Source organism: Dama dama, chromosome 14 (assembly GCF_033118175.1).
Source record: "Dama dama isolate Ldn47 chromosome 14, ASM3311817v1, whole genome shotgun sequence".
Classification (NCBI taxonomy): Eukaryota; Metazoa; Chordata; class Mammalia; order Artiodactyla; family Cervidae; genus Dama; species Dama dama.
The window spans coordinates 51,565,912-51,626,859 of NC_083694.1; the positions used below are offsets into that span (position 1 = coordinate 51,565,912).

Genomic DNA, 60,948 nt, shown 5'->3' on the forward strand with positions numbered 1-60,948 from the left:
CCACTGGGGTCTTGTCCTCTCTTTATGGTGATGTGTGACTATGAATTGAATGTTTATTCCCCATCTCCTACTCCTTCTCTCATACACCCTCCCTCACACCCCAAAAAGTCATACCTTGAAGCCTCAAACCCCAGAGTGATGGGAATTGGAGTTTCCTTAGGAGATAACTAGGTTTGGATGAGGTCATGGAGCTGGCAATCCTTGAGCCATTTAGTGCCCATAGAGCCAAATGAAGAGACTTGAGCTCCCCTCCCCACACCAAGTGAGGAAACTAGGAAGCTTGTTCCCTCCACAACCGAACCTCACTGCCTCTCTGATCTCAGTCTTTCAACCTCCAGAATTGGAAGATGTAGATTTTGTTTGTTTAAGCCCCTCAGTCCATAGTATTGTTATAATGGCCTGAACTAACTCAGACACACATGAAAGGGATAGAAAGAATGTACAGGAAGGTGGAAGGTATTTATGGGCTCATGATTTTTTTTTTTCTTGAAAAATCACACAGCACACAGTAAGAAGTCGGTGCTGTATATACTAGGTTAAAGTAAAATACAGGTGATATGACTGACTTTATAAAGTAATCCACTCTTAACATAAAATTCCCTATGACTATAACATTCATTCATTATTTCAGGTCATAGGTAATTTACATGAAAATATATATTGACCACAAGTCAAGTGTCATTTCTTCTATATCCTGTATTTTTATATTATTATCAGCTGATAATATAGTTTTGATTTCCCCACATTGACTTTATAATGAAAAATAATATTTGACTATAAACTAATGATAAATTTTTCCATGGACCATGCATTTATAATCACTTACTGCCTTGTCAGGATCTGTGGTCAGTTATGGGCCCACAGGGTGATAGAGACACTGTTCCTACCCTTTGTGGGACAATGTCTGCCTAACTGGGGAGATTGCTGAGAAAAAAATATTTTTAATACATACTGTTATCCTACAAGCCAGCAGTTTCACTCCTTGGTATCCTTCAAAGGACTTGAAACATTCTATTCACACAAACACATGCATGTTACCTGTAGCCCCCCAGGCTCCTCTGTCCATGGGATTCTCCAGGGAAGAATACTGCAGTGGGTTGCCATGCCCTCCTCCAGAGGATCTTCCTGACCGAGGGATCACACTTGTCTTAGGTCTCCTGCATTGGCAGGTAGGTTCTTTACCATTACTGCCACTGGGAAGCCCATGATTTATTCATGGCCTCATATAAATTCTAAGTCCTTTTTCTTTCCTTTCTGTTGAAGGAATAAAGGGTAATCTTGAAGAATGAAGAATCCTAGGGGTGTCTGCTATCACGGGAAAAGAAGGAAACAACTCATTCATTGAACCTCCTCCTCTATGCCAAACCTGGTGCAAAGGCCTCAGTGTGCATCATCTCATTGATCCTACAGGATCCCCGTATGCCTGTGTGCATCATTACCTCCATTTTATAGAAGCTGTACCTGTTGCTCCCTCTCCATCCCCAGACCAACAATACCAGCCCTTGAATCCTCAGCAAGGAGCCTTCATTTGGGTGCCCTTGTTTACAGACACTGTGCTAGTTAATTTTATGGGACATTGATTCTGGGCATTTCTGAGATGGTGATTCTGGGAAAGATTATCATTTGAATCCATCAACTGTGTGAAGGGATCTGCCCTCACCAATATGATGGGGCTTCATGCAATGCCTGGGGGTCTGAATGGTATCTTTAACAAGATACTATCTTTTGTCCCTCTTTCTTTTCTTCCACATGAACATAGCAGCTTCTGGCTCTTGAGACTTGAGACTCCGTGGCTTACATGAATGGTCCCCTGGTCCGCAAGAGTTTAGCCTCGCACTTGGAGTTATATCACCAGCTTCCCCCATTTTCAGCCCTGAGTACTGGTCTGAGTTATAAAACTGGATTTCCTGGTTCTCTCGCTTACAGAGAGCAGACCATGGGACTTCTCCATCTCTGTAGCCCCTTTGAACCCATTCCCACAATAATCCCTTCTAATACATATGTACATATACAGATCACTCTTGACCAACATGACATGGAACTGCTCAGATCCTCTTACTCGTGGACATTTTTTTATAGTAAATGTAGCACTACCCCATCTACAGGTGCTTAAATCTCAGGATGTGGAACCAAAGGTAGGGAGAGTTGACTATGAGTTATAAGGTGTAAATAGAGGGAGTTTTTTTTTATATGGGCTAATATGTGGATGAAAAAACAGTAGGTTTTATGTAGAGATAGTAGGTGTTATGGGAATAATGTACATCTCTCAATGACACAACCTAACATACAAAAGGATGCAATGTCTTAATGTGACTTAGAAATACTAAAACCAAGTGATGCATCTGTATGATTTCAGTATTAAGACAAAAGGAAATGGATGTCTTTACTGGTCACAACTGCACACTCATGACAGGCATGGGTTGTAAGGACAAGGGGTCCTGGCTCATCTGCATATAGATGATGCCTTCCAGAACTGAGAGTCTTGACTTGTGAAGTGAAGCCATGTCACAGTACAGAAGGAGAAACTGAGACCTATGTGGAATCACTGGGAGAACAATGAGAACTGCTCATGTCCAGGTTCACGGCCTGAATCAGCAGTGAGGACCCTGTCAAGAGTCTTCACGCCAATGGTTCATGGTGAATGAGTATGTTTTCCTTGTTGTGTGCAGTTAACCCACTAAGCCATCACAGAAGTAAGTAAGGAGGCAAAAGATGTCTCAGACAGAATAGAGAACTGGTGGGAATAGTGGGGTTTGAAGATCATAGACAATTCAGTGCACTTTCTTTCATCAGTTACTGAAGATTTCTGAGACGGAACAGAGAAAACAGGTCATATCAGGAAAGGCATCAGTCCATACACACCAAAGTTTTCTTTATTTCTGGCTATTTCTTTACAATCATCCACCCAGGGATGATGCCACATGTACATCCCAAGTTTACTCTAAAAAATTAGACTTATTTTTCTGATGCTGTAAATACATGCCCCAGAAAGTCCCATCACCTCCCCGAGTCTATATTTCTCTCTGCAATCCTGAATCTCCCATCACCTTTCCTTTTCTCATTACATTAAACTAATGTCTGAAGCCATAGGTGTGTTTTCAGGTTAAGAAATCCCCAAATCCTAGAAGCCAGTTTCCAAGTGCCCAGAGAAAGGTTTGGATAGAGGCAACCACCTAGGCAGGGTTAATAAAGCTGTATATAATGGGCGCCACATGATTGTATATGTCATCACTATGGTATGGACAGGGACTTAGGAAAATCCTGATGGTCTTGGGCTGGACTAAGTTCCTCATAATCTCCATCAGTGGAGCCCAAAGCTGGGCAAGTCTGCCTTCCAGAGAAACACCCTGAGGGCTGTAACTCTCCTGAAGGGCAGGGGAATATTCTTGCCTTAAACAGAGCAGCACAGGGGTATGTTGCAGCAGCTTCTCCATGACGGCCGTGGACAGGAGGTCCTACTTAGGTTGAAGGACTTGAGATGTGAGCAGGGCAGGCTCAGGGCAGGCAGGTTGGCCTCAAACTGAGAGTCCCTGTTCCCACATTCATCTAAGTACAGTTCCTGGAGGGTGACTGCAACTTTCTCCAACAGAACTTGGAGGAGCTCTGGATTAAAGTTGATCAGCCAGACACCACTGGGATCCAGGTCTTTTAGCTGAGAGATGTTCGGGCGCTGGGACACATGGGTCAAGTCTGATTCTGTTAGCTAGCAGTTAGTTATTGAGAGGTTTTTCCAAGGTCGTCTTAGGCACTTGGGGAGAAACCAAAGAATTAGTTCTTGGAAACTGGGTGCCAGCTGGCTACAGGTGATTAGACAAATGGTTTGTTCAGGACAAACGTTAAGTCTGACCAACTGATGAAGGTCAAAACAGATTACCCAGTCTCATTCTAGGCTCAGTCCTTGTCACCTTCACTATATAACTGAGTCAATTCACAGAACCTTGAAAGTTTTCTCCCTCATCTATCAAGCAGTGTACAACATGACTCCACTTCCTTAGGTGGATGAATGAATACAATGCAATGCACTAGAATGTGTTCAGAGGAGAGGGTGACACAGCCTCAATCAAGTGTGGACATCCCTAATTTTTACTGCTGTGTGATGGGAAGAAAAATCATTTTGGCTAAGGCTTCCTTCAGTCCACTGTTGGCTCTAGATGCCTACATCTCTGGACAGGTGAGGTTCTAGGGAGATGTGTATAAAGAAGCAACTTACACGATCCCACAACATCAAATGTGATGCCAGTCTCGAGGGGCTCACTTACATCCCTGCATCCTCTACAAATTTTCTATCACTTTCTATTACCCTTTCCTCTCAGCTCAATTAACATCATCTCCCGAATCATGGTTTTCCCTTATATTAATTACCTAGTCTATAGCACAAGTGAATCTTTTACAGAGAGATCAATTAAGACATCCTCACTGTGGTGACAAACCTCGTGATCACAGGGTTTTCCTCAGAAATGCTCTGATCTGATGTGTTTCCCACACGTAAAAGTCCTTGTATTTTCTATGTTTTAAGTCATTTGACATAGACACCTCTACTGAAGGAAAAAGTTATCAACCTTCTAGTGCCAAATCCAAACATTTCAGTCAAATAATCTATACCTCCCTAGCAGGGTGTCCCTTTCAAGAGCTATTATACCAAGATAGCCCTCAACCTTGATTTGTGTGGTCACGGGGCACCACACTTCAGGAGACAGGGCCTTTGATACTCTAAGGTTATGTTAGTGCTACCCAGCCAGTGGTCCACTCTCACCTGAGCAACTGGTCCAGGCAGCCTTCAAGGAAGGAGGGAGACTCCAGATGGAGATCCTGGAGGTGGCCCAGCCTCAGGAACTGAGAGGTAATTTGGACAAAGTGATACTGCTCCTGCTTCTCACAGACAGACATGTGGATGGGGAAGAGATGGAACCTCTGTAAATGACTCACCTGGCCCCGGAAAGGAGCAAACATGGCCAGGGTGAGCAGATGCCAGCTGCAATTCACAGTCACCTCCTGGATACAGTCCAGCTGCATCATATTCAGGACCTTAGTGATATTTTCCATGGCATTGCAAAGATCTTCAGCCTCTTACAGCACAGGTGTATGGAAGCTTTTCTCTGATCCACCCACCTGAGAAGGTAGGTGAGGAAGTTGTCCAGGGTCCTTTTTTACAGGGAAAGGTCTATGAAAATCCTCAGTGGAGCCACATGCTGCTTTGCCATCGACTTGGACTCAGCCACTGGTGCTCTTCCTGACTTGCGCACCTGGAAGTGCTGGCTCCAGACCACATGCTCCAGAAGTTAGGGCAATGTCCCACAAATCTAGCACCCGTAGTTTGTACCTCCTATTAGGGAAAAAGAAGATTGGTGGGGATGCATTAAAATCCACCCAGAAAGAAGCTACAGCATGGAATCTGGCTACACGCTGCCCTCCTCTGCTGTAACTTCAGATTCCTGGCTTCACGGGCTGCCTTGTCCTCTTCCCTCTCTGACTCCCTTTCCTCCATCTCCTTTTCCCCTCTTCTCCTTTCTGATTATCCACTTCTAGTAATTCTAAGCAGGACTGGGAAAAGGTAGGGAATGTTCTTTTGGCTTCCAGAAGATATTTCTCTTAGTGATCCAAGGCCTCTAGGCTTCTTCACTGCCATCCTCAGACCCCAGTGGTCCATTCTTTCCCAACCACATTCCCTCACCCCAGCTGTCTCCTCTAGGACACCCAGGATTCTACCAGGTTACTCACATAAGACTCATCTGGAGCAAACCTTCTGGGAAGACAGGCCTTCAAGTGCTTCCAGTACAGCCTGTAGAGACCCCACATGTGGCATGTCCATCAGGTTCCCCAGAGGCAGGTATACAAAGGGCCAGGCTTGCACCATGACTTTCAGGGTCTCAATGCATCTCCTATCGAAGGCTTTCCTAAAGACGGGTGAGAAGAGCTCTGTGAGTAGAAACTCCAAAGCAGAAATGGCTTAGGCCTCATCCCTCAGCAGGCTTCTTCCCACCAGGTCCAGGAGTCTGGATGGGCTCTGTGTGTTGCCAAAATTTTCACTCTCGTCTCATGTTCAAAGAATTTGTTAACATAATAAACCACTCATTATATACAAATAAATAATACAAATATTTATTAGAGAATTATCTAGCTTACTTTCAATATACTAACATTAAAAGAAAAGAGAAATAGAAACAGCAGAGCATACATTACCAAATTGGGTTTTGACCAACATCCAGACTTAATCAGCGCTGGGAAGTCCCCTGTCACAGCACATCTGGAGTCCCAAAAGGGAAAAGGTCACAGGCAGAGCATTAACTCCGTGGGTGAGACATCAAAATTGCAGTTCAAGATTCCTGCTTATAATCCCAGGACGGAATCATCATCAAACTGTAAGTCTGGTTTCCTGTTGATGCTGTTTGTTTTGTCTTGTAAAACTTGGAATGTTGTTAAGCCTGGGGCTTGGTTGGCCAGGCCCCCTCCAGTTCAGTTCAGTCGCTCAATCTGTCTGACTCTTTGTGACCGCATGGATTGCAGCATGCCTATCTCCTCTGTCCATCACCAACTCCCGAAGCTTGCTCAGACTCATGTCCATCAAGTCGGTGATGCCATCCAACCATCTCATTCTCTGTCATCGCCTTCTCTTCCTGCCTTCAATCTGGTTGAAACAGTGCCGTGATGAACATTGGGGTGCACGTGTCTCTTTCAGATCTGGTTTCCTCGGTGTGTATGCCCAGGAGTGGGATTGCAGGGTCATATGGCAGTTCTATTTCCAGTTTTTTAAAGAATCTCCAATAAGAGGAGACATCAGGTCTGCAAAGGATATTGGCTGAACCAACCTAACAGATGTTTTGCTGAGTGCAGCCCATCTGGACCAGATATTAATAGTGGGCAGTGAGGAATTCTGATCAGATTCCTGGAGTGATCAGATAACAAGAGTGGGATTTCTTGCTGAACTGACTTAGAATTCTTGTTCAAACTGATTTTTACAAGGAAGCTCTCAGATAATTCTAGGAGAAGGTCAATGAGCCTACAAAAATTTGGGTCAAACAAAGAATGTTTTCCCTGCTTCACTTCTGTAACCCAGTGAACAGGTTCATCAAGAGGGGACTCAATAGACATTCTCTCTCAGTTTCACTTGTGGTCTTCTCCTAAGCTTTTCCCTGGGGACAAATATTTCAGTTGCCACTTCAGTAAACAAAGGTTCTTGCAGCCAAAAGGCCATTATCCACTGCAGCCTCCCTCCCCCCAGACATTGTGCTCTGAGGGGAATTCAAGGAGGAGAAAAGTAGATGGTGTCCTGTGGAGGTTAAGATGCATATCATATGGATGACTTCAATAAGCCCAGACTCTTGCCTCTTTCCATACATAAAAAAGCATGAAAAGGAACTTCCCTGGTGGTCCAGTGGCTAAGAAACCACCTGCCAGTGCAAGGGACATAAGCTGGATCCTTGGTCTGGAAAGATCCCATATGCTGTGGAGGAACTAAACATACGTTCCACAACTACTAAGCACTCAGCTAGAGCCTGTGAGCCGTGACTACCGAAGCCCACACGTCCTGGAGCCCATGTTTTGCAATGATAGAAGCGATCAAAATAAGAAGCCAACACACTTCAACCAGAGAGAAGCACCTGCTTGCCAGACAAGAGAAAGGCTGTGCTCAGCAAGGAAGAATCAGTACAGACAAAATAAGTAAAAAAAAAAAAAAAAAGTAAAAAAATGAAAAAATAATTTTTAAATGTGTGAAAATCATTAATTTGAAATGTATCATTTTAATCATAGGCAGTAATCTTTTGATGTTTTCTGAATGTTTCTTCAGCAAATGACCTACTAGGTACTCTGGCTCCCCCTGAAACTTCTGAACAGTTCTAATCTTCTGTAAAGTAACCAAATAACACATGTTTCTCATGTCTGAGGTTATGCATTTTTTTGTCATATGACATGTTCTTCCAAGACCTTTTCCTAACCCACAGCATCCTGTCCCCACTCACGAGTTCCAGGAATTAGATGGAAACTGTCAACTAAAATATTAGTCACCACCTGAAAGTAGAGAATTATTTTATTTGGTGGGAATACTTATGACCCAACCCTGCACTTCCATGATGGCTCAGACAGTAAAGAATCCTCCTGCAATGCGGGAGAACTGGGTTTGATCCCTGGGTTAGGAAGATACCCCGGAGAAGGAAATGGCAACCCATCCAGTATCCTCGCCTAGAGAATTCAAAGGACAGAGGAGCCTGGCGGGCTACAGTCCATGAGTAAAATAAGAAGCCTGGGATACATAGTTTCAGTAGCTCTGAGAAACCTGTTGGAGGAGGGTGGGGCGTGGGCACCCGGAGGTTATATACAAGTTTGTAACAGAGAGAGCAGGCAGTCTGAACATCAAAGATTATTGTGAGGTTAAAAAAACAAAAATCAGGTATCAAGTCATTGCAGATGTCGGACCTTCCAGTACCCAAGCACCACACCCAGGAGAACTCAGGTTTATTACGCTGGAGGGCCCAGAGGAGTTAACACTTCCAGCTCTGAACCTTGAACAAAGGGGTTACAAAATTTTTACAGGCAGTGCATGACATCAGACTTTAGTGAGCAGTGCTGACTGTTAACAGGCTAAACAAATGGTTTCCTACAAGCGGGAACAGCCGTTAGGACACAGCGTGGGGAGCGGGGGTGGGTGGTGGGTGCCTGACCTCTACACAAACAAGGGTTAGGCAGGATTACAGGGGCTGGGTAATTGCAAAAGTAGGACAGGAGGCGGTGAGGTAAATTTCAGCTCCTAGCATTGTTGTAAATTTCTATTCCCCGCGGGGGGCGGGGTAGCGGGCGGGTGTCGGACCAGAAACTACGTAACTTAGTGACTTTGCAAGGAGCAAGCTGAGTTACAGAAGCAGAATAGGCATGAAGTTATTTCTAGCTGGATGTTAAGTTTTAAATTTTCCTCTTCAAAGTTAAGGAATTTAGCATTGTATGTACGGGAAATGGAAGCCTCTGGGCTCACCATAAGCACCTCAGCTCTCTGGGGTCAAATCCAGTTTCCTCCTTCACCTTAAGGGGTGGCAGATATGGCAGATGGCTACTTCTTGCATTCCTCCAGCTCCTTAGCAATCTCCCTGGGGAGTGGCGACATCTGCTGGATTGGAGGTTTGGGAGCCCTCATTCACATTTGGAGGCCAGAAATCATTGGTGGCTGCAACATTTCTTCTTTATTGAAATGGCAGATCTTTTCATTTCACAAAACTTTCTGTACATTCTATGAAATATTATTGTAAACCTAAAACTGCCCTAAAGTATAATGTCTACTTTCAAAAATATATTTGGAAGACTTCTGGCTCAAAATTTTATTGGCGTACATATTTTTTAAAGAAGCAAATCTTGTTCATTTATGGTTAAAATCAGTTTTAAAGTCTCATTTGTCTTTTTGTGGCTTCAAAGCAGTAAAAGGTTTTTAAATTACCCACATGCATTCTTAAAAATACTACCTTACCTCAAATAACCTTTAGAGAAATTGTGTATAGAAATCTCTATGCAAGTATTTATACACAAGTGGCATTTACAAGACAGTACATGTAAGAACGCTGCGACAAGACAAAGAGAGCGCCAGAGTATCAAAACGCTTTTATTGGGCAATCGCTCCCAGGCAGAGCTCTCAAGCGCGAGCAATGGAAAAGCGGGAGTCTGCAATCTGCGGGGAGCGGGGCGGGGCGACACCTATATACCCCGGCGGATACGGAAGTGGCGGGACCAGGGTGCTGATTGGACTTCTAGGTCCCGTGTCTGTTTTTTGATTGGCCGGAGTCTTGGCGCCTTCGCGTCCATCAGTCTGCCTGGCAACGGGCTGTTCATTGGTGGATGTCTGTCCCTGTCAGTCCGCCTGGCAACGGGCTGTTGATTGGTGGATGTCTGTCCCTGTCAGTCTGCCTAGCAACAGGCTGTTGGTTGGTGGATGTCTGTCCCTGGGACTTTTCGGTGGGGGCTTTTCTGTCAGTCCGGCTGGCGCTTTCCCGCCTGCGGTCAGCGTGACCTTTCAGTACAATTTTTTAAAGATTTATTTATTTGATTATTTGGCGGTGCCTGGTCTCAGTTGCCCTCTCGGGATCTTGTGACCATGTGTATGTGTGAGTGTGTGCTCAGTCACGTCCGACTCTGCACCCCAGGCTCCTCTGTCCATGGAATTTTCCAGGAAAGAATACTGGAATGGGTTGCCATTTTCTTCTCCAAGGGTTCTTACCAACCCAGGAATCAAACCCACATCTCCTGGGTCTCCTGCATTGGCAGGGGGATTCTTGGCCACTGCACCACCTGAGAAGTGTGAGGATCTTTTAATTGTGGCATACAAACACTTAGTTTCAGGACTTGGGATCTAGTTCCCTGACCAGAGATTGAACCTGGGCCCCCTGCTTTGGCAGCATGGAGTCATACCCCCTGGACCACAAGAAAAGTTATAGGATAGCAAGACTTATTGAAAGTTCTAAAGTATACTGTCCTGATTACAAAATTGATTTCTATCCTCTGGGTCTGAACTACCAGCAGGAGGCCTAGGAGACTTAAGGCTCAGAATGTCTATCACTGAAGATGAATCCAGTCTCTCCTATGCCCTCCCACCCCCAGCCCCCCTGCACTGGCTATTGGAACAGCTTGGGTGAATCCTGATTCACTGGTGATGGCATGAAATATGTGAGGCCAGTTTCAGTCCCTGGGGTTTGGTTTCCTCACTGTTGTCAGTAATAGAGGGTAAGTTCAAGGGATGAAGAATAATGCTGTTCACTATAGGGAAGAAGATTGTAAACAAAACAAAACAACATCTTATGAAGTTCTTACATAATAAGGGGCTGTTGCTCAACAACTTCAGGGTAAAGCCCTCAACAAGCAATATATCACTGCATCGTACTAAAAATCCCATAAACAATGTGTGCTTACTTATATTCATTGTAGGGGGAAATCAAAGCTCTGCCTAAGGCTATAATTCCAGCCCTATATCCCCTTCCTCCCCAGAATAAGCAATTGTAGCCTCTGAATCCCTAGCAGGGAAAGTTTATTTGGTTGCATTTTGTTTAAACACTCTGTGAGGATTAAATTTTTGTGTCAACTTCACTGTAAGATGAGATGCCCAGTTCTCAGGTTAATCATTCATTCTGGGAGAATCTGCAAGGGAATTCCTGGAGGAGATTAGCATTGGAATCAGTAGACTGAGTCAAGAGATCAGCCCTCACCAGTGTGGGAGGGCATCGTCTTATCCTGTGGGGGCCTGACGGAACAAGGGCTACTGCTCTCCCTCTCTCCTTGGCCATGAATACTGGAGTTTCTGGCTCCTAAACCTTGAAACTCTAGGACATACACAAGTGGTGCCTTTGTTCTCAGGCCTTTAGCCTTGACCATCACGTCCACTGCTTTTCAAACTTAAGATAAGGTCTGAATTAAACCACAGTTTTTTTCTAGTTCTCTAGGCAACAGACAGCAGAGAGTGGGACTGTTAAGCCTCTATAATCATATCAGCCTCTCTGCACCTGTCTATATAACAGGTGTATCTTGAAAAACATGTGGTTGAACTGCTCAGACTCACTTCAATGAGGATTTTTTTTTTAAGTGAGTGAATTTGGTCTACATCACATGTAGTTGGTCGAATCTGAGGATGATGAACTGAGGATAGGGAGAGCCGACTCTGAGTTACATGTAATATGTAACATATATTTGTTATACATTTGAACATTCTGATAACCAGAAAAGCTGTCCTTGACTTTTTCTGATAGGGAGGGACTGGAATTGTAATGGGAATTATCAGCCAACTCTGATGTGACCAACCACCCAAAATGATATAATTCTGGAATGCAGTATGGAAATAATAAATCCATGTTAAATGTTTTTGCTTTTCTAGCATTTTACTAAAAGAAATTTTGAAGTCTGCCCACCACTCGATTATATCTATAAGGAATACTATCCACCCATGGCAGGCATGAAATGGTAAAACCAGTTTCAACCTTTTTGACAGTGGGGAAAACATCTTGCAGAAATGAGGACCTTGCCTTTGAAGTGAGGCGCACACAAAGACAAGAAACTGTGACTTATGCTCTGACTGGTAGAAGCATAAAGGATACCCACACCCAAGGTCATGGCCTGTGTCAGCAGTGAGAGCCCTCCAAAAGCTTGTCACTCCAATAGTTCACTGGATACTGAGTTTGTTCCCCTTTGTGTGTATTGACCCCACTGAACAGTCACAGAAGTAATAAAGGAGGTAAGAGCTGCCCCGGAGGGGCTTACGTGGTGCTTCAGACAGTGAAGAATCAGCCTGCAATGCAGGAGACCAAGGTTCGATCCTCAGATCAGGAAGATCCCCTGGAGAAGGAAATGGCAACCCATTCCAGTGTTCTTGCCTGGAGAATTCCATGGACAGAGAAGTTTGGCTGTCTACAGTCCATGGGGTTGCATACAGTCAGACATGACTGACTGACTAAGCAAACACACACACACACACACACACACAAGCACACACACGCACACACACACAGAAGATGCCCCAGAAAGAATAAAGAAATTATAAGAATGGTAAGGTTTTGAATCATGGACAACACTGTGCCTTTTTTTTTAATCAGTAATTGGAGAAAGCTGAGGCAATAACTGAACACAGAATAATATATCATGGAGGATAGCAGTTGGTTTTCTATGAGTGTCTATTTATATCTTTTAATTAGTTTTTATTGGAGTAGATTTGCTTTATAATGTCCTATTGTTTTCTTGCTGTACAACAAAATAAATAAGTCATATCTATACACTTATCCATTCTCATTTTAGATTTCCTTCCTATTTATGTCAGCTGGAAGATCTCTTTATTCCTGATAATTTCTCATTTTTTTAATTTTTTTAATTTAATTTTTATTTTTTTAACACCAAAAACATTTTTATTGGAGTACAGCCAATTAACAGTGTTGTGATAGTTTAGGTGAACAGCGAAGGGACTCAGTCATACATATACATGTATCACTTCTCCCCTGGTAGCTCAGACAGTAAAGAGTCTGCCTGCCGTGTAGGAGACCCAGGTTTGATCCCTGGGTTGGAAAGATCCCCTGGAGAAGGAAATGGCAACCCACTCCAGTATTCTTGCCTGGAAAATCCCATTAATTGAGAAACTTGGGAGCTACAGTCCATGAGGTTTCAGAGTCGGACTTGACTGAGCAACTTTACTCACTCATTCTCCCCTAAATCCCCCTCCCATCCAGTCTGGCACATAACATTGAGCAGCGTTCCATGTGCTATACAATAGGTTCCCGTTGGTTATCCACTCTAAATATAGCTCTGTGTACATGACCTTCCTAGAGTCCCCAACCACCCTGTTCCCCCAGCAACCATGAGTTTGCTTTCTAAGTCTGTGAGTCTTTTTATGTTTTGCCAGTAAATTCATTTGTATCATATCTTTTTAGATTCCACATATAAGGGATGTCATATGATATTTCCTGACAATTTCTTCACAACTGTCTTCCCAAGGATAACTCTAACACGTGGGTCTCCAACGTGTATCCCCTCAGGTTCATATCAGATTCTAGAAGCACATGTCCATGAAAGTCCCATCCTCTCCCAGATTCTACAAATCCCTCTCCAATCCTGCACCACCCCCACTATCACCTTTCTTTTTCCCATTCGCATTGAGCAGATATCTGAACCCATAGATATGTATTCCCTTCATGATATCTCCAAGTTCTAGATTTCCGTTTCAAGGTGCTCAGCAGAAAGCTTCTGATGGAGGCAACCCCCTAGGCAGGGGCAGGACAGCTGTATATAATGGGCTCCACGTGATGGCATACAGCCTCACCACAGTGAGGACAGGGGCTGAGGCTAATCCAGATGATCCTGGGACGTCCCAAGTCTCTCAGAATCTCCAACAGCTGAGCCCAAAGCTGGGCAAGTCTCGCTTCCAGGAGAACACCCCGAGGTCTGTAAGTCTCCTGAGGGGCAGGATAACACTCTTGCCTTAAACAGGGCTCTCAGCAGCTTCTCCATGCCGGCCGTGGACAGGAGGTTCCCACACAGGCTGAAGGACCTGAGCCGGGAGCAGCGGCTCAGGGCAGGCAGGAAGGCCTCCAGCTGGGAGTCTGTGATCCCACACACGTCGAAGTCCAGTTCCTGCATGGTGGCTGCGACTTTCTCCAGCAGAACTTGGAGGAGCTCAGGCCGAAAGTCAGTCATGCTGACACCGCTCAGATCCAGGCTCTTTAGCTGACTGACGTCTGGGCTCTGGCACAGGTGGGTCAAGTCTGATTCTGTAAGCCAGCACTTGGTTCTTGACAGGCTGTCCAAGGGGGACTTCAGGCACATGGGGAGAAACCAAACAATTACTTCTTGGGAACCGGGTGCCAGGTTGTGTACAGGTGATAGACAAATGGTTTCTACAGGGCTAAGTTTCGTCTGACTGTCTATTGAGGGTCAATATGCTGATTTGCCCAGTCTCATTCTAGTCTGAGGGCTGTCAACCTCACTGAGGTACTGAGTCACTTCACAGTATCTGAAACACACTCTCCCCTCACCTATCAAGCAGAGTACAACATACTCCACTTCCTTCTGAGGATGAATGAAGATCATGGAATCACAAGAACATGCTATGAGGCGATCCAGAGAGAGTTTCCACCAAGTGTGGACATCACTGAATATTAGTGTTGGGAGACGAGATTTAAAAATTGTTTCAGGTACGGCTTCGTTAAGCCCAACGTTGAGCTACAGATCCTGTATCTCTGGCCAGGTGAGGCTCTAGGGAAGCATGCAGAAGGAACAATTTACACAAGATCCCACAACATGAAATGTGATGCCAGTCTAAAAGGACTCACATTTCTGCGTCGTCTGCGATCTTTCTATCACTTTTTATAATCCTTTTCTCTCAGTTTGATTAACATCTGCAGAACCATGCTTCTCCCATATATCAATTAACTTACCTAGAGCACAAAACACCCTTTTACAGACAGGGAATTTAGAACAGGTTCATTGTGGGCACCAATTTTGGGAGCACAGAGTTTCTCTTCAGGAATCCTCTGATCTGATCTGATGTAGTTTCCCCACTTCAATGTCCTTTTTACTTACCTATTTTTATCGTTTCAATATAGACACCTCCAAAGAAGGAGGAAATTACCAACTCGGGGGTGCAAACATCCCAGTCACTAATCTGTATCTTTCTAGCAGGGTGTCTCACAAGAGCCACCAGACCAGTGTAACCCCCTACCTTGGTTTCTGTGGTTGTGGAACACCACATTCTAGGAGAGAGCAACAAAGGAGACAATGCTTTTTACATTCTAATGCTCAATGTTACCCAGTCAAAGGTCCACACTCACCTGAGCATCTGGTCCAGGCAGCCTCCAAGGAAGAAGGGAGACTCTAGATGGAGATCCTGAAGGTGGCCCACCCTCAGGAACTGGGAGGTAATTTGCACTGGGAGGTAATCCTTTTCCTGCTTCTTAAAGGCAGACATATGGATGGGGAAAAACTGGATTCTCTGCAAATTACTCGTCTCACCCAGGAAAGGAGCAAACAAATGTGGCCAGGGTGGGCAGATTCCAGGTGCAATTCACTTGCACCTCCTGGATACAGTCCAGCTGCACCATGCTCAGGACCTTCATGATATTTTCCATTGGTGTCGAAACAATCATCAGTTTCTTAACAACACAGGTGGATGGAAGACTTTCTCTGCTCCACCCACCAAAGGAAGTAGGTGAGGAAGTTGTCCAGGGTCTTTTTCTTCAGGCACAGGTCCATAAAAATCTTCAGTGGAGCCAAGTGCTGCTTTGTCGTTGACCTGGGCTCAGTCACTGGTGCCATTCCTGAGCTTGAGCACCCATAACTGCTGGCTGCAGACCACATGCTCCCGAAGTTCTGGCCAGTATATTTCGTAAATCTAGCACCCGCAGTTTGCACCTCCTACCGAGGGGAGAAGCAGATCGATTAGGATGTATTAAAAGGTACACAGAGTAAAAAAAAAAAAAGCCTCATAATGCGACAACAGACTGCCCACCTGTGCTGTAACTTAACATTCCTGACGTCACCAGCTGCCTTACCTTCTTCCCTCTCTGCCTCCCTTCCTCTTTGCCCTCTTATCCTTTCTGATTCTCTACTTCTAATAACTCTAAGCATGACTGAGAGGGGTTGGGGAATAGTCTTTCAGGCTACCCTTCATTAAAGGCACTATTATGCTTCCAAAAGGTAGTTTCCACAGCAAGCCAAGGCTTCGTCATTGCCATCTTGGAACTCTCTGATCCATCCCTTTTCATCCACATTCCCTCAACCCAGCTGTCTTCCCTGGGACTCCCAGGAGTTTACCAGGTTACCCGAGTCAGACTCACCTGGATCAGACCTTCTGGGCAAGCAGGACATCGAGTGCTTTCAGCTTGTAGGGGCCCCACATGAGGCAGGTCAATCAGGGCCCCCACAGGCAGGCAGTCAAAGGGCCAGGTTTGCACCGTTGCTTTCAGGGTCTCAACACATCTTCCATGGAAGGCTTCCAGGAAAAGGGTAGGAAGAGCTCCATGGGCAGACTCTCCAGAGTAGAAAAGGCCAAGTCATCATCCCTCAGCAGGTGCATTCCCACCAGGTCAAGGAGTCTGGGTGGGGTCTGGATACTCATCCTGACTCTGCTCCAAAATAACTCCTGTTGAAACTGCCAGGGAACAAGGGGTCCATTTAAGGCAATTCAGGAGCATACCTTAGGCAGTCTCCCTACCTTTCCAAGGAATCCACTCAGGGCCAAGGTCACTGCTCTAGATGGGATGCAGGTGAGGCCCTTAGCCATATTACACTAGGCAGGGGTCAGAGGGGGACAAGGTGTTAACTCTTTCTTTATTCTGAATATGAACTAGCTAGTACTGAGGAGGGAAAAGGCAACCACTGGCCAGTTCAGGTCCATCTACTGCTTTGCTTAATTCCTGTCCCACCTAGAAATGCATACTGAAGTGCATGAAAGCTGCTGACTCCATCTTTATTTGGGGAAAATATTCCGACCATCACTTAGAGCTCTAACTCTATGGGAAGAGGAGAGTCATGTGGATTCACACAGCCTCCACTGTTAGTTATTCCTAAGATGAATGCCATTTGTGAACTAAATATGTGTCTTAAATTTCAAGAAATAAAATTCCAAACAGATGTGCTTCATTAAAAATATCTGCTTGGTAAAGACATTTAAAATGATACCAGTTAAGTCACAAATCAAAATGTTTGAGTTTCAGACAAAACTACACTGAAAGGAAAAATAAAAACCTGAAATGTGTTCTTGGGAGAGAACTGATTTTTTCTGAAAACTCTGCTTGCCATCCACAGATACACACTACACTTCAACATTAGCTAACCATAAGTAAGAAAAGGACATCCTTTCTGAGGGTGGTAACTTACTGTTCTACTATGACTGGCAGGGCGCTCAGACCTCAGACTCTGTAAAGAACCCAGATGGTTGGTGTTTGCAGAACCAAGAAACTCTGCACCTCTTCTCCAGTGCTTGAGGCTTTTATAGTCCTTTCTATTCCCATCATCCCTCTGTCCCACTACTAATCCAATCAAAAAGGGATACCTGATTAGATTATAGAGTGCCCATTGGATAAATCCTGATTGGATCTTCATTTTTCACTAGGTTAGTTCATTGAATCTTATATACATTCAGGAAGAAGAGAATGGTCTGGTAGCTGAGTAATCAAGGACCTATTCCCTGATTCACTCCCAAAACATTGACTGAATTCAACCGATATGGACAGTTATACTGTTGAGGGTCAGACAGGAAAGGATTATTGGTTCGTAACATTGAATTAAAAAAAAAAAAAGTTGAAACTATCATTATTGGGGGAATTTTGATAAAGTTAAAATTAGCAAAATGACCCTGAATTAAAATAGCTTCATGAAAGCAGCAATGTTGTTCCCAAAGAAAACAAAATACACTCATCCCTGTATCAGCTTGTCACCCAAGTGTTATGTAAGAAACACAGGAGGTTGTGAGCCTATTCAGGCAGCAAGGGAAGAGCTGTCCAAGATGTGGTCACGTCTTAAGCCACGTCTTCTCTGAAGGTGGACAGATCAGGACACTTCTCAGTGAGAAGTAAGAATGGGTCTGGACAGGTTGAAGCTGGGCATTCCTAAAGGGACAATGGGAATGATACCAACAATGTAAAATAAAGGTTTCTTTTCATTTTTATATTTTTGGAAACAGGGAAATTTAAAGACGTTATTCAAGGTGATATTGAGGTAGTAAAGAAGGCTTCCTTAGTGACTCAGAGGTAAAGAATCCCCCTGCAGATGCAGGAGACACCGGCTTGGTCTTTGATCCAGGAGGATGCCACATGCTCCAGGGCAACTAAGCCCAGGAGTCACAACTACCGAACCTGCACTCTACAACAAGAGAAGCCGCCATGAGAAGCCTGGGCACCACAAGCAAGAGTAGCTCCCTCTCACCACAACTAGAGAAAGGCCGGCACAGCAATGAAGAGCCAGGCAAACAAAAATCAGGAAAACAAAGTTTTATAAAAACACAGCAAAGGAAGAGTGGATCAGAGGAGTCACTCTCAACTTAGATGGCTTTTTTCCTTCAGAAAGTTGTGATCAAGATAACAAATGGCATGAAAAGACTAAATCTAAGAATGTGAGAAGAGGAGAGGTTTGACATTTCCTTGGATCTCGAGACTAAGAGGCAATGAGGGTGGGCACTGCAGGCTCCTTGGGACTTGGAGCCAGGGAAGAAAAAAACCTGGTTAAGTCCCAAATAACCCTGCCATCCAGAGGCAGTTGCTACCAGAAGAGGTTTCCTGTAAGTTTTGTTTTTCTTGTCTCACCGAGGACACTTTCCAGATGGCAAATTTCCCCAGTCATTTTTCAGGAGTCAAATCAGTGTGTGACTGCATGCTCAGCCATGTGCAGCTGTTTATGACCCCATGGACTGTAGTCCACCAGGATCCTCTGTCCATGGAATTTTCTAGGCAAGAATGCTGGAATGGGTGGTCATTTCCTTCTTCAGGGGATCATCCCCACCCAGTGGTCAAAACCAAGTCTCCTGTGTTTCTTATTTGGAGGTGGATTCCTTACTAGTGTGCCACCTGGGAAGCCCTCAGGCATCTTAGAAGCCAAATCAAAATTTCATTGAAATTCTAAGTGTATTTAGATCATTACTGTTTCCTCAAACTTAGCTTCCTTCAACAGATTCTGACCAAGGTGGTGCCATTAGGCACAGAAATAAAATTCTTTATTTCTCTTCATAAATACTGACAAGTTTCCTCCACTAAATACAGAAGTTCTTATTTGTGTTTAATGTTTCACTGTATTCAAGGATTACTCCCACACTGGGCTACATCACACAACAAATCATTTGAAGTTTAAGGTCACAAATAAAGGGAGAATCTTTCTCCACCTTCAAGATTTATCCATGCCGCTAAACAACAATAATAATATCCACTGAATCAGTGATGCTGCCTAACCATCACATCCTCTGCTATCACCTTCCCCTTTTCCCTTCAATCTTTACCAATGTCAGAGTCTTTTCCAATAAGTTGGCTCTTTGCATCAGGTGGCAATTCAGCTTCAGCAGCCATCCTTCCAGTTAATATTCAGAGTTGATTTCTTTTAGGATTGATGGTGTGACAATATACATCAGTAAATTTGGAAAACTCAGCAGTGCCAACAGGACTGGAAATGGTCAGTTTTCATTCCAATCCCAAAGAAGGGTAATGCCAAAGAATGTTCACTACTGCATAGTTCCACTCACTCATTTCACATGCTAGCAAAGTAATGCTCAAAATCCTTCAAGCTAGGTTTCAACAGTATGTGTACTAGAACTTCCAGATGTACAAGCTGGATTTTTAAAAGACAGAGGAAACAGAGATCAAATTGCCAACATCCATTGGATCATCAAAAAAGCAAGAGAATTCCAGAAATCATCTACTGCTGCATCATTGACAATGCTAAAGCCTTAGACTGTGTGGATCACAACAAACTGGGAAATTCTTAAAAAGATGGGATACCAGACCACCATACCTGCCTCCTGCAAAATCTGTATGTAGATCAAGAAGCAATAGTTAGAACCAAATGTGGAAAACAGACTGGTTCAAAACTGGGAAAGGAGTACATCAAGACTGTATATTGTCACCCTGCTTATATAACTTCTATGCAGAGTACCTCATGTAAAATACCAGGCTGGATGAAGCACAAGCCGGAATCAAGATTGCCAGGAGAAATATCAATAATCTCAGATATGCAAATGACACTAATGGCAGAAAGCAAAGAGGTACTAAAGGGCTTCTTGATGAAAGTGAAAGAGGAGAGTTTAAAAAGCTAGCTTAAAACTCAACATTCAAAAAACTAAAATCATGGCATCCGGTCCCATCACTTCATGGCAAATAGATGGGGAAACAATGGAAACAGTGGAAGACTTTATCTTCTTGGGCTCCAAAATCACTGTGGACAGTAACTTCAATTGTGAAATTAAAAGATGCTTGCTTCTTGAAAGAAAAGCAATGACAAACCTAGGCAGCTTATTAAAAAACAGAGACATTACTTTGCGGACAAAGGTCCATATAATCAAAGCTATGGTTTTTCCAGTAGTCATGTATGGATGTGAGAACTGGACAATAAAAAACACTGAGCACTGAAGAATTGATGCCTTCAAACTGCGTTGCTGGAGAAGACTCTTGAGAGTCCCTTGGACTGCAAGAAGATCAAACCAATCAATCCTAAAGGAAATCAACCCTGAATATTCATTGGAAGGACTGATGCTGAAGCTGAAGCTCCAGTACTTTGGCCACCTGAGGACTGGAAGAAAAGACCCTGATGCTGGGAAAGACTGAAGGCAGGAGAAGGGGAATAACAGAGGATGAGATGTTGGATGGCATCACCAAATCAATGGACATGAGTTTGAGCAAACTCCGGGAGATGGTGAAGGACAGGGAAGCCTGGCGTGCTGCAGTCCATGGACTCTCAAAGAGTGAGACATGACTTGAGGGACTCAACAACAGCTCTGCACAGAAGGTAAATAAGCAGGGTGAAAATATACAGTCTTGTTTTAATTCTTCCCCAATGAGGAACCAGTCGATTTTCCATTTCTGGTACTAACAGTGCTTCTTGACCCCTATACAGGTTTCTCAGCAGACAGATAAGGTGTCTGGTACTTCCATCCCTTTAAGATTTTTCCACAGTTTGTTGTGATCCACACAAAGGCTTTAGTGTAGTCAAAAAGCAGAAGTAGATGTTTTTCAGGAACTCCCTTGATTTCTCCATGATCCAAGGAATGCTGGCAATTTGATTTCTGGTTCCTCTGCCTCTTTGAAACGCAGTTTCTACATCTGGAAGTTCTCAGTTCATGTACTGCTAAAGGCTGGATTGAAAGGTTTTGAGAATAATGGTGTTAACCTGTGAAATGAGTGCAGTTGTGTGGTAGTTTGAACATTTTTTGGCTTTGCTCTTCTTTAGGATAGGAATGAAAACTGACCTTTTCTAGCCCTATGGTCACTGCTGAGTTTTTCAAATTTGCTGACATATGAGTGAAGCACTATAGCAGCATCATATCTTAGGACTCTAAATAGCTCAGTTGGAGCTATTTAAAATCTACTCACCACACCCCCACTAGCTTTTCCATACAAATGCTTTCTAAGGCCCACTTGACTTCATACTTCAGGATGTCTGACTCTAGGTGAGTCACATACCATTGTCATTATCCAGGTTATTAAGACCTTTTTTGTATACTTCTTCCATGTAGTCTCACCTTCTCTTTTTAATCTCTTCTGCTTCTGTTAAGTCCTTACCATTTCTGTTGTTTATTGTGACCATCTTTGAATGAAATGTTTTCTTTATATCTCCAATTTTCTTAAAAAGATATCTATTCTCCCCCATTCTATTGTTTTCCTCTATTTCTTTGCATTTCCCTTTAAGAAAGTCTTATCTCTCCTTGCTCTTCTCTGTAACTCTGCATTCAGCTGAGTGTATTTTTCTCTTTCCCCCTTGCGTTTCACTTCTTGTCTTTCCTCAGCTATTTGTAAAGCCTCCGCAGACAATCACTTTGCCTTGCATTTCTTTTTCTTGAGGATGGTTTTAGTCGCTGGCTCCTGTACAGTGTTATGAAACCATGTCCATAGTTCTTCAAGCACTCTGTCTATCAGATCTAATCCCTTGAATCTATTTGTCACCTTCACTGTGGTGACTTGATTTAGGTCATACCTGAATGGTCTAGTGGCTTTTCCTACTTTCTTCAATTTAAGCCTGAATTTTGCAATAGGGAGCTCATGATCTGAGCCACAGTCAGCTCCAGGTCTTGTTTTTACTGTCTGTGTAGAGTTATTCCATCTTTGACTGCAAATAACATAATCAATCTGGTTTTGGTATTGATCATCTGGTGATGTCCATGTGTGGAGTCCTCTCTTGGGATGCTGGAGAGGAATGTTTGCTGTGACCAGCTTTTTCTCTTAAGAAAGCTTTGTTAGCCTTTGTCTTGTTTCATTTTGTACTCCAAGGTCAAATTTGCCTATTGTTCCAGGTATCTCTTGACTTCCTACTTTTGCACTCCAATTCCCTATGATGAAAAGGACAATTTTCTTGGTGTTAGTACTAGAAGGTGTTGTATATCTTCATAGAACTGATCAACATCAGCTTCTTCAGCATCCATGGTTAGGGCACAGACTTGGATTACCATGTTACTGAATGGTTTGCTTTGGAATCAAACCAAAGATTATTCTGTTGTTTTTGAGATTATATCCAAGTACTGCATTTCAAACTTTTTTTATTGACTATGATGCATCACCAACTCAATGCACATGAGTTTGAGCAAGCTCCGGGAGTTGGTGATGGACAGGGAAGCCTGGCATGCTGCAGTCCATGGGGTAGCAAAGAGTTGGACACGACTGAGCAACTGAACTGGATGAAAGCTGCTCCATTTCTTTTAAACAGTTCTCGCCCACAGTAGTAGATACAATGCTCATCTGAATTAAATTCACCCATTCCCATCCATTTCAGTTCACTGATTCCTAAAATGTCTATGTTCATTCTTGCCATCTCCTGCTTGACCACACCCAATTTACCTTGATTCATGGACCTAACATTCAAGGATCCTATGCAATATTGGTTTTTTTTAACATCAGACTTTACTTTCACACCCAAACTTATCTACAGCTGAGCATCATTTCCACTTTGGCCCTGCCACTTCATTCTTTCTGGATATATAAGTAATGGTTGCCCATTCTTAACCAGCAGCATATTGGACACCTTCTGACCTGGGGAGGCTCATCTTACAGTGTCATATCTTTTTTCGTACTTGGCAACAATCCTGGAGTGGTTCACTATTTCCTTCTCCAGGGGACCATATTTTGTCAGAACTCTTCGTTATGACCCATCTGTCTTAGGTTGTCCTGCAGGGAATGGTTCCTATCTTCACTGAGTTACCCAAGCCCCTTTGCCATGACAGGGCTATGATCTATAAAGGATCAGGGAAGTAAGATCCCACAGACCCCGCAGCATGGCCAAAAAAAAAAAAAAGACTTTTATTATTTATAGCACAGTAAACAGAATGAATCTCATTTTAGCAATGATTCTCTCAAGGAAACTACAGAGACACCCCCCCACCCAGGTAATGGTGTGCTTGTGCCAGGTTTGTATCATAGTTTAGGAACCCCTGACCTTAGGCAACTCAAATCTTTTATAAGGAAGCACACTTGCCTGGCCTTTTCTCATTATTTTTTTATTAGTAAGCTTTATTTTCTAGACTTTAAAATGTTATCAACTAAGAAACAAATCAAAACGTTTCAGATTCAGGCAAAACTACAGTGAGAGGCAAAACCAAAACCTGAAATATATTCATTGGAAAGAAACAATCTTTTGAAAACCCTCCCTACCATCCAGAGATACATGACTCCCTTCAAGATTAACTAACCATAAGTAAGAAAAAGGGTGTCCTTATCTGAGGGTGGTCACTTACTGCTCTGATGTAGCTGGCAGGATACTCAGACCTCAGACTCTGTGGAGACTCCATCTGGTGTCTCCAGAGACTTGAGACTATTATAGGCTTTTCTATTCCCCTCATCAGAGAAGGCAATGGCACCCCACTCCAGTACTCTCGCCTGAAAAATCCCATGGATGGAGGAGCCTGGTAGGCTGCAGTCCATGGGGTCGCACAGAGTCAGACACGACTGAAACGACTTAGCATCAGCAGCAGCATTCCCCTCATCCCTCTGTCCTACTGCCAAGCCAATCAGAAACAGGCACCTGATTAGATTATAGAGCTCACACTGGATTGATTTTGATTGGACCTCCATTTTCTCTAGGTTAGTTGATTGGATCAGATATACATTCAGGCAGCAGAGAATGATGGGGTGGCCAGGTAATCAACGATCAATAGATCCACTTCACAAATACTGACTGAATTCTACCAATATAGACAGTTATTTTTTCTTTTAAGGCATTGAGTTGTCTATAATCCAAACCCTTACCATTCCCACCAGGTCTTTGTTCTCTCTGGAGCATCTCTGACCTCCTTGCTTACTTCTGGGGCTGTTCAGTGGGTTAATACACACAGAGAGGAACATACTTAGTGTGCATACTTAGGAACATACTTAGTCACCCGAGTGAAAAGCCTGTCAGGACTCTTACTGCTGAGTCAGGCCATGACCCTGGACATGAGCATTCCTTGTGGTTGTCCTGGTTCCTCCATAACTTGCAGTTCTTGACCTTTTTTTTGTGGGAGGAAAAGGTTTAACTTCAAAAGGCATGGCTCCCAATTCTAGAAGGGGTCATCCATGCTGCAGATAAACTGAACTTCTGGGCCTTACCAACTCATTACCCAGGTGGAGAATGGTCCTTCTTAATTAATCTACTGGGCTAGGGAAGTTATATAAATATCTTTTAGCAAAATACTGAAATCATAGAGGCATATAACATGATTTTAAATCATGTTACCTAATTAAAATTATATTCTATCAAGGGCTACATTATATTAATGAGAAATTGTCTTTATTTCCTTAAAATCTCCTGTCTCTCTCCATTACAGAAGGCTAAAATGGCATGTTTTGACATCAGATGTCAGGCTGTATAACCTGTAAAACACCTGTGGGTGTATGTGACCTCCTTGCCTGTGGTAAGATACTGCATTTGTCAGCGTTCTCCTGAGTAACCACTAGGATATGGCTGATTGTTGAACAATGTGTCAGTTAGGGGTGCTACCCTTTGTTCAGTTGAAAATCCCCATATCACTTATGGTCTACCCTCCTTTTCTCCTTTTCCACATCCTTGGATTCCACCAACTAGATCCTGGAGAGCTATGTTTGCTCTTGAAAATCATCTGTAAGTGAATCTTGGCATTTCAAACCAGTATTTTCCAGGGTCATCTAGAGGAGATTCACTATGGGAAAGGGCTTGCCTGCTCATAGAGGCTGAGAACCCGGTAAACTGACGGAGTTACTCTAAGTCTGGGGCCAACGACCTGAGAGCCAAGGGTCCACTGGTTTAAATTTCATAGTATGAAGGCTTGAGAGCCAGAAACTTTGATGTTCCTGGGTAAGAAGTTACCCAGTTCAGTTGATCAGTTGTGTCCAAATCTTTGCAACCCCATGGACTGCCGTATGCCAGGCTTCCCTGTCCCTCACCATATCCCGGTGCTTGCCTTAAAAGAAAAAACAAAAAAAATTAATGTCTGGAGATTCCCGTGGTGGTATGAACTGAAAAGTTAGGAAAAATACATCATGGACAGCAGCAGTATGTTTATGATGAGGGTCTCTATTTCTGACCATTTCTTTATAACCATCTACCCAGGGATAGAAAGCTGAGCCCTGAAGAATTGATGCTTTTGAACTGTGGTGTTGGAGAAGACTTGAGAGTCACTTGGACTGCAAGGAGACCCACCAGTCAATCCTAGAGGAAATCAATCCTGAATATTCATTGGAAGGACTGATGCTGAAGCTGAAACTCCATTACTTCGGCCACCTGATGTGAAGAACTGACTCATTGGAAAAGACCCTGATGCTGGGGAAGATTGAAGGCGGTAGGAGAAGGGGACAACAGAGGATTAGATGGTTGGATGGCATCACCGACTCAATGGACTTGAGTTTGAAGAAGCTCTAGGAGTTGGTGATGGACAGGGAAGCCTGGCGTGCTGCAGTTCATGGGGTCACAAAGAGTCAGACATGACTGAGCGACTGAACTGAACTGAAGCCTAGGATGACTCCAATCTGTGAGTCTCAAGCTCCAATCCACCTAGAGAAATTTAGGTTCCTAGTTCTGACTCAACAGGACACGTGTCCATAAGCACTCTATTACCATGGAGACTATATTTCCCCCTGCAGTCCTGGCTCCCCTGCAGGATCACCTCTCCTTTTCACATTCACATTGAGCAGATGTCCGAAACCATGGGTCTGTTTTCACTTCATGATGTATCTTGTCCTAGATTTCAGTTTCCAAGTGTTCAGAAGAAAGCTTTTCACTGATGCACCCAACTAGGCAGTGGTGTTACCACCATGTATGATGGGCTCAGGATGATAGAATGTGTTAGTCAGCTAAAGGCCCTGGATCTGAGTGAGGTCACCATGACCTACGCCAGTCCCAAGCTCCTCCCAGCTCTGCTGGAGAAAGTGCAGCCACCCTCCAGGGGTTGTACTTAGAGCAATGTGGAATCAGGGCCTCCCACCTCAAAGCCATTCTGCCTGCCCTGAGCCGCTGCTTCCAGTTCATGTCCTTCAGTCTGTGTGTGAACCGTCTCTCCACGGCCAGCATGGAGAAGCTGCTGAGACACACCTTCAGGTTGCCCAGTCTAAGTGAGAGTTTCAGCTCTCAGGGAATCCTCCACCTAGGGAGGCTTGCCCAGTGTCAGGCTGAACTACTTGAGATTCTGAAGGACTTGGGACATCCCAGGATCTTCTGGAATAGCTTCAACCCCTGTCCACACTGTGGAGATAATTAACCATGGGTAAGAAAATGGTGTCCTTACATGAGGGTGGTAACTTATGACTCTTATGTGTCTGGTGGGGTGCTCAGACCCCAGATGCTGTGGAGAACCCAACTGGTGTCTCCAGAGCAGGAAGATCCTGCATCTCTTCTCCGGTGCTCCAGACTGCTATAAGCCTTTCTATTCCCATTGCCCTTCTGTCCCACTACTAACCCAATCAGAAAGGGACACCTAAAAAAAAAAAAAAAGAAAAGAAAGGGACACCTGATTAAAGAGCCCATTGGATTGATCCTGACTGGATCTTCATTTTTCTCTAGATTAATTGTTTGAATCAGATATACATTCAGGAAGCAGAGAATGATGGGGTGGCTGGGTAATCAAGGATCCATTCACTGATTCACAAAGATGCTATTCTGAGTGATATTAAGGTAGTAAAAGAGGGCTTCCCTGTGGCTCAGTGGTACAGAATCTGCCTGTCAATGCAGGGACACGGGTTTGATCCCTGCTCAGCAAAGATGCCCTCTAGAGCCCATGCTCAACAGGCAAAGGCTCTGCAGTGAGAAGCCTGTGTACCGTCAGTAGAGAGGCGCCTCCCAGTGGCCTCAACTAGAGAAAAGCCTGCTCCACAGCAAAGACCCAGCTCAACCAAAAATAAAATAATTTCTTTAAAAAAAAAAAGTAAGAGAGAGTGGCTCAGAGGAGACAGTGTCACCTTAGTATTTTTCTCAGAAAGCTGGGACCAGCACAGCAAACTTCATGAAAAGATGGAAACTAAGATGTGAGAAGAGGAAAAACTGAATCCTGTGGTCAAGACTTTTTCCCCAAGACTGTGAGGCGCTGAAGGTGGGCACTGTGGGCTCTTCGGGAGCTTGGAGTCAGAGAAGAAATAAACCTGGGCCTTTCCCAAGTAACCCTGCCATCCAGACACAGCTGCTACCAAGAGAGGGTTTTTTCATTTATTTATGTATTATTCTCACTGAGGACATTTTCCAGATGGAAAATTTCCCCAGTCATTTTTTCAGGGGTCTTATAAGACAAACCATAGTTTTATTGTCCCCTTCCCAATTATAATCAACTCATTACTGTTTCCTCAGACTTATCTAAGTTCAACACAGATTCTGATCATGGTGAAGCCATTAGGTACAGAAATAAATAATATTCTGTTTTTATCTTCTTAAATAGCAACACCTTTTCTGCACTAAATACAGAAGCTTTTATTGGTGTTTAACATTCTACCACACTCAGGGATGGCTCTCACTTTGGGATGCATCACACAAAGATTCTTTTATGTATTGCCGTACATAAAGAGAGATCCGTCCTCCATCTTCAAGAACAGTCCATGCCTCTCTTCCATCCCATTTATTTGATGATTATACTATTCTTGTATACCTCTGGCCACCAAGATGAAGACCCTCTGAAGGGCGTTCCCTCTCTTTGTAACTTTGGGGAATATTCCTTTCACCATATTCTCCCATGGATATAAATAAGCTTTGCATGCATGCGTGCTCAGTCATGTCTGACTCTTTGCAACCCCATGTACTGCAGCCCACCAGGCTTTTCTATTCATGGGATTGGAATGGGTTGCCATTTTCTCTTCTCAGATTTTCTCAAGATCTGCAGGGGATCTTCCCAACCCAGGGACTGAACCCTTGTCGCTTGAGTCTCTGGCATTGGCAGGCGGATGCTTTACCACTGTGCCACCTGGAAGCAATGCTTTTGTGTAAAGAGGGTTAAACTGGATTCTACTCAAAAGACACTTTAAACTCCATATCATCAACCCTTTTATAATTACCTGTAGTATGTTCATACATTTGGAAACCTCAACAGTGGCCACTGGAAAATATCAGCTTTCATTCCAATCCCAAAGAAGGGCAATGCCAAAGAATGTTCAAACTACTATATAATTGTACTCATTTCACATGCTTTTGAACTGTGATGTTGGAGAAGACTCTTGAGAGTCCCTTGGACAGGAAGGAGATCCAACCAGTCAATCCTAAAGAAAATCAGACCTGAATATTCATTGGAGGGACTGATGCTGAAGCTGAAGCTTCAATACTTTGGCCCCCTGAAAGGAAGAACTGATTCACTGGAAAAGACCCTGATGCTGGGAAAGATTGAAGGTAGGAGGAGAAGGGGACAACAGAGGATGAGATGGTTGGATGGCATCACCAACTCAATGGACATGAGTTTGAACAAGCTCCAGGAGATGGTGAAGGACAGGGAAGCCTGGCGTGCTGCAGTCCTTGGGGTTGCAAAGAGTCTGACTTGACAGAGTGACTGAACAACAGCAATAATACATGCTAGTCCACAGAGGTGGACTGACACAGGAGGCACCACATTCTTAGCTATTTGCAAGAGGCTTGGGTGTGGGTGTGGAGGAAACAAAGAGGAGGGTGGCCATTAGAAAGTTGGTTGGTCCACGAGGGTCTTGTCTTCTCTTTATGGTGATGGATTGTTATGAACTGAATGCTTGTTCCTGATCCATTACTTCACCAGCCATACACACACCCCAACACACACCCCACAAATACATACATGGAAGCTTTAATCTGTAGTAGGATGAGATTTGGAGTTACCATAGGAGGTAACTAGATTTGGATGAGGTCATGGAAGTAGAGTCCCATTTTAGCTTTAGTGCCCTTAGAAGGGAATGAAGAGTCCTGCATTCCCCCACCCCCAAAATGTGAAGAAGGTAGGAAACTGTCTCCCTCCACAACCAGACCACAGTGCCTCCCTGATCTCGGGCTTCCAGCCTTCAGAATTGTAATATATAATCTTTTCTGTTTAAGTCATTCAGTCCTTGGTATTCTGTTATAATAGCCTGATTCGACTAAAACATGTGTGAATGGGATTGAAAGAACGTATGGGAAGATATAAGGTCTCTGTGGCCACATGATTTTCTCCTTTGGCCAAATCACCCAAAGCACAGTAAGTAGGTGGTGCTGTCCAGAGTAGGCTAAAGAAAAATTCAGTTCAAGTGATTGTCTTTATAATGTAATCTATTCTTATATAACATTCTCTGTGAATATAACAATCATTCATTCATTATTTTGGGTCATTTCTTACAAAGATTTATTATATTCCTGGGATTCCACTAGGCTTAAATGAGTTTTGGAAGTGAAAGTTACATGGATCCAATCTTTATTGAAATGAAACCCACCACATAGGTTTAACAGAAGATTATAAGTAACAGAAATTCTCAAGTTTGTGTTACAGAACAGCAGATAAAGGAACAACTTGTTTAAAACCATCCTCTTGTAAGCTGTCTTCACCTGTTCAGCTGGCTTTCACTGTTCTGAAAAATTGCATACCCTAAAAACCTCCCATAGCTTCAGTTCATTTCAGTTCCGTTGCTCATTTTGGACTTGTTGCAACCCCATGGACTGCAACATGCCAGGCTTCCCTGTCCATCACCATCTCCCAGAGCTTACTCATACTCATGTCCATTGAGTCGGTGATGCCATCCAACCATCTCATCCTCTGTCGTCCCCTGCTCTTCCCACCTTCAATCTTTCCCATCATCAGGGTCTTTCCCAGTGAGTCAGTTCTTCACATCAGGTGGCCAAAGTAATGGAGTTTTAGCTTCAGCATTAGTCCTTCCGATGAATATTCAGGACTGATTTCCTTCAGGATGGACTGGTTGGATCTCCTCACTGTCCAAGAAGACTCTTAAGAGTCTTCTCCAACACCACAGTTCAAAAGCATCAATTCTTCCGTGCTCAGCTTTCTTTATAGTCCAGCTCTCACATCCATACATGACTATTGGAAAAACCACAGCTTTGACTAGACGGACCTTTGTTGGCCAAGTAACGTCCCTACTTTTTAATATGCCGTCTAGGTTGGTCATAACTTTTCTTCCAAGAAGCAAGTGTCTTTTAATTTCATGGCTGCAAAAAAAAAAAATAATAATAATAATTTCATGGCTGCAATCACCATCTGCAGTGATTTTGGAGCCCCCCAAAATTAAGTCTCTTACTGTTTCCATTGTTTCCCCATCTTTTTGCCATGAAGTGATGGGACCTGATGCCATGATCTTAGTTTTCTGAATATTGAGTTTTAAGCCAGCTTTTTCACTTAAAAAAATCTTGCCTGCCAATACAGAAGACATAAGAAACAAGGGTTCGATTCCTGGGTCGGGAAGATCTCTTGGAGGAGGGCATGGCAACCTACTCCAGGATCCTTGACTGGAGAACCCCAAGGACAGAGGAGCCTGGTGGGCTACATCCGTAGGGTCGAAAAGAGTCAGACATGACTGAAGTGATTTAGCACAGCACAGAGAAGCCCTGACCCTGAAGCATGCTGCTGCTGCTGCTGCTAAGTCACTTCAGTCGTGTCCGACTCTGTGCGACCCCATAGACGGCAGCCCATCAGGTTCCCCCGTCCCTGAGATTCTCCAGGCAAGAACACTGGAGTGGGTTGCCATTGCCTTCTCCACTGCATGAAAGTGAAAGTGAAGTCGCTCAGTCGTGTCCGACTCTTAGCGACCCCATGGACTGCAACCTACCAGGCTGCTCCGCCCATGGGATTTTCCAGGCAAGAGTACTGGAGTGGGTTGCCATTGCCTTCTCCAGACCCTGAAGCCATAGCCAACTGTAAATAATTGTCAAATTCGCCACCAGAGGGCAGGCTTGTCCCAGCCAGTAGGCTGAACTCTAGAAAGTGGGTCGGGGGGTGCACCCAGGGTTTTCTTTCAAGATGTTGGCTTCCACAGTCAAAACATCACATCCTGGCAGAGGAGATGGCTAGCACGTGGGACTCTGCCTCAGATTCTGGTTGTCGCTGTGGCCTTGGTTGTTGCAAAGGCCTGTGGTCTTCCAATGTCAAATAATAACCCTGACATTTATGGAGGGTTTGTTCTGCACCAAGCGCTGGGCTCAGTGGTTTTATCTGAGTTAGAGATCATACGGTACCCATTCAGTACAGGAGAGATAGATGCAGAGAGGGGAAGTGACTTCCTCCAAGGCACACAGCCTGCAAATGGTGGAGACGGCAGTCCTGTTTGTCAGTGCTCTTGAATACTGCACTGTGCTGTCCCAGTGCCCAACGGTGTGGTGCCCACTTTGAGCTTTCTAATAAAATACTGGAGTCATAGGCTCCTGTCTTATAGGAGGAAGTATGAAAGAGCATGAGGTTCAGATGTTTTCCTTGTTGTTTTCTCTGAAGAGTCTGTTATTTCAGAAACTGCCCAGATTAAATAAAAATGGAGTAGTTCCACCTTCTGCAGTAGTTCCCAGTGTCTGGTCCCCCAACCAGCATCATCAGCATCACTTGAGAACTTGTTCTAAAAGTGATTTCTTTCCCCTCTGCAAACCTGTTGATCCAGAAACTGAGAGGGTGGGACCAATAATGGAATTTTAGGAAGTATCTCCTCCAGCCTCCACCACATCTGCCAGAGATGCTGAGGCTCCTTTTTTTGAGAGTCCAGGTAAAGCAAGGATGTAGGGAAAAGATCTTCTCTGGCTCAATTCCTCCCTTCTTTCCACTCTATCAGAGAAGATCAGAAAATCCTCTACCAAACAGACCACTGCTATAGGTGGGTGAGCCTAATTGTTAGTCTGATAGCACTGTTTTAGTCTGACTTCTGAATGCTCAGTAATCCAGCTCAAGTACTTCTGGTCACGGCAGTGTTAACAGCCATTTTTCAGAGTGTGCGTGCGTGTGGGTGTAAGGTCATGGAACACTGACCACATGTGGGCAGCCATAGACTCTGGAATCCACTCAGTTCCACCTCCATCCCCAACCATTGTCCCTCCACCTTCTCAAATGCCTGGAAAGGACTAGCTACATGAATTGAGGTCTAAGGGATGAAACATGTACTGAGCCCAGAGAACTCCTGCCTGGTGTCCAGGCTGCAGATGAAAAAATGCCCGCCCTTAGGATGACCACATCCTCATCCCTGGACTATGTGAATAAGATTTTTTTTTTAATAAGATTGTTTATATTCAAGAGGAACTTGGCAGCTATGATGAAGGATTTTGAGATGTAGGGATGACGCTGATTATCCAGTGGGCCTGATGTATTCACAGGGTCCTTAGTGAGGGAGACAGACAAGAATGAAGATGCTACGCTGCAGTCTGTGGATGTGGAGGAAGAGGCCAGGAGTCAAAGAATGCAGGTGCCCCCTGGAAGCTGGAAAAGGCAAGGAAATAACTCACCCCTAGAGCCCCCAAAGTCCCCTGTGGACTTTTCATTTTTAGACCTGTAGTTAAAGCTCTGTTTTTTTCCCAGTAGTCATGTATGGATGTGAGAGTTGGACCATAAAGAAAGCTGAGCAATGAAGAATGGATGCTTTTGAACTGTAGTGTTGGAGTGGACTCTTGAGAGTCCCTTGGATAGCAAGGAGATCAAACCAGTCCATCATAAAGGAAATCAGTCCTGATTATTCACTGGAAGGACTGATGCTGAAGCTGAAACTCCATTACTTTGGCCACCTGATGTGAAGAACTGACTCATTGGGAAAGACCCTGCTGCTGGGAAAGATTGAAGGCAGGAGAAGAAGGGGACGACAGAGGATGAGATGGTTGGATGGCCTCACCGACTCAATGGACATGAGTTTGAGTAAGCTCCGGGAGTTGGTGATGGACAGGGAAGCCTGGTGTGCTGCAGTCCATGGGGTCACAAAGAGTCGGACATGACTGAGTGCCTGAACTGAACTAAACTGGAGGGACTAAATCTGCGTTGCTTTAAGACACTGAGTTCATGGTATTTGTTTCAGCAGCAATCAGGACTTTATACACTATCTTTCTGGGCCTTTACCTAACCTGCGAGGCCCCTACCCAACTTGGAGCCTCACACAAGCCACCCTGCAGCCTGAGCCACCTGTCCATGCACCTGATTGGTCCCTCCCAGTATTGCAGTCTCAGCCTGTGTCTCCTCTGCAGGGAAGCCCTCCCTGACCAGGTCATGTCCTCATGGCCCCCAGGACTGCTGTCATGTACCCCTTTACTTCAGTACACCTCAGGGAGCTCCCTTAGGACCCCACTGGCCCCCTGATTCCCCACCTCTGTGAGCCTGCCCCCCTGACATCACCCTTTCACATCAGTATTTGTGTAAAATCTCTTTCCTGCTGGACTGAAGGCTCTGAAGCCAGAGGCTGGCTTGACCTCATGGGAGGTTTGTGGGATGAATGGAGGGTGGAGGAGGCATGAGGAGGCCACCCAGCTCCAGCTCAGCTGTCCCTTGTGTCTTCACCACAACCTTCCTCTATTCCCTATTCTCCCATCAGTCATTCAACAAACTTCACTCCTGGGGGGTAAGTAGCAAGTTGTGAGAATTTGGTATCATGTTACTTCTCTGGGCCTCAGTTTTCCCTTGTGTGAAATGAGGGAACTTCAGGGCCCTTCCATTTCTCCTGACATACAAGTGTCTCTTCTGCACACATGTCTTACCTTGTGTCAAAGGATTTATTTGTGGGATGAAAAAGAAAGGAACCTGTAGATTTGGAGGAAGGACAGGAACCATAAAACCCAGACCATGATTTCAATGGCACCTCAGCTGAGCCTGATTTAAAACTCTGGGTGTATCTGCGGCTGCCTGCTGTCTGGTAGGTGGTCTCCAGGTGGCCCCACCTGTGCTGTGATGGGGTGACAGATCTCAGAAGTGTGGGACAGGCTGCAGGCGTGGGGGAGGCACGGGAATCGCATGCTCCCTCCGGGACATGGCACCTGCTGGTGGCCTGGGGTAGGAGGAAGTGTAAATGCTCTCTCTGAGGGTGGCCTCTGGTGGTGGGAGCCATTTCTGCTTCAACTGTTCATAGAGTCCGTAGTTTGTAGGGGGACCTGAAAGACAAACCAGAATCCAGGTGAACAAGGCTTAAAGGAGGAGGCCAGCATCCTCGGGACAAGAGAACGAATGGTTGGCTCTGGAGGTTCCAGGCTGCTGGACCAGGCACTTGGATTGTCAGTGCACCTGAGGGGAGAGAGAGTACTAGTGTCTGTGTTCTCATTCGTGTCCAACTCTTTACAACCCATGGACTTTAGCCCACCAGGCTCCTCTGTTCATGGAAATTCCCAGGCAAGAATACTATAGGGGGATGCCATTCCTTCTCCCAGGGATCTTCCCAATTCAAGGATCGAATTCAGGTCAGAGGTTTGCAAGAAAGTGCTGGTCCTGCCAAGCCCTGAAGTTCTCAGTGTGTGGCTTGCCTCCTGTTATTCAGGAGGGACCAGACGTTGCCAGAGACCTTGGACAATTCAGCTCAATGACTTGATTGAGCATGACCCCATCAGCTCCTGGGTACTCACTGACCCGGCCCAGTTGTGAAGAGCATGCGCTTGGGAGAGTGATCTGCAGGAGAAACTCTTACAGAGAAATGCACTGTAACAAGCAGCTTGCCCTCTACCCTATATCCCTTCATATCGAAGGGTAGAACTGCAGAAAGATAAGAGCAAAGTGTGGTGGGAGCTTGCAATGGATGTCAGATCAAGTCACTCTCCCGGCAAATCTGAGCAAAGTCTTGTTTCTGCAGGGAGGACATAATCCATACTCTGGCGAGCCCCTACCTGGACCTCCTCTAGCCCTGATGTGAAGCTTTTTCTCTTGCTACGCCTTCCCTCCCCTGGAACACTCTTCCCCCCAGTTCCTGCATAGCTCCCTCCTTCTCAACTTAGATCTCCTCCACCAAGACTGTCCCCTGTCATCCCACCCAAATGAGACTCAACATACCCACCTCACTTTCTCCCCATTACCCGCTGGTTTTCTTTTCTATCCCAATCCAATATGATAGTGTTTACTAAATCTTAGGTTGTCTTATTCATTGATAATATCTTCTTTTTTTTGTAAATTAATTTATTTATTTTAATTGGAGGCTAATTACAATATTGTAGTGGTTTTTTGCCATACATTCACAAGAATCAGCCATGTGTACATGTTCCCCCTTCGATAAAATCTTCTATGTCTCTTCACTGGGGTATAAATTCTCTGGGGGCAGGAATTCCTCCCTATTTGTCACTGCTGTGTCCCCCAGTGCTTCAATAGGGCAGGCACCTGGGGAATACTCAGTCGGTGTTGATGAAGTAGATGATGGATCTGAGTGTGCAGCAATGCTGCTGTCTATCACCTGTGCTCCAGGTAAACATGCTGTTGCAGGTGAGGGCTTCATCACACAGCAACATCATCCAGCATCACAGGGAGAGGGTGGGCGACCCGGGGGGTAAATAGGACTCTTTCCTTCCCTTCTCATTCTAATGCTCTGCTGGAGTCAGGGTCACCTGCTTGGGTCTCCCCACTAAGGTGGGCACACCTCAGCCCTATGTGCTTATGAACCCCTTTAGAGCCCAGTAAAGGGGACGATCCCAAAAGAAAAAAATACCGAGTAGCGGGAAGTCGGCTTTCTCTGGGAGCCACAGCAGCTGATGTCTGTTCCATGTGCGGAGCTCTGGCAGGCCTGGGTGATAGTGGTGCCGGTTGTAATGGTCATCGTAGGTGCTGATCAGATAGCGCTGTGAGGGCTCCTGGTGGTGGGTGATCAGGTGTTTGTACGGGAGCCCCTGGAAGGACAGACACAGTGCACGTGTCACCAGTCGGAGCGAGGTATCCCTCTGGCTGTGGCTGGAGGCAGAAGCTGCCCGCTATGGAGTCTGTGGTGCTGATGGAGAGGGTCCCTGCTATGGAGATGTGTCTGCCTGAGCCCTGGGGAGCACCAGTGGGAGACACACTTGTCTGCCCCACCCCAACACAGCTCGTCTTCAAAGACACACCCCAGTTCGGCTGCAGTCAAGCCTCTGTATGAGGGGCCCCCAGCCAAGTCAACTCACCCTGAAAATGACTAAGGGGACACATTGAAATGAAAGTCAAGATACCCAGCTGAACAGGAAGAGCCTGTGCTATCTCATTTCATGCCCTCATGATCTGAAATTACCCCCTTTGATTTGTCTTGAGTCTCATCCCTCCAAATGTCTATTTCCAAGGCAAGTGAACGATGCTATATGGTGAGCCTGACATCCGTACTTTCTATTTCCATCAGTTACTATGGGAAGAGTCAGAGAATGCTCCATAAATTGCCTTCTCCTGCAAAGGATTTAAGTCTCCTTCAGCTGGAAACTCAGAGACTGATTTCTTCGGTGGGGAGAAATTACAGGGAGAAGAAAGCCGTGTTCTCCTGACACTGGGACGTTTGCCTGAATCACTCCTTTTCCTAAGAAAATCCTCTTGGCCCTAAAAGGGAATCCTAGGGGCCTGGTCTGATTTACAGGGGAGGATAACATGGATTTCCAGGCTCCTCCTCTTGTCTGGAGCAGATGGAGAGGTCCACGTCTGCTATGGCCTAAATACACTGGCTGCACCCAGTATTTCAAATGATGGCTCTATAAACCAGTCAGATCACAAGGCCAGAGGAAGTCAAGGGGGGTGTGCACAGACGTTAAGCCGGAGTTCCTAAGATCCACATCACCAGATCTGGATGTCTGGACTATATTTCCGAGGTCAGGGAAAGCAAGTTCCCATCAACCAAGGGTTCCCATCAACCAAGGGGAGTTCTGAAGAGGCAACACAGCGGGGGAAGAAGAGAAGCCAGGAGGGATTTTCTTACTGTTTCTCTTGGTTTGGGGCACAATCCTGCCTTCTTGATCATGTACACAAGATTTTTGTTTCAGTCAGAAAAAGTTGGCTTAAAAATCAGCATTCAGAAAATGAAGATTATGGCATCTGGTCCCATCACTTCAAGGCAAATAGATGAGAGAAAAGTGGAAGCAGTGACAGACTTTATTTTCTTGTGCTCCAAAATCACTGTGGATAATGACTGCAGCCATGAAATTTAAAGATACTTGCTCAATGAAAGGAAAACTATGACAAACCTAAATAGAGTATTAGAAAGCAGAGACATCACTTTGCTGACAAAGGTCCATATAGTCAAAGCTGTGGTTTTTCCAGTAGTCATGTATGGATGTGAAGGTTAGACCATAAAGAAGGCTGAGTTCTGAAGAATTGATGCTTTCGAATTGTGGTGCTGGAGAAGACTCTTGAGAGCAAGAATATCAAACCAGTCAATCCTAAAGGAAATCAACCCAAAATACACATTGGAAGGACTGATGCTGAAGCTGAAACTCCAATACTTTGGCCACCTGATGTGAAGAGCCCACTCATTGGAAGAGACCCTGATTCTGGGAAAGACTGAAAGCAAAAGGAGAAGAGGGTGGCAGAGGCTGAGATGGTTAGATAGCATCACTGACTCAATGGACGTGAATCTAAGCCAACTCCTGGAGACAGAGAAGGACAGGGAAGCCTGGTGTGCTGCAGTCTATGGGATCACAAAGAGTTGGACATATTTTAGCAACTGAGCAACAATAACTGTTAGCTGACAATAGAGAGGACTGCCTTTGTTTTTTGTTTGTTTGTTTCTTATTGCTCGAGGTCTTCATTGCTGTGCATAGGTTTTCTCTACCTGCAGCGAGAAAGGGCTACTCTTCGTTGCAGTGCGCAGGCTTCTCTTTGCAGTGGCTTCCCTTGTTGCAGAGCATGGGCTCTAGAGCATATGACTTCAATAGTGACAGCATGAGGGCTCAGGAGTTGTGACATACAGGCTTAAGAGCCCCATGGCACGTGGAACTTCCCGAATTCCAAGGATCTAATCTGTGTCCCCTGCACTGGCAAGCAGATTCTTATCCATTGTACCACCAGGGAAGTCTGAGACAACTGCCTTTGAAAGAAGAGATTATCACTTAAAATTCCTAAGAGAAGGGGTATGTCACATCTCACAGGGCCACATGGGAAGCACCAGGGTGAGTCAGGAGACAGAAGGAGTGAAGAGAGCATGGTCCAGAGTCTTCGTTCTGGTTTCTGTGAAATGAAAATATCTCCTGCCATATTAATTAACAGGAGATATCACAGCCATCAATGATTTCTGCCTTCCAAATGTAAATGAGGGCTCTCAAAAGGCTCTCAAAACTGTGATCCAGCAGATATTGCCACCACCACCACCTCCCCTCCTCCCCCCCTCCCAACGGTGATTCCTGAGGAGTTCAGGGGAATTCAAGAAACAAGGGAAACAAGAAAATAGGATTGGCCCCAGACAGCTGAGGTACATGTGAAAGCAATGGATTCAGTGAGCCAAGGGGCTTGCATCTTCCCATACATAGAATGCTAAATTCCTTAACTTGATACTTGATCTCTGCTGTTCAGACTGCCTGCTCCGTTTGTAGCAAATTTGAATATAGCCTTACTCGCCTCCTGTTTGCTTGGAGCAGTTTTCCCAGAGCTACTGAGATGCTGTATCCCGGGCTCAGAGTCCTAAACATTTAGGACTCTTTACTTTCAGGTTGTGACTATATTTTTTAGTCAACACTTCCAACAGAGTATGGGCAAGGCAGGGTGGGCAAATTTGAGAGGTGTAGGATTGCAAAGTTTCAATAATTCCAGGGTATCTCTGGTTGTCAGTGCCTGGCTCTGGAGTGGGGGATGGTAGCCTGGCATGTGAGTCTTAGATAAAAGAGGTGGTTGGAGGGATGGGCTGTGAATTGGTTAGTTAGAATCTGAAAGGCAGATGGCAGGCAAGTTGTGTATTATCCCTGGGAATTAGCCCTGGGAGGTAGAGCCTCGCCAGGATTAGCAAGGTGCCTAAAATATCAAAGTATCATAAAGTACAGAAAATTTTAAAACATGATTAATACATCTGCCAAGGGGAAAAAATAAGCAGGGTGACAATATACAGCCTTGGTGTACTCCTTTTCCTATTTGGAACCAGTCTGTAGTTTCATGCCCAGTTCTAACTGTTGCTTCCTGACCTGCATACAGATTTCTCAAGAGGCAGGTCAGGTGGTCCAGTATTCCTATCTCTTTCAGAATTTTCCACAGTTTGTGGTGATCCACACAGTCAAAGGCTTTGGCATAGTCAATAAAGCAGAAATAGATGTTCTTCTGGAACTCTCTTGCTTTTTTAATGATCCAGTGGATGTTGGCAATTTGATCTCTGGTTCCTCTGCCTTTTCTAAAACCAGTTTGAACATCTGGAAGTTCACAGTTCATGTACTGTTGAAGCCTGGCTTGGAGAATTTTCAGCATTACTTTACTGGCGTGTGAGATGAATGCAACTGTGTGGTAGTTTGAGCATTCTTTGGCATTACCTTTCTTTGGGATTGGAATGAAAACTGACCTTTTGCAGTCCTGTGGCCACCGCTGAGTTTTCCAAATTTGCTGACATATTGAGTGCAGCACTTTCACAGCATCCTCTTTTAGGATTTGAAACAGCTCAACTGGAATTCCATCACCTCTACTAGCTTTGTTTGTAGTGATGCTTCCTAAGGCCCACTTGACTTCCCATTCCAGGATGTCTGGCTCTAGGTGAGTGATCACACCATCATGATTATCTGGGTTGTGAAGATCTTTTTTGTACAGTTCTTCTGTGTATTCTTGCCACCTTTTCTTAATATCTTCTACTTCTGTTAAGTCCATACCGTTTCTGTCCTTTATTGAGCCCATCTTTGCATGAAATATTCCCTTGGTATCTCTAACTTTCTTGAAGAGATCTCTAGTCTTTCCCACTCTATTGTTTTCCTCTATTACTTTGCACTGATCCCTGAGGAAGGCTTTCTTATCTCTCCTGGCTATTCTTTGGAACTCTGCATTCTAATGGGTATATCTTTCCTTTTCTCTTTTGCTTTTCACTTCTCTTCTTTTCACAGGTATTTGTAAGGCCTCCTCAGACAGCCATTTTGCTTTTTTGCATTTCTTTTTCTCGGGGATGGTCTTGATCCCTGTCTCCTGTACAATGTCATGAACCTCCATCCATAGTTCATCAGGCACTCTGTCTATCAGATCTAATCCCTTGACTTTATTTTTCATTTCCTCTGTATAACTGTAAGGGATTTGATTTAGGTCATGCTTGAATAGTGGTTTTCCCTGCTTTCTTCAATTTAAGTCTGAATTTGGCAATAAGAAGTTCATGATCTGAGCCATAGTCAGCTCCCAGTCTTGTTTTTGCTGATTGTATAGAGCTTCTCCATCTTTGGCTGCAAAGAACTGGACATGGAACAACTGACTGGTTCCAAATAGCAAAAGGAGTACCTCAAAGCTATGTATTGTTACCCTGCTTATTTAACTTATATGCAGAGTACATCATGAGAAACACTGGGCTGGAAGAAGCACAAGCTGGAATCAAGATTGCCAGGAGAAATAACAATAACCTCAGATATGCATTGATGCCACCCTGATGGCAGAAAGCAATGAAGAACTAAAGAGCCTCTTGATGAAAGTGAAAGAGGAGAGTGAAAAAGTTGGCTTAAAACTCAACATTCAGAAAACTAAGATCATGGCATCTGGTCCCATGGCAAATAGATGGGGAAACAGTGACAGACTTTATTTTTTTAGGTTCCAGAATCACTGCGGATGGTGACTGCAGCCATGAAATTAAAAGATGCTTACTCCTTGGAAGAAAAGTTATGACCAACCTAGACAGCATATTAAAAAGCAGAGACATTACTTTACCAACCATGGTCCGTCTAGTCAAGGCTCTGGTTTTTCCAGTAGTCATGTATGGATATGAGAGTTGGACTCTAAAGAAAGCTGAGCGCTGAAGAATTGATGCTTTTGAACTGTGGTGTTAGAGAAGACTCTTGAGAGTCCCTTCAACTGCAAGGAGATCCAACCAGTCCATCCTAAAGGAAATCAGTTCTGAATATTCACTGGAAGGACTGATGCTGAAGCTGAAACTCCAATACTTTGGCTACCTGATGCAAAGAGTTGACTCACTGGGAAAAAAAACTCTGATGCTGGGAAAGATTGAAGGCAGGAGGAGAAGGGGATGACAGAGGATGAGATGGTTGGATGGCATCACTGACTCAATGGACATGAGTTTGAGTAAACTCCAGGAGGTGGTGATGGACAGGGAGGGCTGGTGTGCTGCAATTCATGGGGTCACAAAGAGTTGGATATGACTGAGCGACTGGACTGACTAACTGAAGGGGATAAAAATCCCATTGATTCATGGCCACTTTGAAGAGCTGAAGGGAGAAGAGTTAAGTGGGGTGGGAGATGGAAACGCAGGCCGTGGCAGTGGCGGAGCACAGGATGAAGGACCCAGAAGAGCTGAGAGAACTGAAGCAGCCATGTGAAAATGATGCTGTGTCCAGGCACACAAGCAGACTATTTGAACAGAGTCCCCAGGAATGAATGTCCCATTGTTTGGTTCTATTTTCTGTGTGTGTTGGAGGGGATATCTTAATTTTAACCAGATTATATATGTGTGATTGATTATCCCTTTCATCAGGGTTTGTGATGGGGAAGCAAAGGTCTTCAAAAAAGGGCACCCGATGTGTCTTGAGACCTAGGCCACATACCTCATGTACATTGATGATTAGGAGCAGGGAGCCTCAGACTGTGGGTTCTAATTTTGACTTCTTTGTATTAAAATGCAACTGGGGGATAAGGAAGCTGTGGTACATATACACCATGGAATATTACTCAGCCATTAAAAAGAATTCATTTGAACCAGTCCTAATGAGATGGATGAAGCTGGAGCCCCTTATACAGAGTGAAGTAAGCCAGAAAGATAAAGAACATTACAGCATACTGACACATGTATATGGAATTTAGAAAGGTGATAACGATAACCCTATATGCAGAACAGAAAAAGAGACACAGAAATACAGAACAGACTTTTGAACTTTGTGGGAGAATGTGAGGGTGGGATATTTCAAAAGAACAGCATGTATACTCTCTATGGTGGGGCGGATCGCCAGCCCAGGTGGGATGCACGAGACAGGTGCTCTGGCCTGGTGCACTGGGAAGACCCAGAGGAATCAGGTGGAGAGGGAGGTGGGAGGGGGGATCGGGATTGGGAATACATGTAAATCCATGGCTGATTCATGTCAATGTATGACAAAACCCACTGGAAAAAAAAATAAAAATAAAAAAACTGAATTAAAGTGACAATGGAAATCTTGAAAAAAAAAAAAAAATGCAACTGGGAATAAATCTACCATATGACCCAGCAATCCCACTACTGGGCATAAACCCTGAGAAAATCACAATTCTAAAAGACACATGTACTCCCAATGTTCATTGCAACACTATTTGCAATAGCCAAAACATGGAAGCAGCCTAGTTGTCCATCAACAGATGGATGGATAAAGAAGATGTGGTACATATACAATGGAATATTACACTGCCATAAAAAAGAATGAATTTGAGTCAGTTCCAGTGAGGTGGATAAAACTAGAGCCTGCTTTATGGAGTAAAGTCAGAAAAAGAAAAACAAATATAACATATTAAAATATATATACAGAATCTAGAATATATAACACACACACACACATATATAACACATATATAGCATATGGGAAGATATACAACACATGTATAGCATATTAACACATATTTATGGGAGGGAGGTTCCGGAGGGAAGGACATATGTATACCTATGGCTGATTCATGTTGAGGTTTGACAGAAAACAACAAAATTCTGCAAAGCAATTATCTTTCAATTAACAAATACATTTTAAAAAAATAAAGTGAAAAGTAAATATAACTTATTAACACATATATATGGAATCTAGAAAAATAGTATTAATAAGCCTATTTGCAGAGAAGGAATGGAGACACAAATATAGAGAATGGACTTGTGGACACAGTGGGGGAAGGAGAGGGTAGGACAAAAGAGAAAGCAGCATTGACATATATACACTATCATGTGTTTTAAAATAGACAGCTGGTGGGAAGTTGCTATGTAACACAGGGAGCCCAGTCTGGCACTCTATGATGACCTAAAGAGGTAGGATGAGGGGATGGGAGGGAGGCTCAAGAGGGAAGGGATATATGTATGATTATGGCTGATTCACGTTGATGTATGGCATAAACCAACACAACACTGTAAAAAATAAATAAATAAAAGAACTACAAAAACAAAATAAAATTGTATTTGTGTGTTCAGTGCACACTAATGCTTGTGGTTGGCAGCCCCATGCACCGGTATGGTCCAGGAATGCCAGTGGGCCAGGGATGCTAACACAGAACTGAAAATATCACACCATTTATCCTAACATGAGTTTCCAGATGCAGACGTTGTCATTGTTGTTGTTCAGTCACTAAGTTGTGTCCGACTCTTTGCTACCCCATGCACAGCACACCAGGACTTCCTGTCCTTCACTACCTCCTGGAGCTTGCTCAAACTCATGTCCATTGAGTCAGTGATTCCATCCAGCCATCTCATCCTCTGCCACTCTCTTCTCCTTTTTCCTTCAATCTTTCCCAGCCTCAGGGTCTTTTCCAGTGAGTCAGCTCTTCGCATCAGGTGGCCAAAGTATTGGAGATTCAGCATCAGTCCTTACTGTGAATAATCAGGGTGGATTTCCTTTAGAATTGCCTCATTTGATCTCCTTGCAGTCCAAGGTAGATGAACAGTCAGCTCTGGCAGATGATAAAACAAGATCTAAGGAGGCTCCTTGCTTGACTGTTTGATTTGCTGACCAGCCCCTGCTCAGTGCCTTACCAACAGGCTACAGATTTTAGATGAGACACTCACCACCCTTGGGCACATTTTATCTGAAAATCAGGGTGTTGAGCTGGACAATCCCTTGGGTCCCTTACAGTTCTAAAATGCTCCATCCTGGGAAATATCCATCCCTCACCCAGAATTTAAGCAGAGGTAGGGTTATGTGGGAGCCTGGCAGGCTACAGATCATGGGGTTGCATAAGAGTCAGACACGACTTAGTGACTGAACAACAGCAAGAGCGATAGGGTTATGTGGGGTAGAAGTGAGGGGACAGACATCACCTCTACAAGCAGCAGACTGACAGAAGAAGAACTTGGGGTAGCACCCAGACTGTAGTGAGAAAAGGGCATACTTGTGCACCCAGTGGGTGAACAATTACAGGCTTATTCTCTCCAGGCTGAGCCTAGTGGGTGGCACCCACAAGGGTTGATATAAGAGGTGGCTTTCTCTCCTGTTTCTGTAAGGGCCAGGATTTCTAAGCTTCCAACACTCTCTCACCTAATTTAATAAATGTCTCAAGTGTGTGATCTTGAGCCTGGGAGGCAGGTTCTGAGGCTGCAGTGCCCTGCTCCCTGCTCTGGAGGCCTGGAACCCAACCACACTCAAAAGTAGGTGCTCCACGAGTGAGAGCAAACTGAATGGCCCTTGACTTTTCATACGAAAGAACAGGATGCTTGGCCATCAGTGATATTATACAAACGCTGTCTATGCAAACATCATCACTACTCACTTTTGGAGTGCCTTGTGTGATTCCTGACTACACTCACCCTAACTCAACGTCTACCTTTGTTTGTTTCACACATCCTTTGCCTACCTCCTGTTGGAAGGGCGTGGAAGGATGGGGAAAGTGGCCCAGAAAAAGTGCTGGGATACCCAGCGAGGGAAACGCCACTCACTTGAGATCAGGTGGACGTCTGCCCACCCAGTGAATAAGGGTAAATGATATCAGCAGCCTCCCTGCAGGGCACTTGGCTGGGGAGGGTATTAATGAGACCACTCCTGTGTCCCCAAGAGAGAACTGAGCCTAGAAAGAGTCTGGTTGTTTAGTGTCCCCTGAGCACTGGGAAGGGGCCAGGCAGAGTGTGGGGCCCTGAGCCCTCTTACCTCAACTCTCCTCTTGCTGTACCACTTGGAGATCTGGTCAGGTGTGTGGCCTGGGAATGGGACGTACTCGTTTCTGTAAATGGTCTGGGGGGGTTTCTCAGTGGCTTTTGTGAACTGAAAAAAAAATGTTTTTTTTCAGGACAGTTTCTGTGATGCCCCTTCTCAAACTTCTGCTGCATCCCCTCAGTTCCCAACCATTGGAAGCTGGGCAGAGAAAGGGTAAATAGGCATCCTGCACAATGTGGGCTTGATTGTACCCCCTCCCTTTCAGTACTTGGAAAGGAGTACATTCAGGGACTTGGCACGCCAGTCCAAGACCACTTGGGAAAGCTGTTTGGTGTCACCTGGTCCCTCACGGTCTACACCTGTTCCCTTTCTCTCTTGTCACTCCCTGCCCCTCCTCCCTCCTGCTTGACTCTTCCCTTTTTTTTTTCTTCTTTGTTTCTCACTCTTCCCAACTCTACGCTTTCTTTCCCCTGAAAATGAGTGTTAGAAGCTCAGTTGTGTCCAACTCCTTGCAACCCCATGGACTGTAGCCCACCAGTCTCCTCTCTCCATGGAATTCTCTGGGCAAGAATACTGGAGTCGCCAGGGCCACCATGACTTCCATGGTGTCCAGGGCTTTACCCAACTCATCCTGGGATGGCATTGGCCCATCTCAGTAGAGTGAGAACAGCCTCTGCACTGGTTTTGTGTCTACAACAGACACTGGGCACCCTCAAGCTTCTCCTTGGGACTCACAGAAGAGGTGACCCAAGCCCTCTGGAGCCTCACCATCGCAATTGCAATAGAAGCCCAGAGAGAGAGTTTCTGTTGATGAGTGGGCTCGGAAGCTGACTGCTAGTAACACCAGAGAGGCATCCACAAGCCCTTTGAATTCCAACCACCAGTAGCACCCTGTGCAGGATGCCTCATCTAAACAACAAACAAAACAAAAACACAAACCCGACCATAAGCAGACAGGATTACCACCTCACTCAGCCTTGCCCATCAGAGGAAAAACAAACAAACAAACAAAAACTCAGCACAAATCTCACCTCATACGAAGTTTACACAGACCACTGAACCAATTTTAGGAGGGCAGACACCAAAAGAAAGATAGAATTCAACCTTGAAGCCGGGGAAAAGGAGAACTCAAACACAATAAGTTAAAAAACAAATAATGAAAATGCAGAGAAATACTACACAAATGAAGGAACAAATTAGAAACAAATAAGTCCAAATAAATGAAGAGGAAATAAGCAAATGATCTGAAAAAGAATTCAGAATAGTGATAGTAAAGATGGTCAAAAGCCTTGAAAACAAAATGGAGAAAATGCAAGAATCAATTAACAAATATCTAGAAGAATTAAAGAATAAACATACAGAGACAAACAACACAATTACTGAAATTAAGACTAATCTGGAAGGAATCAATAGCAGAATATCTGAAGCAGAAGAACGAATTGGTGAGCTGAAAGATAAAATGGTGGAAATAACGTCTGAAGAGCAGAATAAAGTAAAAAGAACGAAAAGAATTGAGAATAGTCTCAGTGACTTCAAACACACCAACATTCAAATTATAGGGGTCCCAGAAGAAGAAGAGAAAAGGTAAGGGTGTGAGAAAATTTTTGAAGAGATTATAGCTGAAAATTTCCCCAACATGGAAAAGGAAATAGTCAATCAAGTCCAAGAGGTTCAAGGAGTCCCATACAGGATAAACCCAAGGACAAACACACCAAAGCACATACTAATCAAACTAACAAGGACTAAACACAAAGAAAGAATATTAAAAGCAGCAAAGGAAAAACAACAAGTAACACACAAGGGAAACCCCATACATTCAACAGAAACTCTGCGGGCCAGAAGGGAAGAGCAGGATATATTTAAAGTACTGAAAGGGAAAAATCTACTGCCAAGATTACTGTACCCAGCAAGGGTCTTATTCAAAATTGATGGAGAAATAAAAAGCTTTTCAGACAAGCAAAAGTTAAGAGAATTCAGTACTACTAAGCCAGCTTTGCAACAAATGTTAAAGGGACTTATATAGTAAAGAAATACAAGAGAAGGAAAAAGACCTACAAAATCAACCCTGAAACAATTAAGAAAATGGCAATAGGAACATATATATCAATAATTACTTTAAATGTAAATGGATTAAATATTCCAACCAAAAGACACAGACTGGCTGAATGAATACAGAACAAGACCCATATTTATGCTGTCTACAAGAAACCCACTTCAGACCTAAAGACACATATAGACTGAAAGTGAGAGGATGGAAAAATATATTCCAAGCGAATGAGAAGCAAAAGAAAGCTGGAGTAGCATATCAGAAAAAATAGACCTTAAAATAAGGAAGAAAGTTTACAAGAGATAAGGAGGGACACTATATAATGATCAAGGGATCAATCCAAGAAGAAGACATAACAATTGTAAATATCTATGCACCCAACATAGGAGCACCTCAATACATAAGACAAACACTAACAGAAATAAAAGGAGAAATTGACAGTAACACATTAATAGTAGGAGACTTTAACATGCTACTTGCACCAATGGACAGATTGTCAAAACAGAAAATTAATAAGCAAACACAAGTCTTAAATGATATATTAGATGAGATGGATCTCATTGATATCTTCAGGAAATTCCATCCAAATGCAGAAGAATACACTTTCTTCTCAAGTGCATATGGAACATTCTCCAGGATAGACCACATCTCAGGTCACAAATCAAACCTCAGTAAATTTAAGAAAATTGAAATCGTATCAAGCATTTTCTCTGACTACAATGCTATGAGACAAGACATCAATTACAAGAAGAAAACTGTAAGAAACACAAACACATGGAGATTAAACAATATATTTCTAAATAACCAACAGGTTACTAAAGAAATCAAAAGGGAAATTAAAAATTTTCTAGAAACAAATGACAATGAAAATATGACAACTCAAAACCTATGGGGTGCAACAAAAGCAGTTCTAAGATGGAAGTTTATAGTGATACAATCCTACCTCAAGAAACAAGAAAAACATCAAATAGACAACCTAACTTTACACCTAAAACAACTGGAAAAAGAAGAACCAAAAAAACCCCAAAATTACTAGAAGAAAAGAAATCATAAAGATATGAGTAATAATACATGAAAAAAATGAAAGAAACAACAGTAAAGATTAAGAAAACTAAAAGCTGGTTCTTTGAGAAGATAAATAAAATTGACAAACTGTTAGCCAGACTCGTCAAGCAAAAAAGAGAGAAGAATCAAATCAATAAAATTAGAGATTAAAAAGGAGAAGTTACAACAGACAGTGCAGAAATACAAAGGATTATAAGAGACTGTTATGAACAACTATACAGCAATAAAATGGATAACCTGGAAGAAATGGACAGATTCTTAGAAAAATTCAATCTTGCAAGACTGAACCAGGAAGAAATAAAAATTAGGGACAACCCAATTACAAGTGCTGAAATTGAAACTGTGATCAAAAATCGCTCAAAAAACAAAAGCCCAGGACCAGATGGCTTCACAGGAGAATTCTATCAAGCATTTAGAGAAGAGCTAATGTCTATCCTTCTAAAACTCTTTCAAAAAATTGCAGAGGGAGGAACACTTCCAAACTCATTCTAGGAGGCCACCATCACCCTGATACCAAAATCAGACAAAGATAATACACAAAAAAGAAAACTACACCATCAATATCACTGATGAACATAGATTCAAAAATTCTCAACAGAATTTTAGCAATGAGAATTCAGCAACACATCAAAAAGCTCATACACCATGATCAAGTTGGGTTTATTCTAGGGATGCAAGGATTCCTCAACATACACAAATCAATCAATGTGATACACCATATTAACAAATTGAAAGATAAAAACCATATGATAATCTCAATAATGTGGAAAAAGGCTTTGACAAAATTCAGCTCCCATTTATGATGAGAACTCTTCAAAAAATGGGCATAGAAGGAAACTACCTCAACATAGTAAAAGGCATATATGATAAGCCTACAGCAAACATTATTCTCAATAGTGAAAAACTGAAAACATTCCCCCGAAGACCAAGGACAAGATGAATATATCCACTTCCACCACTATTATTCAACATAGTTCTGGAAGTCCTAGCTACAGCAATCAGAGAAAAAAAAGAAATAAAAGGAATCCAGATAGGAAAAGAAGTAAAGCTCTCACTGTTTGCAGGTGACATGATACTGTACACAGAAAACCTTAAAGATAGTATCAGAAAATTACTAGAATTAATCAGTGAATTTAGCAAACTTGCAGGATACAAAATCAATCACAGAAATCACTTGCATTTCTATATACTAACAATGAAACATCAGAAAGAGAAATTAAGGAATCAATTCCATTCACCATTGCAACAAAAAGAATTAAATATATAGGAATAAACTTACCTAAGGAGACCAAAGAACTGTACACAGAAAATTATGACACTAATGAAAGAAATCAAAGTCAACATAAATGGAGAGATAGTCTATGTTCCTGGATAGGAAGAATCAATATTGTGAAAACAACTACCAAACACAATCTACAGATTCAATGCAATCCCTAGCAAATTACCAATAACATTTTTCACAAAACTAGAACAAAAGATTTCACAATTCATATGGAAACACAAAAGACCCTGAATAACCAAAGCAATCTTGTGAAAGAAGAATGGAGCTGGAGGAACCAGCCTTCCTGACTTCAGATTATACTACCAAGATGCAGTCATGAAGACAGTATGGTACTGGCATAAAAACAGAAATATAGACCAATGGAACAAGATAGAAAGCCCATAAATAAACCCATGCACCTATGGATACCTTATTTTTTACAAAGAAGGCAAGAATATACAATGGGGCAAAGACAGCCTCTTCAATAAGTGTTGCTGGGAACACTGTACAGTGACATGTAAAAGAATGAAATTAGAACACTTCTTAACACCATACACAAAGATAAACTCAAAATGGATTAAAGACCTAAATGTAAGACCAGAAACTATAAAACTCTTAGAGGAAAACACAGGCAGAACACTGGGTGATATAAATCAAAGCAAGATCCTCTATGACCCACCTCCTAGAGTAATGGAAATAAAAACAAAAGTAAACAAGTGGGACCTGATTAAAGTTAAAAGCTTTTGCACAGCAAAGGAAACTATAAGCAAGGTGAAAAGACAACCCTCAGAATGGGAGAAAATAATAGCAAATGAAACAACTGACAAAGGATTAATTTCCAAAATACACAAGCAGCTCATACAACTCAATACCAGAAAAACAAACAACCCAATCAAAAAGTGGGGAAAAGACCTAAACAAACATTTATCTGTTTAGACATACAGATGGCTAACAAACACATGAAAAGATGCTCAACATCGCTCATTATTAGAGAAATGCAAATCAAAACTACAATGAGCTATCACCTCACACCAGTCAGAATGGTCCTCATCAAAAAGTCTAGAAAGAGTAAATGCTGGAAAGGATGTGGAGAAAAGGGAATGCTCTTGCACTTTGTCGGAATGCAAATTTATACAGCCACTATGGAAGATGGTATGAAAGTGAAGTGAATGTGAAGGTCACTCAGTTGTGTCTGACTCTTTGGGACCCCATGGACTATACAGTCCATGGACTTCTCCAAGCCAGAATACTGGAGTAGGTAGCCTTTCCCTTCTCCAGGGGATCTTCCCCACCTAGGGATCGAGCCCAGGTCCCCCACATTGCAGGCAGATTCTTTTCCAGCTGAGCCACAAAGGAAGACAGTATGGAGACTCCTTAAAAAACTAGGAATAAAACTACTATATGACCCAGCAATCTCACTCCTAGGCATATACCCTGAGGAAACCAAAATTTAAAAAGGTACATGTATCCCATTATTCACTGCAGCACTATTTACAATAGCTAGAACATGGAAGCAACCTAGGTGTCATTCGAGAGATGAATGGATAAAGAAGGTGTGGTATATATACACAATGCAATATTACTCAGCCATAAAAAGAAATGCCTTTGAGTCAGTTCTAATGAGGTGGATGAATCTAGAATCTATTATACACAGTGAAATAAGTCAGAAAGAGAAAGATAAATATCGTATTCTAACACACACATATATATACGGAATCTAGAAAAATGGGACTGAAAAATTTACTTACAGGGCAGCAGTGGAGAAACAGACATAGAGAATAGCATTGTGGATATGGGGAAAGGGGAGGAGAGGGTAAGACGTATGGAAACAGTAACATGGAAACTTACACTACCATATGTAAAATAGATAGCCAACAGGAATTTGCTGTATGTCTCAGGAAACTCAAATACGGGCTCTGTATCAACCTAGAGGGGTGGGATGGGGAGGGAGATGGGAGGGAAGTTCAAAAGGGAGGGGACATATGTATACCTATGACTGATTCATGTTGAGGTTTTACAGAAAACAACAAAATTCTGTAAAACAATTATCCTTCAATAAAAAAATTAATAAATTTTAAAAGAAAAGAATACTAGAGTGGGTAGCTATTCACTTACCCAGGGGATCTTCCCCATCCAGGGATTAAACCCAGGTCTCCTGCATTTTTTACCATTTAAGCCACCAGAAAAGCCCTATTATAGCACAATTTTTGGTTGTTGTTTTTTTTTGAAATTCATTGTAGCAAAAGATGAATAACAAAATTTATGATTTTGACTATTTTTATTTTTACTAGGCTGCAGTGCGTATCAGTTGCAACACAAAGGATCTTTAGTCTTGGCATGCAGAATCTTTTTAGTTGTAGCATGTGGAATCTAGTTCCTTGGGGGTGTGTGTGTGTGTGTGTGTGTGTGTGCGCGTGCACGCGCGTGTGCACTCAGTCGCTAAGTCATGTCCAACTCTTTTGTGACCCCATGGCCTGTAGGCTGCCAGGCTCCTCTGTCCGTGGAATTTCCCAGGAGAGAATACTGAAGCGGGTTGCCATTTCCTTCTTCAGGGGATCGTCCGGACCCAGGGATCAAACCCTCATCTTTTGATTCTCCTGCTTTGGCAAGTAGGCTCTTTACTACTGAGTCACTTAATTAGGTGAGTCCCTAATTAGGAATGAAAACCCAGGTCCCCTGGGAGCTTGCAGTCTTAGCCATTGGACCACCAGGGAAGTCCCATTTTTAACTACTTTTAAGTGTGCAGCTCAGTGGCATTAACTACATTCACACTGAAGAGCAACCACCACCTCCATCCACTTGCAGTACTTTTTCATCATCTCAAACTGAAACTGTCCCCTTTAAGCAACAGCTCTCCATTCTTCCCTTGCTCAGCCCCTGGCAACCACCATTCTACTTCCTGTTTTCATGAATTTGACTACACTGATGTACCTCAGATCTTCCCCGGTGGCCCTATTGGTAAAGAATCCGCCTGCCAGTGCAAGAGATATGAGACATTGATTCCATCCCTGGGTCAGGAAGAGCCCCTGGAGGAGGGTATGGCAACCCACTCCAGTATTCTTGCCTGGAGAATCCCATGGATAGAGGAGCCTGGGGGACTACAGTCCATGGGGTTGAAAAGAGTTGGACACAACTAAAGCAACTGAGCACGCACGCACGCACTGTATCTCAGATAAGTGGGAGTATGCAGTATTTGTCTTTTGGTGACTAACATTGCACTATGGATGGAGGTTCGTGACATTGTACAGAAGACAGGGATCAAGACCATCCCCAAGGAAAAAAAATGCAAAAAAGCAAAATGGTTGTCTGAGGAGGCCTTACAAATACCTGTGAAAAGAAGAGAAGTGAAAAGCAAAGGAGAAAAGGAAAGATATACCCATTTGAACGCAGAGTTCCAAAGAATAGCCAGGAGAGATAAGAAAGCCTTCCTCAGTGATCTATGCAAAGTAATAGAGGAAAACAATAGAATGGGAAAGACTAGAGCCCTCTTCAAGAAAATTAGAGATACCAGAGGAACATTTCATGCAAAGATGGGCTCAATAAAGGACAGAAACGGTATGGACTTATCAGAAGCATAATACATTAAGAGGAGGCGGCAAGAATACACAGAAGAATTGCACAAAAAAGATCTTCACAACACAGATAATCACGATGGTGTGATCACTCACCTAGAGCCAGACATCCTGGAATATGAAGCCAAGTGGGCCTTAGGAAGCATCACTATGAACAAGGCTGGTGGAGGTGATAGAATTCCAATTGAGCTATTTCACATCCTAAAAGATGATTCTGTGAAAGTGCTACACTCAATATGCCACCAAATTTGGAAAACTCAGCAGTGGCCACAGGACTGGAAAAGGTCAGTTTTCATTCCAATCCCTAAGAAAGGCAATGCCAAAGAATGTTCAAACTACCACACAATTGCACTCATCTCACATTCTAGTAAACTAATGCTCAAAATTCTCCAAGCTAGGCTTCATCAATACATGAACCATAAACTTCCAGATGTTCAAGCTGTATTTAGAAAAGGCTGAGGAACCAGAGATCAAGTTGCCAACATCTGCTGGATCATGAAAAAAGCAAGAGAATTCCAGAAAAACATCTATTTCTGTTTTATTAACCGTGCCAAAGCCTTTGACTGTGTGGATCACAACAAACTGTGGAAAATTCTTCAAGAGATGGGGATACCACACCACTGACCTGCCTCTTGAGAAATCTGTATGCAGGTTAAGAAGCAACAGTTAGAACTGGACATGGAACAACAGACTGGTTCTAAATAGCAAAAGGAGTATGTCAAGGCTGTATATTGTCACCCTGCTTATTTAACTTATATTCAGAGTACATCATGAGAAACGCTGGGCTGGAAGAAGCACAAGCTGGAATCAAGATTTCCGGAAGAAATATCAATAACCTCAGATGTGCAGACGACACCACCCTTATGGCAGAAAGTGAAGAAGAACTAAAGAGCCTTTTGATGAAGGTGAAAGAGGAGAGTGAAAAAGTTGGCATAAAGCTCAACATTCAGAAAACTAAAATCATGGCATCTGGTCCCATCACTTCATGGCAAATTGATGGGGAAACAGTCAAAACAATGACTGACTTTATTTTGGGGGGGGGCTCCAAAATCGCTGCAGATGGTGACTGCAGCCATGAAATTAAAAGACACTTGCTCCTTGGAAGAAAAGTTATGACCAACCTAGACAGCATATTAAGAAGCAGAGACATTACTTTGTCAACAAACATCCATCTCGTCAAGGCTCTGGTTTTTCCAGTAGTCATGTATGGATGTGAGAGTTGGACTATAAAGAAAGCTGAGCACCGAAGAATTAATGCTTTTGAACTGTGGTGTTGGAGAAGATTCTTGAGAGTCCCTTGGACTGCAAGGAGATCCAACCAGTCCATCCTAAGGGAAATCAATCCTGAATATTCACTGGAAGGACTGATGTTGAAGCTGAAACTCCAATACTTTGGCCACCTAATGTGAAGAACTGACTCATTTGAAAAGACCCTGATGCTGGGAAAGATTGAGGGCGGAAGGAGAAGGGGACAACAGAGGATGAGATTTTTGGATGTCATCACTGACTCAATGGACGTGAGTTGAGTAAACTCCAGGAATTGGTGATGGACAGGGAGGCCAGGCATGCTGCAATCCATGGGGTTGCAAAGAGTCAGACATGACTGAACTGAACTGAACTGAACATTGCACTTAGCTTAGTGTCTTCAAAGTTTATCTATGTGGTAGCATGTTTCATAATTTCCTAGTTTCATAATTTATCTTAAAGATTGAGAAATATTCCATGATATGTATATGCTCTATTTTGCTTATTCATTTCTCACTGAATTACTTCTACGTTCCAGTTCCTGTGAATAATGCTGTTAAGAATATAAATATGCAAATATCTCTCTGCAAGAGCCTGCTTCCACTCTTTTTAATAAGGTCTTTCATGCATAAAGTTTTTAATTTTGGTGAAGTCCAGTTTATCTATTTTTTTCTTTTGTTGCCTATGTTTAGAATGTCATATCCAAGAAATCAGTGCCAAATTTAATGTCATGTAGCTTTTCTCCTGTTTTCTTCTAAGAGTTTTATAATTTTAGGTCTTACATATAGACCTAAAGAACTTACATGTAGGTCTTTGATTTATTTTGAATTAATTTTTTAATATGGTGTGAGGTAGGTGTCCAACTTCATTCCTTTGCGTGGGTATGATTGTAGCTGGGCTTTTCATACATGGTCTTTATTATGTTAAGGTGAAGTGAAAGTCACTCAGTCGTGTCCAACACTTTGTGACTCCATGGACTATACAGTCCATGGAATTCTCCAGGCCAGAATACTGGAGTGGGTAGGTGCTTCCTTCTCCTGAGGATCTTCCCAACCCAGGGACCGAACCCAGGTCTCCCACACTGCAGATGGATTCTTTACCAGCTGAACCACCAGGGAAGTCCAAGAATACTGGAGTGGGTAGCCTATCCCTTCTCCAGCAGATCTTCCTGACCCAGAAATGGAACGGGGGTCTCCTACACTGCAGGCAGATCCTGGTAGCTGAGCTACCAGGGAAGGCCTATGTTAATGTAGTTAAAAGCTAAGTAGAATTCACCAGTGAAGCCACGTAGTCCTGGGCTTTTATTTTGGGGAGCTCTTTGATTACTGATTCAGTTTCCTTACTAGTTATATGTCTATTCATACTTTCTATTTCTTCATGATCCTTTCTTCAATATACCCTGCCCTTCTTTGGCTCTTGTAACATTTTTTTACTTAAACTTTATTTTCTATGAAATTAATATAGTGCCACCTCACTCTCTTTGAGTTGATATTTGCAGGGAGTATCTTTTTCTAGCCTTTTATTTTCAACTTTTGCATGTCCTTAGATCTAAAAACAGTCTGATAGATGGCGGATAAAAAAAAATCTTGTTTTTTCCCCATTCCACAAATCTCTTTTGATGAGCATTTAATCTATTTACATTTAAAGTAATTACTGAAAAAATAAAAAAAAAATAAAGTAATTACTGTTATTTACTTTTACCATTTTGTTATTTGTTTTCTTTTTTGTCTTATAAGGCTTTTTGCCCCTCATTTTCACCATTACTACTTTTCTTTGTGTTTATTTAATTTTTAGTAGTGACCTATTTTTCTTTCTCATTTCCTCTTGTGTATATTGTAGAGAGATTTTCTTTGTAGTTATCATGGGAATTATACATAACATCTTAAATTTATAGTGATCTATCTTATTTTTAATTAATTTTAGCTCTTTCTTTTATATTGGAGTATAGCTGATTAATAATGTGATAATTTCAGGTGGACAGCAAATGGACTCAACCATCCAAACACATGTATCCATTCTCCCCCAAACTCCCCTCCAATCCAGGCTGCCATATAACCTGGAGCAGAGTTCCCTGTGCTATATAGTAGGTCCTTGTTGGTTATTCATTTTAAATATAGCAGTGTGTACATGTTGTTTCCCACACTCCCTAATTATCCATTCCCCCCTCCCTTCCCCCACTGGGAACCATAAATTCATTCTCTAAGTCTGTGAGTCTGTTTCTGCTTTGTAAGTAAGTTCATTTGTATCATTTCTTTTTAGATTCTGTGTATAAGGGATGTCATATACTATTTCTCTATGTGACTTACTTCACTCAGTATGATAATCTCTATGTCCATCCAAATTGCCTAACAATCTATTTTAAATTCATACTATCTTACCTTAACTCATTAATAAAAACCCACTCTGATAAAGCTTTGTCTTCCCTCATTTTATGTTATTGATGTCACAAATTACATGTTGATATACTGCATACCCATTAACACGAATTTATAATATACAATACTTTTGTGTTTTTTAATTGTGTAGAAAATAATGGAATTACAAACCAAAATTACAATAATGATGGTGTCTATATTTGTACATTTATCTTTACCAGGGGTCTTCATATTTTCATATAACTTCAAGTTACTGTTTAGCATTTCTCCATAGCAACTTCGAGGACTCCCATTATCACTTCCTGTAGAGAAGATGTAGCAGTAATGAACTCCCTCAGCTTCTGTTTATCTGGGACTGTTTTTATTTCTCCACTTTTGAAGGAAAGTTTTGTTGGCTAAGCTATTCTCAGTCAATAGAGGGGTGGGGTTTTTGGAGGGTGAGGTTTGGTTTTGCTTAGGTTTTGGTTTGCGGGGACTGAGCCCTTTAAAGATATCACCTCACTGTTTTCTGATCTGCAAAGTTTCTGCTGAGAAATCTAATGATAAGCTTATTAGGGCTCCCTTGTATACGATGAGTCATTTTTCTCTAGCTGTTTTGAAGATTTTCTCTTTTTCTTTGACTTTCAACAGATTGATTATAATTGTCTCTGTGTAAGTATCTGGGGATTTAACTTATTTGGTCTCTACTGAGCTTCTGGGATTTGTAGATCCACATCTAGTCTGGGAGTTTTCAGTCATTATTTCTTCAAATTATCTCTCTGCCCCTTTCTATTTTAATTTATCCCATAGTCAGTATATTGGTCAGCTTGAGGGTGTCCCACAAGTCTTTGGTCTCTGCTCAATTTTCTTCATTCAATCCTCTTTTTGCTACCTAGGCTCAATAATTTCAAGTAATCTATCTTCAAGTTTTCTGATTCTTACTTCTGCCTGTTCAAACCCACTTTTGAATGTCTCTAGTGAATTTTTTTTCATAAACGTTACAGTATATTTCAATTCCATTATTTTCATTTGGGCTTCCCAGGTGGCTCAGGAATAAAGAATCTGCCTGCGAATGCAGGAGATGAGGCTTTGATCCCTGGGTCAGGAATATCCCCTGGAAGAGGAAATGGCAACCCACTCCAGTATTCTTGCCTGGAGAATTCCATGGACAGAGGAGCCTGACAGTCTATGGGGTCACAAAGAGTCAGACACGACTGAGTATACACACACACACACACATTTTTGTTTGGTTCCTTTTTAGAATTTCTATCTTTCATTAATATTCTCATTTTGTTTATACATTATTTTCCTGATTTCCTTCAATTCTTTGTCCACATTTCCTTTTAGCTCTTTAAGTATATTTAAGACAGGTTTTTTTTTGTTTGGTTGGTTGGTTTTGTTTTTTTTTTTTTTAGTTTTTCTCTGGTACTACTGCTGTCTGTATTTCTTCAGGGACTGTTTCTTCCATTTAATTTTTTTCCTTTGAATGGACCATCTTTTCTTGTTTCTTTTTATGTCTATGTTGTTGTTGTTGTTGTTGTTTAACATTGAGCACTTGAGAGAAAAACAGCCATCTCTCCTGGGCTTTGCAGACTGGCTCCACACAAGGAAAGATCTCTACTAAGTAGTGGGCATGTTCTGAGCCTTGGAGTCAGGTAAGAAGGTTTTAATTCTTCTTAGGACTTTTCTGAACATGAGCATGCATCCTGCCTATGACTCTGTGTCTGTGTGTCTGTGTGCTTTTTATTTCTCCTTGTATACATAGCTGCTTTAAAATTCCTTAATTTTTCCAAGAAGCCTCTCTCTGGTTTCTTTTCAAAGTCTTAGATGCTCTGTTGCATTCCTCTACCTATAATTTCTTACCCCCAGACCTTTGCTTTCACTAACTTTTGACCACTGCTGCTTTCCAAGCTCTTCCTAGCCTGAAATATGAACTACCTACTTTATCCTGTTTGACCCCTGAGTTAGCAAAACAGAGACCAATCCCTCCAGCAGCTTCCAGACAAGTTTCAGTGTTGCTCCACTCCCTCTGTGTTCCAGGGAGGGACCTGGGAACTGGGCCACTGCTTCTCCCACACTGCACCATGCTGCGCTGGGACAGGAATGGGGGAAGCGCAGGGAAAAACACCATGGAGTTTCCTACTATTTTGAATGTGGCTTTTTCTAAAATGGGCATTTGATTTTTTTGCTATAGACCTTTGTTTTCCAGAGCTCCCATATATTTGTTTCAATTAGGCTAATAGTTGCTTTTTAAGTGTTTCCATGGGAAAACAAGGGGCCTGGAACTTCTTAGTCTGCCATCTTTCTGAAATTGCTCCAACTCTGCTCTCTTTATGCAATCTCCTCTCAGTGTAGGATCAGCCCATAATATCCCCAGGTACTGCTTTGCCTACTGGAGCCCAATGGGAATGCTTAACCAGTCTTTCTTGCTCTTGGATTACACACACACCTACTCCACAAACAAAGATAAGTGCAGTCAGAGCTAAAAACGGCCAAAAGCCATGTCTGACCAGAAGGGTGATAAATGCTAAGGTTCCCGCATGAAAAGAGCCTCTTCTAGTTCTCAGAAGTCACTATTAACCTTCCCCACACTTACACCAAAGCTGCCAATCCTGTCCCACCTTCTTTTCATTGCCTATTTTCCAAGAAGATATGAAGATGTCTAGATATCTCTGCAGAAACTTATGTGGGTCAGTCTTGATTGCCACAAATGAAGATACTCCGTTTCATGCAGGTCAATTTAGGCAAGTATTTTGAGCTGGTCTTTAAGACACGTGGGAACACCAGGAGCACGCCTGCTCTGTTTTGAAGGTGAACGGTGACATGCACAAACAGGGCAAAGGTGCAGAACAGGCGCCGGAGAGCAGCGGCTCATCCCTGGCCATCAAGACAAGGAGCGGCAAGCCTGCTTTGGCAGGCAATACATCCGGAATGGCCCACCCAGGGAGAGCAGATGTTCTTCAAATCAAGATAAAGCTGAGTTAGGAACAAAGAACATCCAATGCCTAGAAGCACTCCACTGACTATAGAACTTCAAGGCACAACCTTATTGACACCTGTACTATGATGTTTTCAAGATATAAATGGGGATTTTGATGACTGCTTGAATGTAACTCCTCTGTGTTAGGGAGTCTATCTGCATAGAGTCCCTAATGCCACCCTCTTAAGATTCAAGTATTTGGGGCCCTTGATTTAGAAATAATAATACCCTTGGGTGGTACAGTGGTAAAGAATCTGCCTGTTAATGCAGGAGACAAGGGTTCGAGCTCTGAGTCGGGAAGATCCCTTGGAGTAGGAAATGGCAACCCACTCCATTCTTGCCTGGGAAATTCCATGGGCAGAGGAACCTGGTGAGCTACAATTCATGGGGTCGCAGAGAGTGACTGAGCACACACGCACACAATGCCCTCACTCATCCTCCCTGCCAGGTCTCCTTCTGAGCCCTCTGTCCACCTTCTTTTTTCTTACCTTCCTCCTCTCCTCTGTCCAGTTTCCGGTGAGCACTCTGGTTGAATACTTGGTCTCAATCTTCCAGCTTGGCGTGGAGAATGGCTGTGGACTTACGGCAGTAAGAAACTGCATTTGTCCCAAGCTTCTTTGACTTGACACAGTTTAAGGTTTTGAGGTGGGAGATGTTATGAAGCTGCTGTTTGGAGTGCCTTTTTTTCTATTCAGCAGTCAGAATGTAGATGACAAACAGCTAAATTCACATTAAAGGGCACTGAGAGTCCACTTTCAGTCTCCAGAAAGAGGTGATGTGATCTTGGATTCCCTACTGTTGACAATCTCCATGGTGATAGACTGTGAGTATAAATACTCTCCTTAAGGGGGCAGCTGATTCCTCAGAAGCAAAATTGATGTTAAAAAAGCAAATCAAACCAACAGCAATCACCACAAAAGCAGGAGCCAGAAGGACCTGGTTTCCATGTCATGTAACCTTCTGGTTACGAAGAGGTATCATGCATGCTGCATTTTAATACCTAGATGAGCTGAGATGATGATCACATTCTACCGTTTAATGAATGCTGACATTCTAGGCCCATGCTG

The 60,948-nt window shown here is 43.2% G+C and overlaps 1 protein-coding gene across 1 annotated transcript; it reads right to left on the bottom strand.

Annotated features, from left to right (window-relative positions):
- Positions 1-34,417: 34,417 nt before the first annotated feature.
- Positions 34,418-60,483, bottom strand: CFAP107 (cilia and flagella associated protein 107). The gene is made up of 4 exons (XM_061161252.1): positions 60,370-60,483; positions 45,352-45,465; positions 36,135-36,312; positions 34,418-34,602 (listed from the first exon to the last, which is right to left on the bottom strand). Exons 1-4 carry the CDS (start codon positions 60,481-60,483, stop codon positions 34,418-34,420), a joined length of 591 nt encoding a protein of 196 aa, XP_061017235.1.
- Positions 60,484-60,948: the final 465 nt, after the last annotated feature.

What these genes read in the sequence shown, in the direction of transcription:
- CFAP107 (XM_061161252.1), bottom strand. Translation starts at nt 60,483, where the DNA reads ATGCAGTTTCTTACTGCCGTAAGTCCACAGCCATTCTCCACGCCAAGC. An exon ending in ACAGCAAGAGGAGAGTTGAG is followed by an intron (nt 36,313 to 45,351) that starts GTAAGAGGGCTC and finishes CTGTCCTTCCAG; the next exon opens with GGGCTCCCGTACAAACACCT. An exon ending in AGCCGACTTCCCGCTACTCG is followed by an intron (nt 34,603 to 36,134) that starts GTATTTTTTTCT and finishes TTTGTCTTTCAG; the next exon opens with GTCCCCCTACAAACTACGGA.